Here is a 72089-nt window from a genome sequence, read left to right on the forward strand (position 1 = left end):
GCCACTCTTCAGAGGAGATTCAAACAGGAGAACAACTTGCAAGTGGCCACTTTAAGTAGCTTTTCTCATGATTGCATACACCTGGCTATGAAGTTCAAAGCTCAATGAGGTTACAAAACCAAAAAGAGTGCTTTAGTAAGTCAGTAAAAAGTAGGTAGGAGTATTTAAAACAAGAAAATGATAAGGGTGCCCATACTTATGCACCTGTCAAATTTTGTTTGAATGCAGATTGCACATTTTCTTTTAGTACAATAAACCTCATTTCAAGGCAGAAACATTACTGTGTCCAACAGTTATTACATATATCAAAGTGAAATAGCTGTTGCAAAAACACCAATTTTTATAAAACATTAAGCTTAAGAATAATATGGGTGCCCAAACTTTTTCATATAACTGTATATTGATGAATTGCTATTCTCCTTTTGACTACCAGCAAACACTTGTCCTCAATAATAGAATGAGCTCTGAAGTTTCTTTTTGTTTATTTCCTTTTACTGGCATAGCCTTGACATATTCTATAGCACTCTTTCATTCCTTACATAACTCTCTAATGGAATTAAAGTCTACTCACGATGCTTATATATATATATATATATATATATATATATATATATATATATACAGTGCTGGCCAAAAGTATTTGCACCCCTGCAATTCTGTCAGATAATACTCAGTTTTTTCCTGAAAATGATTGCAATCACAAATTCTTTGGTATTATTATCTTCATTTAATTTGTCTTCAATGAAAAAACACAAAAAGAATTGTCCTAAAGCCAAATTGGATATAATTCCACACCAAACCTAAAAAAGAGGGTGGACAAAAGTATTGGCACCCTTTGAAAAATCATGTGATGCTTCTCTAATTCGTGTAATTATCAGCACCTGTAACTTACCTGTGGCACCTAACAGGTGTTGGCAATAACTAAATCACACTTGCAGCCAGTTAACATGGATTAAAGTTGACTCAACCTCTGTCCTGTGTCCTTGTGTGTACCACATTGAGCATGGAGAAAGGAAAGAAGACCAAAGAACTGTCTGAGGACTTGAGAAACCAAATTGCGAGGAAGCATGAGCAATCTTAAGGCTACAAGTCCATCCCCAAAGACCTGAATGTTCCTGTGTCTTCTGTGCGCAGTTTCATTAAGAAGTTTAAAGCCCATGGCACTGTGGCTAACCTCCCTAGATGTGGACGGAAAAGAAAAATTGACGAGAGATTTCAACGCAAGATTGTGCGGATGGTGGATAAAGAACCTCTACTAACATCCAAAAAAGTTCAGGCTGCACTGCAGTTCGAGGGTACAACAGTGTCAACCCGTACTATCCGTCGACGTCTGATTGAAAAGGGACTGTATGGTAGGATACCCAGGAAGACCCCACTTCTTACCCTGAGACATAAAAAAGCCAGGCTGGAGTTTGCCAAAACTTACCTGAGAAAGCGTAAAACGTTTTGGAAGAATGTTCTCTGGTCAGATGAGACAAAAGTAGAGCTTTTTGGGAAAAAGCATCAACATAGAGTGTACAGGAAAAAAAAAGAGGCATTCAAAGAAAAGAACACGGTCCCTATAGTCAAACATGGCTGAGTTTCCCTGATGTTTTGGGGTTGCTTTGCTGCCTCTGGCACTGGACTGCTCGACCGTGTGCATGGCATTACGAAGTCTGAAGACTATCAGCAAATTTTGCAGCATAATGTATGGCCCAGTGTGAGAAAGCTGGGTCTCCCTCAGAGGTCATGGGTCTTCCAGGAGGACAATGACCCAAAACACACTTCCAAAAGCACTATAAAATGGTTTTAGAGAAAGCACTGGAGACTTCTAAGGTGGCCAGCAATGAGTCCAGACCTAAATCCCATAGAACACCTGTGGCGAGATCTCAAAATGGCAGTTTTGAGAAGGCACCCTTCAAATATCAGGGACCTGGAGAAGTTTGCCAAAGAAGAATGGTCTACAATTCCAGCAGAGCATTGTAAGAAACTCATTGATTGTTACCAGAAGCGGTTGTTTGCAATTATTTTGGCTAAAGGTTGTGCAACCAAGTATTAGGCTGAGGGTGCCAATACTTTTGTCCGGCCCTTTTTTGGAGTTTTATGTGAAATGATCAATGATCTGCTTTTTGCTTCATTCTCTTTTGTGTTTTTTCCTTGCAAGCAAATTAAATGAAGACAATAAGACCAAAGAATTTGTGATTGCAATCATTTTCAGGAAGAAACTAAGTATGCAGGGGTGCCAATACTTTTGGCCAGCACTGTATATATATATATATATATATATATATATATATATATATACGTACATATATATATATACTGTATATACACTGCTCAAAAAAATAAAAGGAACACTCAAATAACACATCCTAGATCTGAATGAATGAAGTATTCTCATTGAATACTTTGTTCTGTACAAAGTTGAATGAGCTGACAACAAAATCACACAAAAATCATCAATGGAAATCAAATGTATTAACCAATGGAGGCCTGGATTTGGAGTCACCCCTAAAATTAATGTAAAAAAACCCACTACAGGCTGATCCAACTTTGATGTAATGTCCTTAAAACAAGTCAAAATGAGGCTCAGTGTTGTGTGTGGCCTCCACGTGCCTGTATGACCTCCCTACAATGCCTGGGCATGCTCTTGATGAGGTTGTGGATGATCTCCTGTGGGATCTCCTCCCAGACCTGGACTAAGTCATCCGCCAACTCCAGGACAGTAAGTGGTGCAACGTGACGTTGCTGGATGGAGCAAGACATGATGCCCCAGATGTGCTCAATCGGATTCAGGTCTTGGGAACGGGCGGGCAGGTCCATATCTTCAATGCCTTCATCTTGCAGGAACTGCTGACACTCTCCAGCCACATGAGGTCTGGCATTGTCCTGCATTAGGAAGAACCCAGGGTCAACCACACCAGCATATGGTCTCACAAGGGGTCTGAGGATCTCATCTCGGTACCTAATGGCAGTCAGGCTACCTCTGGGGAGAACATGGAGGGCTATGCGGCCCTCCAAAGAAATGCCACCCCACAACATTACTGACCCACTGCCAAACCATTCATGCTGAAGGATGTTGCAGGCAGCAGATTGCTCTTCACGGCGTCTCCAGACTCTTTCACGTCTGTCACATGTGCTCAGTGTGAACCTGCTTTCATCTGTGTAGAGCACAGGGCACCAGTGTCGACTTTGCCAATCCTGGTGTTCTGTGGCAAATGCCAGGCATCCTGCACGGTGTTGGGCTGTGAGCACAACCCCCATCTGTGGATGTCAGGCCCTCATACCACCCTCATGGAGTCGGTTTCTAACCATTTGTGCAGACACATGCACATTTGTGGCCTGCTGGAGGTCATTTTGCAGGGCTTTGGCATTGCTCCTCTTGTTCCTCCTTGCACAAAGGCGGAAGTAGCGGTCCTGCTGCTGGGTTGTTGCCCTCCTACGGCCCCCTCCACATCTTCTTGTGTACTTGCCTGTCTCCTGGTAGCGCCTACAGCCTCTGGACACTACGTTGACAGACACAGCAAACGTTCTTTCCACAGCTCGCATTGATGTGCCATCTTGGATGTCACACTGCCACGTGTCTACTCAGGACTTTAAGACGTCGCAATGTGCTGCATGATTTTGCAAGTGCATACGCATAACAGTCCCAGGCATCGTTAGAAACAGGATACCTGGTCTAGGATGAAAAGGCCCGGAGTACAGCGCTTGTGTAGGCGATCAAAAGATACGACAAGGACTGGACAGTTGACAGTGAAGAGCGGAGGGGCCGGAGAGGTTAGCGGTAAGGTGAGCATAAGTATTTTTTTCATTTTAAAACTTTTGAAGGCTCATTACAGATCAGCAAAATGACGGCCAAAAACCATCATTTTGCTGACTCCACTTGGAAGCAAATTCTAGAAAATCTGCATTTTGGCAAAAGCGGATTTTTGTAATATTCATTCATTGGAATTCACTTTCTTTTGTCTTCAATTAATCTATTAATTTAATTAACCAAACATTACAAACAAAACTGAAACACTGTGTTATTCCTGAGTGGGAATTATATGACACAAGGGATTTACTTTTTTTAGCGTTTTGATATCGAGTTGTCATACTCTGCCCCTTCAAACCCTGCTATTGGCATAGCACAGTGTATCAGTTTAGCCTGGAATATTTCTCTTTTTCATAACCATGTTGTTTCGGTACAGACATATTATTCCCTCCATGTATCATGCTGAATGGATCAAGCTTATAATGTCACGTAGTGCTCTTTGAAGAACTAATTATTGGGCTGACAGAAGTACTCTTGAAGGCTTTCATTATATCCTTTAAACTGACAAAAATATACAGTCAGGTTCTTCTCATATTGCAGTTTTGAATGATAATGCACTGATTTTCTCTCACATAAAAGCTTGACATTTACAAAAGCAAAAATTTTCTCTTAAATGTCTATTGGCTGAAAATGGTAATGCATTAGATGTGCTTGTGTTTTGTAATGCAAATAAGTCCAGGCATAGTGTTCAGTGTCTGTTTTGTATACATATTTTGGAGAAAATTCAGGATAAAAAGGCTTTTATACATACTTTTGTCCATGAGCCATGTAGATGATCACAGACTGACAAAAAACTAATGCATTCTTTTATGGTTCCTACTAGTGGATTCAAAAAAGTTGTGGGAAAATTACACATGAAATGAAAGACTAGACTCACTTTTGAACTCACTTCACAGTTTCCTTAAATATGTAATCTACATAAAAACTTCAGTGCCTTTACAAATTTTTCAGGCTTATGAATTTATATTGATCAGTATTCCCAGTGTCTTTACAGAATTCCAGGCTGTCGACATCTGAATACAGCTCTAGAGTATAAGACATGCAGTAGCTCAGCAGGCAGTAGAAGACTGTATAACGTCTCATTGATTATAGTAAAAAAAGAACACACAGAGGCAGATTCATGAATACTGTCTGAAACTTAGACAGTATAAACTCAGACTAGACAGTCTTAAAATGCATCAGTTTGATCATAGTAGTTCATGCTGTTTGATATATCTTTGATACCAGAGACAGGATAGGACCGTCCCAATTAGGTACGCCTTGTTGCGCCTGGGTGGCTTTTCATTTTTTTTTTTTTATCAAAATAGTGTTTACTAAGTACCCTATGTTATTTATATGTACTAGTCCTATTTACTTACAGTAGGGTACATGCTCATTTTGTTTTTTTCTTGGGTTTTTGTTTGTGAAATGGACACAGCGTGAATGTTCTCTTAAGGTGCACGAATACCAACTTATGCTCCGGCTCATTTCTTTGATTTTCCTGTTTGATATATCTTGTGTATTTTAAGACCATCTAGTCTAAGTTTATACCACCTATTAAGCTGAATCTTTTTGTGCTAGAAATTTGCTTTTTTCTGCAGACTATAGCGTTTGAGGTCACTTTTATTTTTGATGAACCATGACCCCTTAAGGCGCATTTAACTTGTTAAACTTGCCCCAATGTGTGATTAGTAGTCATGAGCAAGCGCTAAAATGCTTGGGTGCTCGTTGCTCGGGTCGAGCAAATTGCAATGCTTGGGTGCTCGACCCAAGCATCAAGCCGAATCTAAGTCTATGGGAAACTCGAGCCTACCCATGAGGTCTGCAGGGGGCCTAAAAATTGCCCTAATCAATGGAAACAGTGCTGAAATGACATGGAAACAGCATGGAGAAGACCCCTGGAAGCATCTCTGACTCCAAGGTCACTGCCTAAAACCATGGTCATCAGACATGATTCTATATTACTGTGGTAAGAATGCAGACATTTTTGGCAACGTGACAAATATTAAACTCCACTTAAAATTGGCAAGGCGCGTAGCAAGGGACGGGGAAGTGGACGTAATGGTGATGGTGCAGACAGAGGCTGAGGCCGTGGGCAAGGTGAAACTGTGCCTGCTGAGGAAGCACAGCAAGCACCCACATGATGTCGAATTAGCTTCCTGTCCCAATTTCTAGGGGGCCCCAGAATACCACTCTTAAAGCCAGACCAGTGTGAAAAGCTTGTTGGTTGGATAGCACATAAATAAATAATGCTTCCAGTCAGTTTGCAACCACTACCACCCTGTCTTTCACATGGTCCAGTCTTATTAGCTGTAAGTCTGGACCACATTGTTATTATTATTGTAGCGCTATTTATTTCATGGTGCTATATATAGCAAAAACTATTACAATAATCTTGAATAAAAACATGATGGTGACTGGTACAGGAGGAGAGAGGACCCTGCCCCCGAGTGCTCACAGTCTACAAGGGACGGGTGAGGATACAGTAGGTGGTTAGAGCTGGTCGTGCAGCGGTATTGTGGAGCGAGGGTTACTGCAGGTTGTACACTTGTTGGAAGAGGTGGGTCTTCAGATTCCTTTTGAAAGTTTTAACAGTAGGTGAGAGTCTGACATGTTTAGGTAGAGAGTTCCAGAGTAGGGGAGATGCACGAGAGAAATTTTGTATGCGATTGTGGCAAGAGGACATAAGAGAGGAGTAGAGAAGGAGATCTTGTGAGGATCGGAAGTTGCGTGCACGTAAGTACAGGGAGACTAGGTCACAGAGGTATGGAGGTGACAGGTTGTGGATGGCTTTGCTTGCCAAGTGCAAGTATTGTTGCAAGAGGTGGATGATGATGAAACACAATAGACAGAAAGTCAGGAGGAGGACCAGGGTGCGGAAGTGTAAGTGTAACCTACTGTCTCCTTCCCCATTCCTGTAGACTGTAAGGCCACAAGGGCAAGGTCATCGTCCCACTGTACCAGTCTATCATTGTTAGTTTGATTACTGTAACTGATATCTGTATTTGGTATGTAACCCTTTCTTATGCACAGCATCATGGAATCAATGGTGCTATATAAGTAAATAAATAATAATAATAATAATAATAATAAAAATAATAATGAGGTGGTGGACGATGAAGTCGATGGACCAAACGCTAGGGTCTAGAAACAGTGTCTGCAGGTGACACCACTGCCCCTTCCCCTGTTGCACGTGCACACCAAGCCTCCATCAATGATGCAGGCGAAGATGCCTCACACCCTGCACCTGTCATTCCACACTTCTAACCATCACCGTCACCAACCTTGTTCATGTTCTTGTCCCAGCGAAGCGTTCAGTTGTCCCTACCCCAGTCCGTGAAACGCAGGTGCAAATACGCAGTCACCAACAGGCCACAATACTAAACTGCCCCATTTCTCATCTGCTTGTACTTGGAATTTTGCCTTTTAGGCTCGTGAAGGCGGAAGCTTTGAGCAACCTCTGTCCCTCAGTACTCGGTCCCCAGTCGACACTTTCTCCCGGTGTGCCGTCTCCGCCTTATACAAGCACAGGTCCCAGAACATTACTCGCACCCTCACGAACGCAGTTACTAGGAAGGACCAACTAACCACAGATATGTGGACAAGTGCTTGTGGACAGGGATGGTACATCTCATTGGCGGCACTCTGGGTTAATATTGTGGAAGCCGGGACCAATTCGGACCCTGGGACGGAACACGTCCTTCTGACGCAGAGGATTGCGGGCCCTGGGTCAATCAAGCTTCAACACAATGTTCTTAATGTAGACAGCAGTGATGGTCGGTCTTGTAGGCAACAAGCAAACTCCATCTTGATGATAAAGGCCACCATCTCCATAGCTTGCTGGTTGTCACAAATAATTTGGAGATTCAAGACAGCTCTGGTTATGCTATAATTTAAATGTAGTTATTTCCTTTTGGTCCAGCAAAGGTTAATATTAGTCTCTTGCTGACAGCCTTTTGTTAATGATCAGCTGATGTTAATTGGTGCCACTCCCACCTCCCTTTAAATAGCCACATGAACATTAAATAGCACATGAACATGACCGCCGGATATATCTCATTCTATTCTGACCTATTTGAAGGAGTCAGTCACTAGAGAAACTGTGGTGTTCATTGGTATTGCAGAGGTGAAGTTTTCTTTTGGAGAGATAAATGTATTTTATGTCGTTATCTTCCCATTGTTTGTCTTCCCTTCCTTGTGTTGTCCTATTGTAGTGGTGAGACTAGTGTCTCGCTGGCCTGTGCATTAGCCAGGTTAAGTCCAGGGTCAGCAAGGGCTTAGGCACGTGATTGCGCATGGGGGGGATGGACCCATCTAGGGACGATAGGGGAGCTTGGGGACAGAAAAAGTTTGTTGTCAGGAGGTGTCACTTCCCTTGTTCTCTACCGCTAGGGCCCTCCTTCCCCCTCTATCTCCCGATGCATCTGTGTGTTATGCCATCCACCGGACATTCCCTTGTCGTTCGGTGAAACTGGTACTTTTCTGTGGGAATTACCTTGTCTCCAACCAGCCAGGAAATCGAGTGACTGGTACGCCATGGTTTGGTATCAGCACTCAGTACCAGAAGTGAAGCCGTCCACAATTTCCATATCTCAGGAATTTTATTTGGTAGACTGGCTGCCCAAACATTAGTTTCTTACAATGGAGCTGAAAACTCTGAGTGGCAGTGGGTTCAAGTTTCTCCAGCATGACCTGTTTGTTAGATATCAGAGGGAGAACAGAATTGGGCTTTGCCAAGGTGCCAGATTGAATCTTAAGTCTTATAGATTGCTGGAGCCAGTCCACAGTAAAAAAGCAGCCATAGAGTGTCAGGGAACCTTCACTCAGACTTTTCTTAGCCAGGGCTGCTTCTCAGCAGGATTGGACTGACCCACCAGAGAACCAGAGAATCCTCCAGTGGGTGAGTTCATAGTGCAAACCTTGCAGCTGTTATGGGGCTCTTGAGTGGGGGAGAAAGGTGGGCCCTCAGAATCAAATCCTCTGGTGGGCCCAATGTTCTTTAGTCTGACACTGCTTCTCAATGAGAATTGTATTTAACCACAGCCATAGTCTTTAGGTTGGTGAAAGGACTGGCATAGGGGGAAACCATATCTACTCCGGCTGTCATTTCTCCCATGGAGACCTCTAATGCAGCTTGTTCCATAAGCAATGGCAGCCCTTCCTTCATCAGCTCACACTTCTCAGTACTTCGACACACAAATATCTTTATGCCTTGAATTTCATGACTACAGAGTTGGCCAATGGCCTTATCTGCAATGCGTTTTGAGAAATAACGTGCATAAGCAAAGCCACAGTTTAGGCCACTCAGTGTCATCATTAAGCGAAACCCATACAGCTTTTCCACAGACTTTATCTTCATAAATTTCCTGAAGAATATTGCCAATAAAAAATCCATAACCATTTGGAGTAGCTTCTCCAACCCAACTTGGAGGGGGGGCATCCTATTTCCTTTGTCCATTCTCTTGCACCAGTGATATATTAGAGCTCCTCATCCACACAATGAGTCCAGCTTCATTTTTTCTGTTCACAGAGTTGAGCCATATCTGAGGCTTGCTGGCTGCACTGACTGCTCACATGGGCCAGCCACTGTACGTGTGCGAGGTTACGAAACCTCAGAGCCGCCACCAGCTTCCGGCCATTTTCACACACAACCATGCCTGGCTGTATGTTCAGTGGTGAGAGCCACAAATCTGCCTACTCTGTTACAGCTTTCAACAACTTTACAGCGATGTGCGGTTTGTCACCTAAGAATATTATCTTCAGTACAGACTGTTGCCGCTTTGCTGAGGCAGTGCTTCAAGCTTGAGACTGATGTGGTCATTACGAAGATGGAGGCCGAAAAGGAGGAGGAGGTGAAGGAGCTGTAGAATGTCATTACATTGAGATTACATTGGCGAGTCTGTTTTTTATACTAAAGATCCTGCTGTGTTTTTAAATATATATATATTTTTTTACATCTCTTCAAATGTGTATTGGCAGCCCTTGAAATTGCTGCATACGCAATAACAATATAGTAGACCCACACCTTAATAATGGGAAGGACAATTCGAATAGATTTTATTTTCTAGAATATTACCTGTCTTTTGTGAAATTAGCAGTTGAGCTATCACAGTATGGATAGCGTATTACACCGATCCAGCCACGTATTATTGCCTTATAATGCGTGTTGCTGGTGCTGCAGAAAAAAATACAAATCTATTCTATTCCCTATAGATACCGCTGTTAGATGCACTTACAATAGGGACAGATGCTGCTAGGTGGTATAATCAGCTCGAGATGAGTGTTCATTCTGGTCGCATAAATGTCTTCCATAGTCCATATCTTTTTTTTTATGTATTTGAATTTATATACATGTCATGACCCTGCAAAGAATGTTTCTTAACATTTCTTCCAGGAAAATCCATTTTAGCTTTGTTTTAGTATGTTTTATTGTCAGGTGTAATACTCTGTCAACATTGCTCACAGGTATGCTATTGTTCAGCGACCAAGTGTGAATAAATTTGAACAACACACAACTGGCAGACTTTAAATGGGGTGTAATATCTGGAACACTCCCCAAAAATTATGGATTATTAGTGCAGTAATATCTGATCTAGTCTGATGACCACGGTTTTAGGCAGTGGCGTTAGCAATATGGTATTGTTCAGTGACTAAGTGTGAATAGGTTCAACAACACACAGCTGGCAGATATTAACTGGAGTGTAATATTTTCACGCTCCACAAAATGTCTATATTATTTCAGCAGTAATATCGGATCATGTTTGATGATGGACAAGTTTCTCTCCGTCCACAGTACAGAAATGCAAATAAAATCAACCAAATCTGACTGTATGCTGGAGCAGTTAAAATGGTGTATTATATTGGTTTTTAAGGAAATAATCAGGATGAAGAGCAAAAAGAATATTAGCCCTGACATCTAGGGCTATGGATAGTTGTAACAGCAGCATCAAAAAGAATGTGCAATGGACCCTATTCTGCAGTATATACTGTCCACAAACTCTGCCTGCCCAACTCCTGCTATCGCCAGGATTAATATATGCAGCTGGATTAGTCCTTAGAAGGACTGTTAGTTCAGATGGATATATATCTTGCTGTGGAATACCTATACGTAACTAAGAAACCGCCAATTCTCCCTCTCACTCAGCAGCACCTCTCCCTTCTCTGCCTGTTTCCGGTGTAGACTGTGACGAGCATGGGGTCACCGGGTCTTATATAGATCCGATGACGCTATGCAGCCAGCCAATCACTGCAATGCCACAACCAACATGGCTACAGCATTCCAGTGTGTGGCAGGCAATCCCTGCATGTTTATTCTCTGTCTATAGAGCGCCAAACATGCAGGGAGGGGACCCAAGCTCCCACCTGAGCATCCCAGAAGTACTCGCCAAGCGCCAAGCATCTCGAACAGTGAGATGCTCGGGCGAGTACCGAGCAGTTGCGAGCACGCTTGCTCATCACTAGTAATTAGTGTTACGAAAGTTTCTTTCAGGACATTGAGAGAGAATGCAGGGCATGTCTAGTTTGTAAATTTAGTTCATAATCTAACAGAAATAAAGGCTGAGTATATTATTTGTTAATTTTCTCTATCTTTCTATATTCTGCATGTCTTGTTTGATCATATATTTTGATATGTTTTGCTATCATTTATATATTTGCCTTTGTGTATCTCTTTGTCACTTGGGTAAGCTATATTTTTTCTCTTCTCCATTGTGTGTTAACCTATTTATTCTACAATTGTCACACAAACAATACCATGAATATAATTTTCAAGAATAAACAAATAAAAAAGTCAAGTACATAAAGCTAATGCAATATAAATGTGTAGATTAGAAGCTTTTATAGAAAACACAAGTGCTAATGCTTTGATGCAGAAGAATAAAGGTTTGTAAAGAAAGTTAATTATACAATATAGAATCTCAACAATACAAACAGATAAATACTCAAAAACCTAATAATAAGGCTATATGCAACAAAATATTTAGAAAATATAATCATAGTAATTCTTGGAATGTGTAGTAAAGCCAAACCCTACTACAATCTGTTCCTTCCTCAGGGGAAATTATGTATGAAAATTAAGTCATACCTCCTGAAAATATATAAAAGTAAATGGTTGATTAGGTGTTACCATTCTCTTTGGGGTTTTCCAGAACTATTCAAAAATTGACAGGGCATAAAGATTGTTACAAAGTAAAGAAATAAGCCTTACGTACAACTTGCATTCTGCGGCACTTTAGTTTTGCTGCTTAGGTGGTGCTGAACCCTGAACATCATTCACCTCATCCCTGCAACCTGTGTGTCTGCATAAAATGTAACTACTGAAACCAGTGACGTGCTGCAGCAGTCAGCTGATTGCTGGAAGAGGATGTCAACCAACTCTACAGTGAGGGTGATCAATGAGTGGAACAAGCGACCATGAGAGGTGGTGAGTTCTCCTATAGAAGTCTTCAAACAGAAGCTGGATAGACATCTGTCTGAGATGGTTTAGTGCATTCTGCATTGAGTAGGGGGCTGGACATGATGACCTTGGAGGTCCCTTCCAAATCTAACATTCCTTGATTCTATGATTCTATGAACTAGAAGAAGCCGCATCCATATTGGTCTCAGTGGTCAGGTGAGTAATGAATGAGACGATTGAGCTTCTGGTCAGAGAACTCAAATATTGGACCAGTGAGCATTCATGTGGCATGTAGTGTTGAGCCACCCCCGTAGTGTTCGAGTTCGGTTCGGTTCGTCGAACACCCGTGTGTTCGCCGAACTGTTCGTCGAACTGTTCGTCGAACACCTTCGAACACAGTTAAAACCAATGGCAGGCAAACAAAAACACATAGAAACACATAGAAAACACCTTCAAAGGTGTCCAAAAGCTGACGAACTGCTCAGAAGACACAACTAACACATGGAAAAGTGACAAGTACATATAGTCATGCGAAAAGAAAAGAGGTGGAGGAGAAAAACGAGGGGGAGACACAGATATAGGCATGTCATGCCCTTCTAAAATCCAAAAAGTGAGAAGCCAGCACGTTCAGTCCGCTCCTGCCCGTGCCACCTCCGTGTCGCCGGGTTTGTGCCAGAGCCGCGGTGAACCCTGACGGCCAGCCCCCCTCTCCCAATACTGGTGCCTGTCCGCTGGTGGGTCGAGCGAGCCCCCCTGTGGTGGAGGCAGCTCTAAGCTTTTTAATTTAAATTGTCTCTCTAATTTGAATGAATACACTTTAAATCCATTTACAAGGATCTATTGGAGGGCAAGTCTCATGCCAGCAGCCGCGTAATTCCAGCTCCAGTAGCGTCCACTAAAGCTGCTGCAGTTAAAAAGCTTTTATAAGGATCGAGCTCGGCTGTCCACCGCAAGGCATCCTACTGCCAGTCCCAGCCCCTATGCCTTGGGGTGCCTCCTGATGCTCTTCACTGAGTATCCCGTGGTCCCGAAGCATTTCCTTTGAAAAAATTAAGTGTCAAAACTACAGGTGGTGTAGCTTGCTTAATAGCCGGGATAATCCGCTGACTAGCAGACACTGCTACTAGGCACAAAGTATTTCCTGGGCTAGATGCAGTTAAAAATTTGTAATTAGATACTCTCGTTGGATGCTGAGAAAGCATTCCATAGAGTCTCCTGGCACGCCATATATGATTCTCTTAAAAAGCTTGGGGTAGGGGTCTAGGGGACCCTTTTATAGCCAAAATCACGGCCCTGTATCACAATACGTCACCTAGGCTGAAGATAAATGGAACTGTAGCACCCTGAGGGCTCGCTTGCTACAGAGGTATTGCACCTCACCCAGAGGTGTGATATCTCACTCTCAGGTAAGGATGGAGTGTGGATCAGGACCCGACACCTGCATGCATTACACCACATTGCCGTGGGGTAGGGCGACCAATATGCCTCTGAGATGGGCACGACAGTCCCTGTCCCTGGCTGGAGTGGGGGGAGGAAACACTGAGGAAGGGGAACCCTGTAGTGCAGGAGCAGGGAGGAAGCAGTTCCTGGGTGCATTGAGAAGGGAGTATAAAAGGTGGGCACCATGTTAGTTCAGTGCAGAGAAGTCTGAGCAGAAGTGGCAGGGAGCAGGGGCTCTGCATGAGCTCTGCTCCGGAGGCGGGCCTAGTAACAGAGGCCCAGGCCTGGAAGAGGGAGAAGGAAGGAAGAGGAGCGGAGAAGGCTCCAGGAACGGGGAATGAAGGGATCCCAGGGGTGCGGACAGGCGATTCGCCACCGCACGCCCGAATCCACCTGCGTGGAGGGGTCAGGCCAAAGGGGGAGACCGGTCCCCGAAACTAGTGGAGGCAGGAAACGACCCTCAGCTAGAAACCGGAGGCTGTGACATTTTAAGTGGCGCAGCCCCTCGCTACACCCGCTAGGAAGGCACCACATAAGGTCAGGGAAACTGGCGCCAAGTTTACCAAGAGGAGGCCCGAGGCAGCCGGACAGAAGGGTTGGTAAGAAAGGCCAGACAAAGGACACACAAAGGGGGTCCTGTGAAGCGCTCCAAAGTTATCTGGGAGTTGTCTGAGCCCCTCACCTGGTGAGCACAGTACTACGTGGGCAGCCGTTACCTGCAGACGTGGTCTGGATAATAAGAACTGTGAGTAAAGGCCCTGGACTGCATCACTGACTCCGTGTCGTTACTGCTGCTGCCCTGCACCATCACCCCCATCCTCCGCATACACTGCCCTGAGGCTATACTCCTCCCGTGGGGAGTTATGCTACGCTCTGCTGCACCCACAACACCAGCCTCAGCGGTCTGCCCTGCAGCGGCGGTTCACTCTGACCGCAATCCACGGGTGGTGTAGTCGGACATTTAAACATCAAAACCACATAAATAGTTCCGCCACTGGTTTGACCATCCTCAGCCACGGAACCGGGTCGCCGCCACGAAGACTACAACCACCAGCATCCACCAAAAAGGGTCCGGCTCCGGGTGTCCCAAGGCCCAGGGGGTGCATCAGAACATTTTCATCACCTTTCACAATCACCAATGGGACAAGGCAGGGATGTCCTCTGTCCCCTCTCTTATACATCCTAGTGACGGAGCACCTGCTCTCATCAATTCGCCATAACCCCAATATTAGGTGGATTGAGGTGGGAGCCACCGAGTACAAGTGCTCTCTCTTTGCTGATGATGTCCTAGTATATATCACTCAATCACATATATCCATCCATGCTGTTATGGCTATAATAGATCACTTTGTTACATGGTCAAATTTTAAAATCAATGCAGCGAAGTCTGAGGCCCTCGATGTCTCACTCCCCAAATCCATATAGGATTCCATCCAGTCCAACTTTCCCTTTGCCTGGCCCTCACAGGGTATCAAATACTTAGGAATTCCTATTTATAGAGACCTCTCCCTTCTATGTTATCTTAATTTTGGGCCCTTTATTGAACAACTCCATACAGACCACGGTTGGCAAGTTAGAACTGTAAGATTCACTACGTGAACCACTGGTGTTTTGTGGAAAAGCACATGTACACTGTGTTCCAAATTATTATGCAAAAAGTGTTTAGGAGTGATAAGGAAAGAATTTGTTTGTTTGTCAGTTAAACTCATTGATGGTGATGTGTGTCAGGGCTCTTTATATCACTGTAAGCATTTGCAGACACCTGTGCTAATTAGTTTGGCAGGTGTGTCCAATGAAAGGCAAGACTACTTAAGAAGGCTGTCTAACATTATTAAGCAGCCTACATTTTCTGCCAAAATGGGAAAGAAAAAGGATGTGTCGGCTGCTGAGAAGCAACAAATTGTGGAGTGTTTAGGTCAAGGCATGACTACAATCAACATTGTGCGATGATCAGGATGAAGTGTCTTGGCAATCAAGAAGTATGTAGCTGATTCACAGTACACACGTGTGCATGCTGATAAGGGCAAATTGAGGACTCTTTCCTACAGGCAATTACGTCAGGTTAAAAGAGCAGCGGCAAAAAAGCCTTGTCATAGCAGCAGACAAGTTTTTGAAGCTGCTGGTGCCTCCAACGTCCCCCGAACAACAAGATGCAGGGTCCTTCAGAGGTTTGCAGCTGTGCATACGCCATCCTGTCGACCTCCTCTATCCACTTCACACAAGCAGAAACGGCTCCAGTGGGCCAAACATTACATGAAGACTGATTTCAAAACTGTTTTGTTCACGGATGAGTGCCGTGCAGCGCTCGATGGTCCAGATGGATGGAGTGGAGGATGGCTGGTTGATGGACACCCCACGCAAACACGGCTACAGCGCCAACAAGGAGGAGGTGGAGTAATGTTTTGGGCTGGAATCATGGGGAGAGAGATTGTCGGTCCCTTTAGGATCCCTGAAGGTGCTAAAGATGAACTCCATAATGTATGTGGATTTTCTCAAACAGCACTTCCTGACATGGTTCAAGAAGAAGAACCGTGTATTTCACAGCAAGATCATTTTTTTGCATGATAATGCACCATCTCATGCTGCACATAAAACATCTGCATCTCTGGCTGATATGGGCATAAAAGGGGACAAACTTATGGTGTGACCCCCATGCTCCCCTGACCTCTACCCCATTCAAAACCTCTGGAGCATCATTAAAAGGAGTGTCTATGATGGCGGGAGGCAGTTCACATCTAAGCAACAGCTCTGGGAGGGTATTCTGTCCTCATGCAAAACAATTGAAGCAGAAACCATCCAAAACCTGACAAATTCAATGGACGAGAGAGTTCAGAAGCTCCTTTCGAACAAGGGGTCCTAAGTGAAAATGTAACATCACCTAGAATAAAGTTTTGAGTTGAAAACTGTTTGATTTCAGTTTCTAATAACCTGCTAATGCTTATAATTTCAAAAATGACCATTTTTTTGGTCTTTATTAAAATGAAAAGGTTGATCGAAAAGTTTGGGGGATCTAAGAGTGTTACAACCCAGTAGTCCTGATTACTTCGAATTATGACAATATGAGGGTCATGTTGCAGGTAGTGCAGCAAGAAGGCACTTATGTGTCTTGCGCATCTCGGAGCCCCAAAATTATTTTCCGGGCTAGATGCAGCTAAAAATTATTATTAATTTTAAATCTGGTGGAGCTTAGTATAGATGGCCTAATAGGATCAGTGCTGCACACTGCTACAAAGCCCAAATTATTTTCCAGTCAAGATACAGATAAACATGATTAGTAATTTTAAATCTGGTGGAGCTTATTATAGATGGCCTAATAGAATCAGTGCTGCACACTGCTACAAAGCCCAAATTATTTTCCAGCCAAGATACAGATAAACATGATTAGTAATTTGAAAGCTTAAAACGGTTGGTAGGGTGATTTTAACCAATCATCAAGCTTTTACTCTCCCCAGGATGACACAGGGGTAGAAAAGTCGTTTCGGATCCATGATTTGTTCATCTTTATGAACGTGAGTCTGTCTACATTATCAGTGGAGAGCCGCGTGCGCTTATCTGTCAGCACACCACCAGCAGCGCTGAACACACGTTCAGACAGAACGCTGGCTGCGGGGCATGACAAGATCTCCAAGGCGTAAGTGGCTAGCTCCGGCCATTTATCCAGATTGGAAGCCCAAAAAGAGCAAGGGTCCAGTGACACAGTCATGGCTTCAATGTTTACTTGGAGATACTCCTGTACCATCGTCTCTAGGCGTTGACTATGTGTCAGACTTCTTGTCTCCTGTGGCCTTGCAAAGGATGGGCTAAAAAAGTGGTGAAATGATTCCGCAAAATTGATGTTACCAGCAGATACTGTGGTTCTGTTACGGTTTGAGTGCTGAACACTTGACGGTCCCACAGTTGGCAAGTTGGAACTGTGAGATTCACTACGTGCACCACTGGTGTTTTGTGGAAAAGCACATGTAAGATTCTGCAACAGTCTCTGCTGATACTCCTGCATGCGTGCATCGCTTTCTATGGCAGGAATAATTTCTGCAAATTTACTTTTGTACCGGGGATCTAACAGTGTGGCAACCCAGTAGTCAGGATTATTTCTAATTCTCACAATTCGAGGGTCATGTTGCAGGTAGTGCAGCAAGAAGGCACTCATGTGTGTTGCGCATCCAGGAGCACCAAGTCCCTGTTGTGTTGGTGGCGAGGTAACAATCATGCTTCCTTCCTCTGTCCTCTCCCCCCAACCTCGCACAACAGAAATGTGATCAAGGTCTCCCTCATCTGATGAGTCTTCCATCAGTTCGTCCTCCACTTCTTCCTGGGCTCCTGCACCTTCCTCACTAGTTTGGCTGCTACCATGCGCCCTGGTAAAACCATCTCCCCCACCCTCACATGCCTGCCGCCTTGGTGCTGCCAACCGTCTGGACCTTGCAGATGTTAGCCCTTCCGCATACAACTCCTCCTCCTCTACTTCCTCCACCTCCTCTTGTGCCACCACCTGACTCCGAATTCTGTTTAACATGTGCTCCAGCATGTAAATCACCGGAATAGTCATGCTAATAATGGCATCATCAGCACTAAACATCTTCGTCGCCATTTCAAAACTGTGCAGAAGGGTGCATAGGTCCCTGATCTGAGACCACTTCTCCAGCGTGATTTGCCCCACCTCTGGATCTCGTTGGCCCAGGCTATACGTCAGAACGTATTGCACCAGGGCTTGTTGGTGCTGCCACAGTCGCTGCAACATGTGCAGAGTTGAATTCCACTGGGTAGGCACATCGCATTTTAGCCGGTGAAGTAGCAGGCCCAGCGACTTCTGTAGAGATGTAAGTCGCTGAGCTGCGGGATGCGAACGGCGGAAGTGAGCACACAGCGACCGTGCCCTCTGCAGAAGGCCATCTAGTCTGGGATAGTGGGCTAAAAATTGCTGGACAACCAGGTTCAACACGTGAGCTATACAAGGCACGTGTGTGACATTGCCCCGGCGAAGGGCTGCACCCAGGTTTGCAGCATTGTCGCACACGGCCTTCCCTGGTTTCAGGTCCAGTGGAGACAACCATTCATGAAATTGGTTCTCCAGAGCTGACCACAACTCCTCAGCTGTGTGACTCACATTTCCCAGACATTTCATAGTAAAAACCGCCTGATGACGTTGAGCCCTACTTCCAGCATAGTAAGGAGGTGTGCAGGATCCCTTCTGCATAGTTAGAAAGCTTGTGGCATGACCAGACAGGCTTTGGATGCAGGTGGAAGACTGAGAGGAGGTTGAGGAGGCAGAAGCAGTGGAGGAACTTTGACATAAAGAGGATTGACGCACAACTCGTGGGGATGGCAAGACTTGGACAGCAGCCCCTTGTCCTGCTGTCACCATAGTTACCCAGTGCCCAGTCAGCGACATGTAACGCCCCTGTCCATGCCTATTCGTCCAAGTGTCTGTGGTGAAATGCACCCTGTCACACACAGAGTTTCTCAAAGAAGCGGTATTGTTGTGTGCGACATGCTGGTGGAGCGCAGGCACACCTTTCTTTGAGAAGTAGTGCCGACTGGGCATCTGGTACTGGGGCACTGCGACGGACATAAGGTCTCGAAAATCCTCTGTGTCCACCAGGCAGAAAGGCAGCATTTCTGTAGCCAAGAGCTTGCAGATGGTGAAATTCAACCTCTTAGCTTTCTCATGGCTAGGAGGAAATGGTCTTTTACTTGTCCACATCTGAGGGACCGAGGGCTGGCTATTGTGCTTAGACGGGGTTGATAAGGGTGTCCCCAGCAAACTGCCGGTCTGTGAGGAAGATGCAGGCGGACATGTTAGGTTGCCTTGATCCAAAGGTGGTGCTATCGATGTCGGACAGCGCTCAACACCAGCTGGTGTTGCTACCTTCATAGAAAATGATGACCTGCCAATCACGCTGACTGTTGTGGGTAAAGAGGTGGCAGGTCTGTGCCCCAAAACAGGTGTGACTGCTGTCCCCCCAGTCACAGAGGATGAAGAGGCCGCGGATGCACAAGATATGGCAGATGGTGGTTGGCCCGGCTGGCTAGGCCGCATTGTAGCACACTGAGCTTCCCACTGCAACTTATGCTTCATGTCCATGTGACGGTTCATGCATGAAGTACTCAAACTATGTATTTTTTGGCCTCTACTTAGCTTTTGCTGACAAATGTTACAGATAACACGAGTTGGGTCATCTTTATCGATCTGAAAAAATGCCCAGGCTATGCAAGGCTTAGCACCCATGCGACCTGAAGAGCCACCACGACTTGTGGTGAGAGGCAGAGTTGTGTTTGAGGATGCAGTTGTTGATGTGCTTCCAGTACTACGTCTCTGTCCAGGAAGGCGCAACCTGACCTCGTCGTCACTAGCATCTTCCTCCACCTCCCCTGCTGACCTCATCTCTTGGCTGACTGTGGGTTGACAGTAAGTGGGATCTCCAACCTCATCATCATCACCCTGTGCGTTATCACACCCGTCGTCCTCAGAGCCAACCTGTTCCTGCCCTGACAAAAAACTAAAGTTGTCGCTCCAATCAGGTATTTGAGTCTCATCATCGTCTTCCTCATTGTCTCCACCAACAGGAGTTACAGTTTGGGAATGAGGGTCTACATTATGGTCAGAACCTTCTGCGTCTGGTCCTGGATCCGACTCATAAAGATTCTGGTCATCAGTGCAGATCATTTCCTCGTATGGATTCACAGAAGCGCTGGATTCCCAGGCTATAGTATGAGTAAACAGCTCTGCAGACTCAACCATCTGTTCTACCTCATACTCAGACGGGCAGCTGGAGATTTGGGAGCTGTGAGGAAGCAAGTGCGATTGGGGTGACAACTTTGAGGACTGGAGTATTTGTGATGTTGAAGTTGATGTGGAGGAGAGCCCACTTAAAGGAGCACTTGATATCCGTTGAAGCACCTGCTGTTTTTATGCCTCATCTGGAATTTGTAGCAATTGGCGTGGCCGTAAGAAAGGGATCTTATCACATTGTCCGCTAAAAGAAGTAGACATTTTAGTTTGGCTGGAAGATGGTCTTTCTTCTGCAGATGTTACTGTTGCTTTAACACCTACCCCACGGACACAACCTTTTTTCCCCTTCCCAACACGCCTATTCCCCTTTCCACCAGCAGCAGGCCTTTTTCCATTCATTTTGATGGTTAACTAATTCACAACTCTGGAGTTGTTTGCACAAAAAAACAATTGATGGGAACCGAGCAGAGCTGAGTGGCCAAACTGTGGTATTAGGCCAAAACTATTGGCTGGGTAGATGCAGAAAAAAATTATATTCAATTTGCAACCTGATGGAGGTCAGTATAGATGGACTAATAGAACAAGTCCCACACACAGCTAGAAGCCCAAATATTTTTTCAGAGGTAGATGCAGAAAAAAATTGTATTCAGTTTGCAACCTGATGGAGGTCAGTATAGATGGACTAATAGAACAAGTCCCACACACAGCTAGAAGCCCAAATATTTTTTCAGAGCTAGATGCAGACAAAAAATTATTTTGAATTTGCAACCTGATGGAGGTCAGTATAGGTGTACTAATAGAACAAGTCCCACACACTGCTAGAAGGCCAAATATTTTTTCAGAGTTAGATGCAGAAAAAAATTATATTCAGTTTGCAACCTGATGGAGGTCAGTATAGATGGACTAATAGAACAAGTCCCACACACAGCTAGAAGCCCAAATATTTTTTCAGAGGTAGATGCAAAAATAATTATTTTCAGTTTGCAACCTGATGGAGGTCTGTATAGATGGATTAATAGAAAAAGTCCCACACACAGCTAGAAGCCCAATATTTTTTCAGAGGTAGATGCAGAAAAAAAATATATTCAGTTTGCAACCTGATGGAGGTCAGTATAGATGGACTAATAGAGAAAGTCCCACACACTGCTAGAAGGCCAAATATTTTTTCAGAGCTAGATGCAGATATAAATTGTTTTTAATTTGCAACCTGATGGAGGTCAGTATAGATGGACTAATAGAGAATGTCCCACACACTGCTAGAAGGCCAAATATTTTTTCAGAGCTAGATGCAGAAAAAAATTATATTCAGTTTGCAACCTAATGAAGGTCAGTATAGATGGACTAATTGAACAAGTCCCACACACAGCTAGAAGGCCACATATTTTTTCAGAGGTAGATCCAGATAAAAATTTTTTTTAATTTGCAGCCTGATGGAAGTCAGTATAGATGGACTAATAGAGAAAGTCCCACACACTGCTAGAAGGCCAAATATTTTTTCAGAGCTAGATGCAGACAAAAAATTATTTTGAATTTGCAACCTGATGGAGGTCAGTATAGATGGACTAATAGAGAAAGTCCCACACAATGCTAGAAGGCCAAATATTTTTTCAGAGCTAGATGCAGACAAAAAATTATTTTGAATTTGCAACCTGATGGAGGTCAGTATAGATGGACTAATAGAGAAAGTCCCACACACTGCTAGAAGGCCAAATATTTTTTCAGAGCTAGATGCAGATATAAATTATTTTTAATTTGCAACCTGATGGAGGTCAGTATAGATGGACTAATAGAGAAAGTCCCACACACTGCTAGAAGGCCAAATATTTTTTCAGAGCTAGATGCAGAAAAAAATTATATTCAGTTTGCAACCTGATGGAGGTCAGTATAGATGGACTAATAGAACAAGTCCCACACACAGCTAGAAGGCCAAATATTTTTTCAGAGGTAGATGCAGATAAAAATTATTTTTAATTTGCAGCCTGATGGAGGTCAGTATAGATGGACTAATAAAGTCCCACACACTGCTAGAAGGCCAAATATTTTTTCAGAGCTAGATGCAGACAAAAAATTATTTTGAATTTGCAACCTGATGGAGATCAGTATAGATGGACTAATAGAGAAAGTCCCACACACTGCTATAAGGCCAAATATTTTTTCAGAGCTAGATGCAGACAAAAAATTATTTTTAATTTTCAACCTGATGGAGGTCAGTATAGATGGAGTAATAGAGAAAGTCCCACACACTGCTAGAAGGCCAAATATTTTTTCAGAGCTAGATGCAGATAAAAAATATTTTTAATTTGCAGCCTGATGGAGGTCAGTATAGATGGACTAATAGAGAAAGTCCCACACACTGCTAGAAGGCCAAATATTTTTTCAGAGCTAGATGCAGATAAAAAATTATTTTTAATTTGCAACCTTATGGAGTTCAGTATAGATGGACTAATAGAGAAAGTCCCACACACTGCTAGAAGGCCAAATATTTTTTCAGAGCTAGATGCAGATAAAAATTATTTTTAATTTGCAATCTGATGGAGGTCAGTATAGATGGACTAATAGAGAAAGTCCCACACACTGCTAGAAAGCCAAATATTTTTTCAGAGCTAGATGCAGAAAAAAATTATATTCAGTTTGCAACCTGATGGAGGTCAGTATGGATGGACTAATAGAAAAAGTCCCACACACAGCTAGAAGCCCAAATATTTTTTCAGAGGTAGATACAGATTAAAATTATTTTTAATTTGCAACCTGATGGAGGTCAGTATAGATGGACTAATAGAGAAAGTCCCACACACTGCTAGAAGGCCAAATATTTTTTCAGAGCTAGATGCAGAAAAAAATTTATTTTGAATTTGCAGCGTGATGGAGGTCAGTATAGATGGACTAATAGAACAAGTCCCACACACTGCTAGAAGGCCAAATATTTTTTCAGAGCTAGATGCAGAAAAAAATTATATTCAGTTTGCAACCTGATGGAGGTCAGTATAGATGGACTAATAGAACAAGTCCCACACACTGCTAGAAGCCCAAATATTTTTTCAGAGCTGGATGCAGAAAAAAATTATATTCAATTTGCAACCTGATGGAGGTCAGTATAGATGGACTAATAGATTGATGCTATGCCCAAAAGATTTTACTTCACTAGGTGCAGTAAAAAAATTGGTATTCTATACACAGGTGGTATATCTTGCAACACAGATAGGCTACTCCACTGACTAACACACTCTGCAATAGGCCAAAAAGGATTAGCTTTGCTAGATTCAGCCAAATGCTGCGAAAAAAACTTGCACAGCACTGGCACAGACCTGCCTGGCAAAAACTGATAGGAACTGATGTAACCTAGTCCTGGAAAGGACTGCAATTACAATTAGTCTTTACTCACACAATCTATCTATTTAAGAGCACAGACCTGCCTGATAAAAGTCGTAGTAAATGCTGTAACCTAGTCCTTAAAAGGACTGCAATCACAACTATTCCCTACTCCCAAGCTATCTGTAGATTTGTGCGAAAATTGGCTTGAAATTAACAAGGTATAGCGCACACAGCAACAGCGGTGCCGTCTAACACGCAGCTGCAGCAGTGAGAAAATGGTGCCGACGGGGAAAATGGCTTGGTTTTATAGGGCAAGGACATGTGACATACACTGCCAATGACACATGCCCTTGCTTGTGTGAAAAAAAGCACTTCGCTCCGTGTGTGCGCTGCTGATAGGCTGACAGATTGCACCTCCCCACTGTAAATGCGGGAAAGAGAAAAAAAAATGGAGATCTTCATTATTCCTGCAGAGATCCATCCCCTGCCCCTCCCCCCACCCCGCTGTACACTCAAACTGCGTATTAACATTAATTTTCATCATTACTGAGAAAAAATCCAGTTATGATTTTGGTGCACGAACAGTTATCGAACATAACCTCGAACAGCCGAATTTTTCTCAAATCGTTCGTGTTCGCCGAACGGCTCGAACACCGCCCAAAACAGCTCGAATTTGAGATTGGCGAACAGTTCGAGTCGAACAACGCTCATCTCTAGTGGCATGTAAGGCTTATTTTATTATTTTATGCAATTTTGAAAAGTCCTGAAGAACTTCTTTAATAGGCTAATATTGCAGTCTGACATTACTCAATCAGTGCTGACTGTGATGTACTATGTCGTGACACACCCTATTGAAAAAGGAAACAAACACCCAAATGATTTTTTTTCAGGAAGAATAATAGAGTAATATTACACGAAGTATAATGTTAGGTGTAATTGGGTTTCTAGTACCATCTCTATGGTAATGACACCCAATTATACACCTTTTCTCCTGACATCACCACCACCTTAATACAAAATACCACGGATCGTCTGTCTGCTGTCTACTGTCTATAACATCATGTCCTCCTTTAATCTCAAACTGAATTTCTCCAAAACTGAACTCATAAGTGGCATGCTCGCTGTCTTGGGGTCATATTTGACACAGAACTTTCCTTTTTTCTCTATATCCAATCGCTCACTCACTCTTGTCACCTGCATCTTAAAGATATCTCCTGAATCTGACCTTTTTTCACCTTTGAAACTGCAAAAACTATTACCGTCACTATTATTTGTTCTCATCGGGACTACTGCAACTTTCTATGGATTGATATCCCTCTTATCAAACTTTCTACTCTCCAATCCATCCTGAATGCGGCAGCTAGGGTTGTGTTTCTGTCCAGCTGCATCACTGATGCTTCTCTCTCTCACCCACAAAGCTCTCCATAGTTCTGCACCACCATACATCGCCTCCCTCAACTCTGTCTATCACCATACCCTTGCTCTCTGTTCTGAAATTGATCTAAGACTAAAATCCTGCATTATCCAAACCTTCTATTTCTGTCTCCAAGACACGACTCGTGTTGCACCAGTTTTCTGGAATGCACTCCCCCAAGCTATCCACTTAATACCTAGCCCCCACATTTTTAAGTGTGCTTTAAAAACACATCTCTTTAGACAGGCCTATCAATTCACTTCACTAATCTAATTCTTCTGTTCACTCTTTCTAAATTTTACTCAGAATCTGGTCCCTCCTCTTTGTCTATCTCTACATCCCCAATGTACCCAATAGAACTTCTAACTGCACTTAAACAGATATTGTATGATGACTCTTTCATGCACCTTATTTGAAATGCCCTATTTATTATAATGATGGCTGTACCGTAAATGACAAACACTTTCTACCTAATGTACCCCTCTTATATTTCCCTATAGGTTGTAGCTTGCAAGCAGGGTTCTCACTCCTCCTGTAACTGTTGACCTATGTGTTACTTTGTCTTGTCTTTATTGTCTGTGCATGTCCTGCCTAATTATAAAGTGCTGTGGAATATGTTGGGACTATATAAATAAAATTATTATATTATTATTACTATTATTATTACTACAGAATGGTTATTTTATTAAAAAAGTGGAAGTATTTAACATGTCATGACAATGAAATGAATGTCTTTGGTCAGCATAAATATTTAAGTAGATAATGTGTATTTAATTGTACATTGAGATAAAGGAGCACAATGGTGCAAATAAAAAATAATCTTACAATTACATTTCCTTACTGAATCACTTACAAAATTAGGATGCATCTTCTGTATTCCACAATTATTTGGATAATGTTGTCTTTCTTTAAGCCTAAACCATTTGAGTCATTGTGTGCTATACTAGCATTTCTGTGGCATTGGATCAGTTGGGCTCTACACAGGCTTTAAAGAGCCTTGAGCACCAAGGCCCTATGACTATTTCATCAGTTGTCCACCTTTAGAGGACTTTGGTAGGCGCTAACCACTGCTTACTGGTAAAATTTTACTAGATCTGCTGTAATGGATAAGTTCTGACCCAGTCATTTAGCCCTTTGGCCATTGACACTGTGGCTCAGATCCTTACAATTGTCCATTTTTCCTGCGCTAACACATCAACTTTAAGTACTGACATTCAAAAACTTCAAAATCCTGTTGCCTAATGTATCGTATCGATTGACAGATGCCAATATTAGGAGATAATCAATCCTTTTAACTTTGTCAGTGGTTTTATCGTCATGGCTAATCAGTGTAATAACCACATTAGGGCACATTAAGATGACCATGTCCATTTTGGTGGATGACTTCCGTGTGCCACCTGTTTTTAATGTAGAGGAATGATGAAAGGTGTCAGTAATTCCGCGCTCCTCCGTTAAATTAGATTATACAGGATCCAGTCCTTTTGTGATAAATTTATTCCTTTGACAAGCTAAAAACAGACGCGCTTCGTGGACGAGGTAAGCACATTTGGCAAGGTAAGCACATTCTCATTTAATAATTTTGTTTGCCTGGGTAACAGCACTATTGCGCCCCCGTTCTTATTTCTTTATGGAACCTGTTTTTAATGGAAATTCACATATTGAATAACAAATTCTCATCAAAAATGGATCAGAATAAAATATCTGAATATGTGCTAAATATGCAATTTATGAACAAGACGTTAGAGGCTTACCTAATTTTCTAGAGTATTGAAGTCACATGATTGCCTCTACTGTTACATGCAATTATACAAAAGTACTGCCGGCTTCAAAACATGTATTCATATCTTCAATATTCATTTACCATTCTAAAATTTTTATGACTATATCGTTTTCAGGATTTTTTGTCTGTTTCATTTTGTTACTGTATGTACTTTTTTTAAATCTAGCGTATCGACCTAAAACTTATGAGCCCTTTTCATCAAACCGTCTTCTAAGTTCAACAAGCTAAGCTTCACAAATGAGAGGTGAAACATCTTCAATATTTGATTTTGAGTTGCAACTAGATATTACAAGACCTGAACATGAGAACACCTCCATTGGTAATCACTAGAGATGAGCGGTGTTCGACTAGAACTGTTCGCCAATCTCAAATTCGAGCTGTTTTGGGCGGTGTTCGAGTTGTTCGACGAACCCGAACGATTTGCAAAAAATTCGGCTGTTCGAGGTTATGTTCGATAACTGTTCGTGCACCAAAAGCGTGTCCTGCATGTCTGGCGCTATTTAGAGCACCAATCATGCAGGGATTGTCTGCCACTCACTGTAATGCCACAGCCATGGTGGTTGTGGCATTACAGTGATTGCCCAAATCGATGGGAACAGTGCCAACAGTGAAACATGAAAAGCCGGCAATTCAGCAGCGGCATACACCTGTACCCGACAATTTAGAACCGAAAGAATAGAGCTTCACACATAGATTAGATAGATAGAAACATGTCAGTCACATATATAAGAAGTGCAGTGACAGTGTTGATTACTGTACTTGTCATTTAGTGTAAAGGATTTATTTAAAAAAATAATAGTGTTTTCATGCACTGTCTCTTTAAAAAAGCCGGCCGGCAATTCAGCAGCGGTACCCGACAATTTATAACAGACAGAATAGAGCTTCACACATAGATTAGATAGATAGAAACATGTCAGTCACATATATATGAAGTACAGTGATAGTGTTGGTTACTGTACTTGTCATTTAGTATTAAAATAAAGGATTTATTATTAAAAAAATTGGCGTGGGGTTCCCCTTAATTTTAGGCTCTAGCGGAGGTTAAGCAGACGGCTGGGGCAGATGTTTGAAGCCTGGGAAGGGGGTAATACCCACGGAGCTTCCCAGGCTACTAATATCAGCCCCCAGCTGAATACATAGCCTTTACTAGCTATTAAAATGGGGGACCCCCCAAAAAAAATGACGTGGGGTCCCCCCTAATTTAATAGCTAGCAAAGGCTAGGCAGACAGCTGGGGGCTGATATTAATAGCCCAGGAAGGGAGCCATGAATATTGGCCCCCTCCCAGGCTAGAAACACCAGCCGTCAGCCGCCCCAGAAATGGCGCATTCATAGGATGCGCCAATTCTGGCACTTAGCCTCGCTCTTCCACGCTGCCCTGGTGCGGTGGCAGGGGGTAATAGGGTTGGGGTTGATGTCAGCTTATAGTGCCAGCTGACATCAAGCCCAGGTTAGTAATGGAGAGGCGTCTATAAGACACCCCCATTACTAACCCCATAGTCAAAGTTAAAAAAAACACAAACACCCAGAATAAAGTCCTTTAATTGAAATAAAGACACAATCCTTTATTGTTCTAAATTAAACCATACTTACCGTCACGCCCATTCCAGCTGAAGCCAACGATCTCCTGCAATAAAAGAAAAATAATAAAGCAACCTCATCCTTACCTTTCCATGGTTCCCACGACAGCTTCAGCTCTGCTACATCGAGATGACAGGCTGGACCGCAGCAGAACGCTGCCATCCAGCCTCTCATCCCGCAGACACTGAGAAGCGCAGGCTTGCTTGCGCTGCTCAGCGTCTCTCTGCGACGACATCCAGATGAGCCGAGTTCATGTCCAATGAACTCATCTCACCTCATGCACGTCACTGACAGCGTGGGAAAATTCTCAAGCTGAAGCGGTGAGTGCAGGAGAATTCTCCCACGCTGTCAGTGACGTGCATAAGGTGAGCTCATGTCCAATGAACTCAGCTCACCTCATGCACGTCACTGACAGCGTGGGAAAATTCTCCCGCTGAAGCGCTGAGTGCAGGAGAATTTTCCCACGCTGTCAGTGACGTGCATAAGGTGAGCTCATGTCCAATGAACTCAGCTCACCTCCTGCACGTCACTGACAGCGTGGGAGAATTCTCCTGCACTCAGCGCTTCAGTGTGAGAATTCTCCCACGCTGAAGCGCTGAGTGCAGGAGAATTTTCCCACGCTGTCAGTGACGTGCATGAGGTGAGCCGAGTTCATTGGACATTAACTCGGCTCATCTGGATGCCCTCACAGAGAGACACTGTGGAGCGCAAGCAAGCCTGCGCTTCTCAGTGTCTGCGGGATGACAGGCTGGATGGCAGCGTTCTGCTGCGGTCCAGCCTGTCATCTCGATGTAGCAGAGCTGAAGCTGTCATGGGAACCATGGAAAGGTAAGGATGATGTTGCTTTATTATTTTTCTTTTATTTCAGGAGATCGTTGGCTTCAGCTGGAATGGGCGTGATGGTAAGTATGGTTTAATTTAGAACAATAAAGAATTGTGTGTTTATTTCAATTAAAGGACTTTTTTCTGGGTGTTGTGTTTTTTTTAAATACTTTACTAGAAATTCATGGTGGTCATGTCTAATATTGGCGTGACCCCATGAATTTCGGGCTTAGGGCCAGCTGATAATGCCAAGCTGGCCCTAACCCCTTTATTACCCAGTGAGCCACCGCATCAGGGCCCTGGATGAGTTGGGTACAGCGCCAGAAGATGGCGCTTCTATGAACGCGCCATTTTCCGGGGTGGCTGTGGACTGCAATTTGCAGCGGGGGTGGCCCAGAAAGCTTGGGCCTCCCTGCGCTGCGGATTCCAGCCCCCAGCTGCCTAGTTGTACCTGGCTGGACACAAAAACAGGGCGAAGCCCCACGTCAATTTTCTTTAAATTATTTCATGAAATAATTAAGAAAAAAAGGGCTTCCCTATATTGTTGTGTCCGGCCAGGTACAAATAGGCAGCTGGTGGTTGGGGCAGCCCGTTCCTGCCTGCTGTACCTGGCTGGACACAAATATAGTGCGAAGCCCCACGTCAATTTTTTTTAAATTATTTCATGAATTTCATGAAATAATTAAAAAAAATTGAAGTGGGGCTTCGCACTATATTTGTGTCCAGCCAGGTACAGCAGGCAGGAACGGGCTGCCCCCATCCACCAGCTGCCTATTTGTACCTGGCCGGACACAACAATATAGGGAAGCCCTTTTTTTCTTAATTATTTCATGAATTTCATGAAATAATTAAAAAAAATTGAAGTGGGGCTTCGCACTATATTTGTGTCCAGCCAGGTACAGCAGGCAGGAACGGGCTGCCCCCAACCACCAGCTGCCTATTTGTACCTGGCCGGACACAACAATATAGGGAAGGCCTTTTTTTCTTAATTATTTCATGAATTTCATGAAATAATTAAAAAAAAAGTACGTGGGGCTTCGCCCTATTTTTGTGTCCAGCCAGGTACAACTAGGCAGCTGGGGGCTGGAATCTGCAGCGCAGGGAGGCCCAAGCTTTCTGGGCCCCCCCCCCGCTACAAATTGCAGTCCGCAGCCACCCCGGAAAATGGCGCGTTCATAGAAGCGCCATCTTCTGGCGCTGTACCCAACTCATCCAGGGCCCTTGTGCCGTGGCTCACTGGGTAATAAAGGGGTTAGGGCCAGCTTGGTATTATCAGCTGGCCCCAAGCCCAAAATTCATGGGGTCACGCCAGTATTAGACATGACCGCCATGAATTTCTAGTAAAGTATTTAAAAAAAACACAACACCCAGAATAAAGTCCTTTAATTGAAATAAAGACACAATTCTTTATTGTTCTAAATTAAACCATACTTACCATCACACCCATTCCAGCTGAAGCCAACGATCTCCTGCAATAAAAGAAAAATAATAAACCAACCTCATCCTTACCTTTCCATGGTTCCCACGACAGCTTCAGCTCTGCTACATCGAGATGACTGGCTGGACCGCAGCAGAACGCTGCCATCCAGTCTGTCATCCCGCAGACACTGAGAAGCGCAGGCATGCTTGCGCTCCTCACTGTCTCGCTGTGACGGCATCCAGATGAGCCGAGGTCATGTCCAATGAACTCGGCTCACCTCATGCACGTCACTGACAGCGTGGGAAAATTCTCACGGTGAAGTGCTGAGTGCAGGAGAATTCTCCCACGCTGTCAGTGATGTGCATGAGGTGAGCTCATGTCCAATGAACTCAGCTCACCTCCTGCACGTCACTGACAGCGTGGGAAAATTCTCCTGCAATCAGCGCTTCAGCGTGAGAATTTTCCCACGCTGTCAGTGACGTGCATGAGGTGAGCCGAGTTCATTGGACATGAACTCGGCTCATCTGGATGTCGTCACAGAGAGACGCTGAGCAGCGCAAGCAAGCCTGCGCTTCTCAGTGTCTGCGGGATGACAGGCTGGATGGCAGCGTTCTGCTGCGGTCCAGCCTGTCATCTCGATGTAGCAGAGCTGAAGCTGTCGTGGGAACCATGGAAAGGTAAGGATGAGGTTGCTTTATTATTTTTCTTTTATTGCAGGAGATCGTTGGCTTCAGCTGGAATGGGCGTGATGGTAAGTATGGTTTAATTTAGAACAATAAAGGATTGTGTCTTTATTTCAATTAAAGGACTTTATTCTGGGTGTTTGTGTTTTTTTTAACTTTGACTATGGGGTTAGTAATGGGGGTGTCTTATAGACGCCTCTCCATTACTAACCTGGGCTTGATGTCAGCTGGCATTATAAGCTGACATCAACCCCAACCCTATTACCCCCTGCCACCGCACCAGGGCAGCGTGGAAGAGCGAGGCTAAGTGCCAGAATTGGCGCATCCTATGAATGCGCCATTTCTGGGGCGGCTGACGGCTGGTGTTTCTAGCCTGGGAGGGGGCCAATATTCATGGCTCCCTTCCTGGGCTATTAATATCAGCCCCCAGCTGTCTGCCTAGCCTTTGCTAGCTTTTAAATTAGGGGGGACCCCACGTCATTTTTTTTGGGGGGTCCCCCATTTTAATAGCTAGTAAAGGCTATGTATTCAGCTGGGGGCTGATATTAGTAGCCTGGGAAGCTCCGTGGGTATTACCCCCTTCCCAGGCTTCAAACATCTGCCCCAGCCGTCTGCTTAACCTCCGCTAGAGCCTAAAATTAAGGGGAACCCCACGCCAATTTTTTTAATAATAAATCCTTTATTTTAATACTAAATGACAAGTACAGTAACCAACACTATCACTGTACTTCATATATATGTGACTGACATGTTTCTATCTATCTAATCTATGTGTGATGCTCTATCTTTCTGTTCTAAATTGTTGGGTACCGCTGCTGAATTGCCGGCCGGCTTTTTTAAAGAGACAGTGCATGAAAACACTATTATTTTTTTAAATAAATCCTTTACACTAAATGACAAGTACAGTAAGCAACACTATCACTGTACTTATTATATATGTGACTGACATGTTTCTATCTATCTAATCTATGTGTGAAGCTCTATTCTTTCTGTTCTAAATTGTCGGGTACAGATGCTGAATTGCCGGCCGGCTTTTTTAAAGAGACGGTGCATGAAAACACTATTATTTTTTTTGATAAATCCTTTACACTAAATGACAAGTACAGTAAGCAACACTGTCACTGTGCTTCTTATATGTGTGACTGACATGTTTCTATCTATCTAATCTATGTGTGATGCTCTATTCCTTCTTGTCTAAATTGTCGGGTACCGGTGTATGCCGCTGCTGAATTTGCCGGCCGGCTTTTTTAAAGAGAGTGTCTTCTGAGCAGTTTGTCAGCTTTTGGACACCTTTGCAGGTGTTTTCTATGTGTTTCTATGTGTTTTTGTTTGCCTGCCATTGGTTTTAACGGTGTTCGACGGTGTTCTAAGGTGTTCGACGAACAGTTCGACGAACAGTTCCTCGAACATCCCGGTGTTCGACGAACCGAACCGAACCCGAACACTACGGGGGTGGCTCAACACTAGTAATCACCTCAAAAGTGATCTGTGCATTCAAACAGTTATTCATAGTCAGTGGATTTATCCATCTCCACTTGCGTACCAAGCCCTGAGCTTGATGTTTTCATCTTTGAAACTTGTATTTGATTGATGGTTATTCTAGAAAATCAGGAAAGTCAGAAAGTTAGGAGGTGGACAGCACTGATTGATATGAACTACAACAAAGAGGAGTTATCTCAAATAACAAAATTGCAGAACCTTGAACAGGTTGTGTTCACATCTCAAAATTCCACACATACTAATTATTTTCCACCTATGAAGATGCTGCCCTTTTGGCAGAGACTTGGCTGGTGTCAATCGGTGGCTGATATACGGTATGCTACTCTACGTCAAATCAGTGATATGCATTTAAGGTCTGAGTTCACTTCTCCCAAAGAAAGAAAAAAAAAAGATGTAAACAAAGCTTAAAATTAATGACAAAACGTTCCACCCATCTACCTGTTTTTATGGTCATGTTGCACTCTTAAAGATGTCATCCACATCTTTATTGACATAATCTGCCCCCCCTGATTGAAAAAATTAAAAAACAACAAAATTGTTTAAATGCATATGCGAATAAAGCTTACCTGCTGTGGGAATGTAAAAACTATTTTTAAGCCTCTACATCTCTGGTTATTTTTCCTGGTCAACCCCGCCTTCACCTGCTTAACTGACAGATTACTGGCTTAACTACACAGTTGATGCGCCATCAATCAAGCAGAAATAAGTGGATCTGAGTGGAGAATAGAGACAGGGAGGCAGAGACCTTTGAAGTGCTCTGATCATGCCTAGAGCACTTAAGCCTCATTTACATATACATTAAAACAGCATTTCCTAGTCAGAGAACAAAATGTTGCATTAATATAGATGTGGATAACATCTAGCAGACCATAAAATCATCAGAGTATAATAAGATTATATAATCATCATAGTATATTCAGACCATATAATCATCATAGTTTTGGTAGGGATTCGCAATTTTTTTTATTGGTATGTATTTTGATATTGCAATCATTTTTTATATTTTTTTTACAAAACTCACAAGAATACAATGAATCATCTTCAAAAGAGGTTCCAACTTGATTTTGTTTTGTAACAATTCCCTAATATCCACTATCTTAGGGATATTGGCTTTTTCTTTGATAAAACAACTCTCCTAAAAGACTAAGGATGCTTTCACATTGCGTTCTTGCACATATTCAGTGGTCCAGTCAGGGCTTGCGTCCAAATACCCAGCAAAAATGAATTTGGGTGTATGTGCCAATGGGTCAATAGACTATAATGGTACCGACAGAGTCAACGTGTGCTTTGACATGTTTCATTTTCGGGAATATACACCTACTGGAGACGTACAGTTAGACACCGTATGCTATGTCTGGTTATCCACCTCCAGTAGACGTATACTGTGTGCCTGAAAGCGATGCATGACAAAGCACACATTGACTCTGTCTACACCATTATAGTCTATTGCCCCGTTGGCGTACACCCCAAAATTCCGAAATGTGAGGGATTTGGACGCAAGCCCCGATGAAACCACTGAACGTAGGTGTGAAGACACTGGGTCTTCCGTGGTCGTAACACTACTCATACAACACAGGATGCGGGTAAAACAGTGTGGCAATACATTATTGAACCACAAAGCTGACAATAAACACGTAGAATAGTCCCAGCAAGTTCCCAAGATGGTGCAACATTAGACAGTCCTCACCCTTCCGCTGGCCCACCGAGAATAGAGTAGCTACGATTTCAAGGCTTCCAGGGCCAACTACCCCCACCAGTAGGACCCACCTTCTGGCTGACCCTCAAAGAGAGAAGGCAACAACAAGCTTTGGAAACTAGCCAAGAGCAGTGAAGTCTGAGGCCAGGTGACCTGATTGTCCCCACCTGGATACTTCAAAATGTCTCTGAGGGTTCAGCAAAGGTCAGTGGAGCTGATCTGTATTCCTCCAGTTGGGGCCGAAGTCCCTTAAGTTGACATGCTGTGGAATGACACTTTAGAGGCAGAGACCATTTTTTTATAGATCACAGTTGTCATTGCAGCCACCATTCACAGGTCAAGGGTCAGGGATCAAGGTGGAAGGGGCTCATGACTCATTGTTTGAACATTTAATCAATTTACATGCTTGGTATCACAGGGGCTATTATAAATAAACATCTAGCTTACTTTTAGTACAATTTGTCATTTGCATAGTAAACATGATTGTTTCCAAATGAAAAGAATTCAACATTCAGGATTATACAAATACTGGTCTGTGTTAATCAACTAAAGAAGAAAACAGGTTAAAAAGTCAACATAAAAATAAAGGTATACTGCTCTAGCCATCAGAAAGTATCTCTGGAATAATTAAGATTTTACGCTGTATTGTCACATTGCTCCCCCAATCTTAATTAACCAGACATGATAGGATCCCAATCATCCTTCTACACTTATTGGAGACAGTCCATCAGCTTTAAGCACAGACACGAATGTAAGAAGTTTCACCTTCATGAGATCAAAACTGCTACGCTCGTGCCTGGACTGACTGGCGTGAGCGTGATTAGTGATCCCACTGTACCATGAACCGAGGAGTGCCTGGAGGGGCGTAACTAAGTATCAACCCGATCCGACCAAGGTCGCACGGCAGCTTAGACGACTCCGTGGACCAAGGGGGAACCGAGCAGAGTGACCAGGTGCGACTCCAGGTCAGACCCCGGTCACAGTTGTTGACCCACACCGGGGAATGCAGGAACAGGCAGGTTAGACTGGCAGACAGGCAGGTGGGTTTTGGCAAGTACGGCTGGTATGCAAACAGGTGGGCACTGGCAAGCACAGCTGGTATGCAGACAGGTGGGCACTAGCAGGTTGGAGCGCAGGCTGGATTGGATCCAGTACAGACTGGGAAACGGGTTCAGAGCCGCAGATGCGGTAGTCAAGCAGAGCAAAGGTGCGGTGGACAAGGCTGAGCAGAGTGAAACTGCAGGTGCGGTGGACAAGGCTGATCAGAGCGAAACCGCAGGTACGGTGGACAAGGCAGAGGGGACAAGCAGAACCATATACATACAAGTTACTACACATGATGTAGTGAGTGGACACAAAACTCACAAACAGAAGTACAGAGACAACGAGTTGGAATTAGGTGCTGGTTCAGATACTGCAGAAAAAGGGAAGGTACGGACATAGAGACAAACAGGCTAGGAGAGAGTTCAGATAAGAACTGACACTGCAACATGATACAGGAGCGAGTCTGGGTATACAGACTCCAGAGAGGCGGCCAAACAGGCTAAGAGATAGTTCAGACAGGCCTGAGAATACAGCCCCCAGGTTGACGGACAGGCAGGAAACAGAACGGGACCTGGCACATCAGAGGCAAGGAGCCCTCTGAAGGTAAGAGTTGCTCAGGCATCTCCTACAGGGTGGAGTGGGTTTAAATATCCAGTGACTCACAGCAATAGGCTGGGGACGCATTAGGAGTGCGCCCACAGCAGCTATAAGAAACAGGAAGTAACCGGGCCGCCGCCCTAAGCAGTCAGACCAGAGCATGCACACAGTAGAACAGGAGCACGACTTATAAACTGGACTGAAGGTTAAGATGCGATCTTGCATAGTGGGAGATGCTGCACTATGCAAGCACGCCGCCAGGTATGTTACATTACCCCCCCTTTACGCCCCCTCTTCTTCAAGCCTGCAAGGGACTTCCGCAGAGAATTTGGAGGCCAATCCTTCTCTTCAAGAGGATTACCACTTCTGTCCACTAGAGGAAATGAAACTGATCTCATCATCTTGGTAACTAGGATGCTTCCTCCTATCAAGCCATCCTCAGCAACAGATGAAGTGGGTGAAGTACCAGGAACAGCACACATGAAAGTCTCTCTCCATTTGTTATCAGATAGCACCCCGGAGGATTCAGGAGACAACTCGGAGGTCCTCTTCCTGGTTGGAGGGGTGCAGAGACTCGGGGGTAACCATCGCCTTGATGTACACTTTGCCAAGCTTACTGGAAGAAGTGGGCAGTGTACCAAGTACAGGGTGTAGGAAAGTCTCTCTTCCTTTGTTATCAGGTAGCACCCCGGAGGATTCAGGAGACAACTGGAGGTCTTCCGCCCGGTTGGAGGAGTGCAAAGACTCCGGGGTAACCACTGCTCCGAAGTATACTTTTTCAAGCTCACTGGATGAAGTGGGCGAAGTATCAGGTACAGGGTGTAGGAAAGTCTCACTCCAATTGTTATCAGGTAGCACCCTGGTGAACTCAGGAGACAACTGGAGGTCCTCCGCCTGGTTGGAGGGGTGCAGAGACTCGGGGGTAACCACTGCTTCGGAGTACACATTGTCAAGCTCACTGGTTGAAGTGGGCGAGGTATCAGGTACATGGTGTAGGAAAGTCTCTCTCCATTTGTTATCAGGTAGCACCCCGGAGGATTCAGGAGGCCACTGGAGGTCCTCCGCCTGGTTGGAGGGGGGCAGAGACTTGGAGGTATCCACTGCCTTGATGGATGTAAGGCCAGATTTATTAGAGATGTAGGGTCCATGTTTTGGAACCATCTTAAGTCTGGCTTCAGAGATGACATGTCTGTGAGGCGGGACGGTACCTGAAGCCAGATCATTGGTACAATCGTCGAGACTGTGTGGGGACATTGCCTCCACTTCTTTTCCTTCGGAGACTTCAGCGCACAGCGAGTCAGCGACTAGCAGATCTGGTGAAGAAGAAGAGGAAGAAACTGCTAACTGTCCTGATGATATGGTAACTGGACACCCCTTGTACCTTAGCAGTCCCCCAAGATACACCATGCAGGGTCTCCAGACCTGAGCGGGCACTAGATCTCTCGACTCTGGACGACTTGTGGGTAAACCAGTCAGCACCTGGAATGTAAGCTTCATCATGTGTAATGCTCCAATCTGGAGCTTAATTTGTACAGACATATTTTGACTGTTTCTGAGTAGGGCTCGTCCTTCCGCTGACAATGCCCAAACCAGCTTCTGGAGGCTTCGGACGGGAATCAAACACTGACTCTTCATGGCTTTAAGCCCGAAACTTCCAGTTAATCCGAGGCTTTTACTTGCCACAGAGACAGTCATGGTCATCTGTGGAGAGGAAACACTAAGGCCAAGGGCAGCCTCTCCTACAGGCCTAATGTCTTGGGATTCTCCAACCTTCGCTGGACAAAGACCGTCAGGGGGTCCCAAACAACCAGAGCGGGACTGCAATCCGATTTTGTGACTGAGTTCCGGCCTCTGCTTTGCCTGACGAACATGGTCAACCTTCATGGATTCAGTGCGGGTAGCTGCTTCTACAGGCTGGGGAACAGGAGGTCTTTGGGAAGACAGAACCTGGCGTGATGGTTTGCCTCTACGCCTTGCACGTCTGGACTGCCTCTTGAGGTTGGGAAGAGATGTATTCTGTGGAGCGTAGTCATCCTGTGTGGATTCTGAGTGGGCAGCAGTCTCTTTAGGCTGGATAACTCGTGAGCTACCCACACACATTACCCTTCGGGGCTGCTCCGGGATATTGGGAAGGGAAGCTTTAGCAGAGGCTTTAGGATTAGGGTCATCAAAGACCATTACATAGGCCACCAGGAAGGCTTGCAGGTCAAAGACGACAGGATCCCATGCTTCCCAAAGGGGGGTGATCCATTTCAAGGCGTCACCCGCTAGGTAGGACATCATAAGTGCCACTTTAACCTAATCAGTAGAAAAATAGTGAGCATAGAACTTGAAATGCAGCATGCATTGCTCCACAAATGCACGGCTTCGTTTTGGATCCCCATAGTACCGTGGTGGATCCGCAGGAATGAGTGCTGAAAGATCCATTTGGGCTGATGCATAAATTGCCTGGGCCATAGCTTGAGAAAAACATTTTTCTTGGTGAACGTATTCGCCAGACAAGGATTCAAAATGTCTCTGAGAGCAAAAGGCCGTGGGGCTAAACGGGAACCATGGCTGTTTCGCTCACGCCTGGACTGACTGGCGTGAGCGTGATTAGTGATCCCACTGTACCATGAACCGAGGAGTGCCTGGAGGGGCGTAACTAAGTATCAACCCGGCGGCTTAGTCGACTCCGTGGACCAAGGAGGAACCGAGCAGAGGGACCAGGTGCGACTCCAGGTCAGACCCCGGTCAGAGTTGCTGACCCACACCGGGGAATGCAGGAACAGGCTGGTTAGACTGGCAGAAAGGCAGGTGGGTATTGGCAAGTATGGCTGGTATGCAAACAGGAGGGCACTGGCAAGCACGGCTGGTATGCAGACAGGTGAGCACTAGCAGGTTGGAGCGCAGGCTGCATAGGGTCCAGTACAGACTGGGAAACGGGTTCAGAGCCGCAGATGCAGTAGTCAAGCAGAGCAAAGCGAAAGGTGCAGTGGACAAGGCTGAGCAGAGCGAAACCGCAGGTGCGGTGGACAAGGCTGAGCAGAGCGAAAACGCAGGTGCGGTGGACAAGGCTGAGCAGAGCAAAACCATTGGTGCGGTGGACAAGGCTGAGCAGAGCAAAACCGCAGGTGCGGTGGACAAGACAGAGCAGAGCGAAACCGCATGTGCAGTGGACAAGGCTGAGCAGAGAGAAACCGCAGGTGCGATGGACAAGGCTGAGCAAAGCGAAACTGCAGGTGCGGCGGACAAAGTTGACTAGAGCGAAACCGCAGGTGCGGTGGACAAGGCTGAGCAGAGCGAAACCGCAGGTGCGGTGGACAAGGCTGAGCAGAGCAAAACCGCAGGTGCGGTGGACAAGGCTGAGCAGAGCGAAACCGCAGGTGCGGTGGACAAGGCTGAGCAGAGCGAAACCACAAGTGCGGTGGACAAGGTTGACCAGAGCGAAACCGCAGGTGTGGTAGACAAGGCTGAGCAGAGCGAAACCGCAGGTGCGATGGACAAGGAACTGACAATAGGAGTGCGCCCACAGCAGCTATAAGAAACAGGAAGTAACCGGGCCGCCGCCCTAAGCAGTCAGACCAGAGCATGCACACAGTAGAACAGGAGCACGACTTACAAACTGGACTGAAGGTTAAGATGCGATCTTGCATAGTGGGAGATGGTGCACTATGCAAGCATGCCGCCAGGTATGTTACAAAAGCTTTGCATCATCCAGTTTCCTCAGAGCAGATTCCATGTCTTCCTTGCAAATAAACTCCACAAGTAATTGATGAAAACAGACTGGTATCCATTGCATCCAAACGTGCCGTCCTCAGCATCCTGTGGTTCCTGAATTAAATCCGATGAGTGTTGGTGGCCTGGTATTCAATCCGTTGAAGCTGGCACAGCTCCTCTAGATGCCGTTTCTTGTTGCTGCTGTTTATCCTCTCCAGTACTCCTCCCAAGGCCGGGCTGGTGGGGTTACACATGGTAGCATCAAAAACCTGTTGTGTATGCCTCACCTATGGACTGCTGAGTCTGTCTACATGCCTCCCTGGCTCTTTTGGACACTGTGTGCTAACACCAGTCCCCTGCAGCTCCCACAGATCTGCTGGGCTGGGTAGTATCCCATTGTTGCCACCAAAATGTGAAGACCCAGGGTCTTCCGTGGGTGTAATACTACTCAGACAATACAGGGTGAGGGTAAAACAGAGTGGCACTACTTTATTAAACCACAAAGCGGACAATAAACACATAGAACAGTCCCAGCAAATACCCAAGATGGCACATTACACAGTCTCACCGTTCCTTCTCCACCTGCCAGTGATAGAACAGCTGTGACTTTGGAGACTTCCAGGGTCGACTACTTCAACCAGTTACCCCCTGCTTCTGGCGGGCCCCCACAGAGATAAGGTAGGGGCAAGCTTAGGAAACTAGCAGTCCATCGAGGTTCAAGGCCAGGAGACCCGAGGGTCCCAACCTGACCTCTCCGAGATTTTCCATGGGGCCAGATGACTGGTGGGTCCCGATTTGACTTCTACGAATGTCTCCATGGGTTCCAGGTGACTGGTGGGTCCCTCATGGCGACCCCAAACAACATATCCTTGGGGCCAGGTGACTTCCTCATCACAACCTGCTCTTCCCAAAATGTATCCATGGTCTCTCTGATGGTCAATGGAGCAGATCCGTATCCTTCCAGTCAGGGCCATACCCTTAGACCGGAATAATGAAGAATCCAGATCTGTGTCTCTTTGGATGCCATGCTATCCATCTACTTTCCTGAAGGATGTCTCTCATTCTCCTTGTAAAGTCTTTCTGATGCTCCTTGAATCTGCCTGCAGCACTACAGACATCCCTGTTTATATTTACATATGTGTAAGGTCATCAGTCACAGGTAAGAGGTGAAGCTGCATGGCTCACTAGGTTTCACTGTTTGAGCTAATCAATTTACATATTTGGTATCACAGGGGCTATTGCAAATAAACATCTAGCTGACTTTTAGTACAATTTGTCATTAGTATAGTAAACATGATTGTTTCCAAACAAATAGAATTCAAAATTCAGGGTTATTCAAATACTGGTCTGTATTAATCAACTAAAGAAGAACACAGGTTAAAAAGTCAACATAAAAATAAAGGTATACCGCTCTTGCCATCAGAATGTATGTTTGGCATAATTAAGATTTTACGCTGTATCGTTACAGTAGGAAAGAATGCAATGTGAAAGGAGCCAAATTGTGCTTGACCATCTCAAAAAGGTTTGACTGTGTTTAGAATAGGTATTACCTCAGGGCTGTGAAGAACTGAATTATTAGCCTTAAAAAGAAAACTCAGTCTCAGAACCAAGTTTCCACGTTTCAGTATGCAACTTTGTTTAATCTTATACTACATATTACAAAGAAAAAGTTGCACAATTATCCACTTTTCCAGCTTAGAGGGATGTGCTCATATTCTTTCTTCAACAATGCACCACTCGTCTGCCTCCCACCTTCCCAGACTCCTGCTTGCTGGAAGGCGATGGCTTCTTGAAAATTGACCGATTAGATGAGTCAGTAGACATAGGCAAAGGGTAAAATAAATAAAGGAGTACTTATATGAGCAGGTACTGGTAACAAAGGATATCCACATAAATCAGGAGAGCTCACCTTGAGAGGTTATGCTAGATAAGTAAGTACAACTCCACTAATAGTTAGAACACTATCTAGCCTCTGTCTGGCATTCATGCCGGAGCTTGTCAAAGAACAAAGCCAAGTAGTAACAATGTATCCAATCGTTTGTTGGGTAGTTTCCAACTAAACTCCAAAACAAACCAGGCGCAAGTATACACCGAGTGTACTGAGATTTCAATAAAGACATTTTTAATCAACTTGTGCCTGACCTGTTGTTGAGTTTAGTTGGGAATTACCCAACAAATGCTTGGATATACGATCAGGCGAGTAATATGTGCACCACTGGTCTGAACCTTGTGCTCTTCCGTGAAGCTAGTAGAGGCAGCTTTCACTCTGCAGCAAGGTAGAAAAGTATAGACACTGAGGCTGGCAGGATCCAACCATCGAATCAGCTACAGAGCAGAGTTTTCAATCTTTAAAGCAAACAGTTTGCAAGTGCGCCCTCCTTGTCTTGAGGTGGCAAGAAACCTAAGCAATGAGCAGTTGATTATACAATTAAAAACTCCATCAGTTTTTGCTATGTTTTTGGATTTATATGCATTTTGCAATTTCATTAAAAATGAACATATGGCAAGCTATTGGTTTTCCAAGACTTTTTCAAAACTTGCAAAATGAGTTTTGTCAGTCCGGTGATGACGGTAGAGACTGGAAGGGATGAGGTCTTGTCCATTCAGTCAACTGACCACTGAAGCTACTGCATAGTCACATAACTTAGAGATGACACATCATTACTTCCAAAAGAATGACATAATTTTCCTGTACTATTACAGTTATATGAAAAAGTTTGGGCACCCCTATTAATCTTAAGCTTAATGTTTTATAAAAATTGGTGTTTTTGCAACAGCTATTTCAGTTTGATATATGTAATAACTGTTGGACACAGTAATGTTTCTGCCTTTAAATGAGGTTTATTGTACTAACAGAAAATGTGCAATCTGCATTCAAACAAAATTTGACAGGTGCATAAGTATGGGCACCGTTATCATTTTCTTGTTTTAAATACTCCTACCTACTTTTTACTGACTTACTAAAGCACTTTTTTTGGTTTTGTAACCTCATTGAGCTATGAACTTCATAGCCAGGTGTATGCAATCATGAGAAAAGCTACTTAAAGTGGCCACTTGCAAGTTGTTCTCCTGTTTGAATCTCCTCTGAAGAGTGGCATCATGGGCTCCTCAAAACAACTGTCAAATGATCTGAAAACAAAGATTATTCAACATAGTTGTTCAGGGGAAGGATACAAAAAGCTGTCTCAGAGATTTAACCTGTCAGTTTCCACTGTGAGGAACATAGTAAGGAAATGGAAGAACACAGGGACAGTTCTTGTTAAGGCCAGAAGTGGCAGGCCAAGAAAAACATCAGAAAGGCAGAGAAGAAGAATGGTGAGATCAGTCAAGGACAATCCTCAGACCACCTCCAGAGAGCTGCAGCATCAACTTGCTGCAGATGGTGTCACTGTGCATCGGTCAACTATACAACGCACTTTGCACAAGGAGAAGCTGTATGGGAGAGTGATGCGAAAAAAGCCGTTTCTGCAAGCACGCCACAAACAGAGTCGGCTGTGGTGTGCAAAAGCACATTTGGAGAAGCCAATTTCTTTTTGGAAGAAGGTCCTGTGGACTGATGAACCAAGATTGAGTTGTTTGGTCATACAAAAAGGCGTTATGAATGGCGGCAAAAAAACACAGCATTCCAAGAAAAACACTTGCTACCCACAATAAAATTTGGTGGAGGTTCCATCATACTTTGGGGCTGTGTGGCCAATGCCGGCACCGGGAATCTTGTTAAAGTTGAGGGACGCATGGATTCCACTCAGTATCAGCAGATTCTTGACAATAATGTTCAAGAATCAGTGGCAAAGTTGAAGTTGCGCAGGGGATGGATCTTTCAGAAAGACAATGATCCAAAACACCGCTCCAAATCTACTCAGGCATTCATGCAGAGGAACAATTGCAATGTTCTGGAATGGCCATCCCAGTCCCCAGACCTGAATATCATTGAACATCTGTGGGATCATTTGAAGAGGGCTGTCCATGCTCGGCAACCATCAAACTTAACTGAACTGGAATTGTTTTGTAAAGAGGAATGGTCAAAAATACCTTCATCCAGGATCCAGGAAATCATTAAAAGCTACAGGAAGCGACTAGAGGCTGTTATTTTTGCAAAAGGAGGATCTGCTTAATATTAATGTCACTTTTCTGGTGAGGTGCCCATACTTATGCACCTGTCATATTTTGTTTGAATGCAGATTGCTCATTTTCTGTTAGTACAATAAACCTCATTTCAAGGCAGAAACATTACTGTGTCCAACAGTTATTACATATATCAAACTGAAATAGCTGTTGCAAAAACACCAATTTTTATAAAACATTAAGCTTAAGATTAATAGGGGTGCCCAAACTTTTTCATATAACTGTATATTATTATTAGTATTATACTATTATTATCTTTATAAACCAGGATACCATTCTTATTCAGATCCTTTTGAAAATAATATAAATGGATAGTAAAGTCCGGACAAAATAAATCCTCTACAATTTTTCTTATTTTTTTTAACATTTTTATGATTTGACTGTGGCAAGCTTGAACTTTTTCAGATGCAAATATGTGGAAAGATTGTCATGAAAAGCATTAAATCATGAGCCCATATTGTAAGCTTATTCTACCAAATATAACATATCTGACATAAAAATGAAAATTCTTCAACTGATTAATGGGTATGGCTATTGATATGTGATTTGTATCCTGACACTTATTGACCTCTGTATCAAAAGGACACCACTAATAAAATGAAAACATTACAGACTTTTACTACTTAAGAGGAATAAAAAATATTCCAGAGAGATCTCACAGATAATTTGTCATTGTCAAAAGAAGGCATGATGGATGAAAAGAAAAATGTATTCACTTTGCTAAGTCAATTTGTGTCAGTGACACCAGCCAATGTCAGTTGCCTTGTAAAACTGTAATCATACACATTGCTCGTCTGCCCTTGCTATCTTCTGAAAAAGTTTAATGAGACCAACACAAACCATTCAATTAGCATTTAGGCAATAAACTAATAATCATAGCTCTGTCAACTTTAATGTTACCATTCATAATGATTGGACTGGTTGCTCAGAAAGAAATATTATCAAATTAAAATAATTACTTTTGGAGGAAGGTCTGCACTCCCGACAAGTTCTAGGTTTGTGAAATGTTAAAAACTAAATGTCTATTTGCAGGGACATGCTAGGAAAAAGGACAAATGTCTTTTTTGAAGTGTTTTCCACTTTGGGTACAAATAGCCTATTTATTAGCTTTTATTAATTTTTATTCAATACAAATATAGCAGCTAGAGTTTACAGAAATTATTTAAGTGAAATTGAATATTCCTTGAATTTAGGAAAAATTCATATTCTCCAGAATAAAGATTTTTTTGCAACTCGCTCCGCACAAATTCAGTAAAATACTGGATCTTAATGGTCCAGTTAAAAGTTATGCAAAAATCAATACCTCATCACTCACCTTTCCCACCATCTCAACAGTTCACTATTAGTGTTGAGCGAGCATGCTCGACACTGCTCGGTACTCGCCCGAGCATCTCACTACTCGGGATGTTAGGCGAGCACTGAGCATTTTTGGGTTACTCGGGCGGGAGCTCGCATCTCCGCCCTGCATGTTTGGCGCTCTTTACAGAGCCAATGAACATGCAGGGATTGCCAGCCATTCACTGCAATGCTGCAGCCATGTTGGTTGTGGGCATTACAGTGATTGGCTGGCCACACAGCGTCACCTCGAGTATTTAAAACCGGGCGCGCCATCTTGGACACAGTCACTCCGGATCAGACAGTGTAGGGAGAGTGCTGCTGAGCTAGGGAGAGATTTATACTGCGAAATAGGTAATGTAGAGTCTCTAAATCCTGCAAAATCAAACAAACAGTCCTTCTCAGGACTAATATCCATCCCAGATATCAGGCAGGCAGGTAGGCAGGCTGTATAGGAGATGAAGTGGTTATACCAACAAACACTGCATTACAGTCTTGTGTGCTGCTGCTGCTCAGATTGCTAGACTTAGCCCCAGGTCTCAGGGGCCAGGAAAAATCCTATTTTTTTCATCTAAATGCTCTTTTTTTTCCCTCAGACTGTACAAATACCCGTCTTATTAACCTTTTGGTATTTTTCCCCCAAAAGAAAAAAAATTGAGTGTGTCTGTGAGTGTTCAGACACAAATATAACTGTTTAAAAGAGTCTGGTTTCAGTCAGATAACTAGAACTGTGGTTTTACAGTTCCATGGTTCAAATCTCTGTATTATACATTTTTTGCCTTTTTTCCATAAAAAAAAAATAGTTTGAGTGTCTCGCTGACAGTTCAGACAAAAATATATCTATTTAAAAATGTCTGGTATACGCCAGGAAATTAGAACTGTGGTTTTCCTCTTCCACGGTTCAAAAATCTAGGTGTTATCCTCCTTTTTGCCTATTTTCCATAAAAAAAACAGTTTGAGTGTCTCGCTGACTGTTCAGACACAAATATATCTAATTAAAAGATCTGGTGTAGGCCAGAGAACTAGAACTCTGGTTTTCCTCTTCCACGGTTCAAATCTGGGTGTAATCGACATTTTTGCCTTTTTTACATAAAAAAAAAACTGTTTGAGTGTCTCGCTGATTGTTCATACACAAAAATATCTGTTTAAAAGATTCTGGTGTAGGCCAGAGAAATAGAACTGTGGTTTTCCTCTGCCACGGTTCAAATCTGGGGGTTATCCACCTTTTTGCCTTTTTTCCATAAAAAAAAACAGTTTGAGTATCTCGCTGACTCTTCAGACACAAATATATCTGTTTAAAAGATTCTGGTGTAGGCCAGAGAACTAGAACTGTGGTTTTCCTCTTCCACGGTTCAAATCTGGGTGTAATCCACCTTTTTGCCTTTTTTACATAAAAAAAAAACGTTTGAGTGTCTCTCTGACTGTTCAGACACCAATATATCTGTTTAAAAGATTATGGTGTAGGCCAGAGACATAGAACTGTGGTTTTCCTCTTCCACGATTCAAATCTGGGTGCTATCCACCTTTTTGCCTTATTTACATTAAAAAAAAAACAGTTTGAGTGTCTCGCTGACTGTTCAGACACAAATATATCTGTTTAAAAGATTCTGGTGCAGGCCAGAGAAATAGAATTGTGGTTTTCCTCTGCCACGGTTCAAATCTGGGTGTTATCCACCTTTTTGCCTTTTTTCAATAAAAAAAAACAGTTTGAGTATCTCGCTGACTCTTCAGACACAAATATATCTGTTTAAAAGATTCTGGTGTAGGCCAGAGAACTAGAACTGTGGTTTTCCTCTTCCACGGCTCTAATCTCCTTTTTATTACCCTTTTTCCATTGAATCTATTCTACTTAATTTAAAATGGGCAAGGCGCGTGGCAAGGGACGAGGAACTGGACGTTCTGGTGATGGTCCGTGCAGAGGACGGGGCCGTGGCGAAGGTGAAAATGTGCCACAACCAACAGCCACATCTTCTCGCTCCCAGTTCTTGACCGAATTACTATGGAAGCACACAACAACACCACTATTGCGAACTGATCAGTCTGAACAGGTTAATAAATGGATAGCAGATAATACTTCCAATCACCTGGGCACCACCAACTCCGGTCTGTTTTCCACACGGTAAAGTCTTAGTAGCCGTGAGTCTCGACCGCATACTCCTCCTCACCCTGATGCTCCTTCCTCCCACCATGCCGAGTGTTGTCAGACAGCAACTGATTCCACAGTTGGACACTCTGAGGAGCTGTTCACTGGTCCATTTCCATATTTGGGCCTCTCGCCTGCTTTGCTTGAAGTGGTAGAAGAGGAGATACCATGTAGTGATGGCCAAATATTTGAAGAGCCACGGCCACAGGAAGGCGACGCTGGCAATTTGTCACAAGAGGTGGACGATGACGAGACACAATTGCCACGAAGTGAGGAGGAGGACCGTAGTGCTGAAATTGAAGAGGAGGAGGTGGTGGATGGTCTAGCAACTGACCCAACGTGGAAGGAGGACACGCATAGCGAGGCCAGCAACACACAGGGGGAGGGAGGCAGAGTACCCCAACAGGCAGGAAGAAGCAGTGTGGAGGCCGCAGACAGAACGCGGGCAACTGTTCCCCGTAACACCAACACGAGGGACTTTGCCAGTACAACTGTTAGGTCTTCAGGAGTCTGGAATTTTTTTAAAACCCCAAAAAGGCCATTTGCACCACCTGCCAGGCCAGCATCAGCAGGGGTGACAAAACTACCAGCCTGACCACCACCAGCATTATCAGGCACATGTCAGCAAAGCACGAGACTTTGTGGGGAGAACCCCAGGGTCCACGACTAGTGTCAGCGGGTGTCACCACTGCTTCTTCCGCTGTGGTGCGTGTAAGAGAACCCCCTGTTGAGCGTGCAAGGCAATCCCCTGTCCATACTGCATGCGAAGATGCCTCCTCCTCTTAGTCTTCACTTGTTATAGCAGTTTCTCAAGAAACAGCATCAACGTCCACGTCCACGTCCCACAGCAGCGTTCAATTGTCCATAGCCCAGACCTTTGAATGAAAGCGCAAATTCGCAGCCAATGCCCCACAGGCCACAGTCCTAAATTCACACATGTCATGACTGCTTGCATTGGAAATGCTGCCTTTTAGGCTGGTGGAGACGGAATCCTTCCGCAACCTTATGGCGGTGGCCGTCCTTCGGTACTCGGTCCCCAGCCGACACTATTTTGCCCGGTGTGCCATCCCCGCACTACACAAGCATGTGTCCCAAAACATCTGCCATGCCCTCAACAATGCAGTTACTGGGAGAATCCACCTGACAACGGACACGTGGACAAGTGCTTGTGGCCAGGGAAGGTACATCTCCCTATAGGCACATTGGGTAAACATAGTGGAAACCGGGACTCAGTCGGACCTTGGGACGGAACACATTCTCCCCACACCGAGGATTGCGGGCCCTATGTCAGTCAGACTCTCCCCCACAGTGTACAGCTCCTGCACATCCTCCTCCTCCTCCTCCTCATGTTCAGCCTCCATCTCAGATATCACCACATCAGTTACAAGCTGGAAGCACTGCAGTACTTCCTCAACCAAGCGGCAACAGGCTGTGCTGAAATTCATAAGCTTAAGTGATAAACCTCACACTGCTTGTGAGTTGTGGACAGCTGTGAAAGAGCAGGAAAATCTGTGTCTGAGACCGCTGAACCTACATCCAGGCATGGTTGTGTGTGACAATGGCCGTAACCTGGTGGCGGCTCTGAGGCGAGGCAAGATCACACACGTACCATGCCTGGCTTATGTGCTTAACCTCGTGGTTCAGCGGTTTCTTAAATCGTACCCCGAGTTGCCAGATCTGCTTGTCAAAGTACGCCGCCTGTCAGCTTATTTTCGGAAGTCGGCTACAGCTTCCGCAGCCCTTGCTGTGTTGCAGCAGCGTTTACAGCTTCCGGCACACTGACTGGTGTGTGATGTTCCCACACTTTGGAACTATACCCTCCACATGTTGCAAAGAATTTGTGAGCAGAAGAGAGCAGTTGTGGAGTACCAGCTGCAACAAGGCCGTCGATATTCAGGTAAGACTCCACACATAAGACCTCAGGAGTGGACCTGGATGTCTGACATATGTACCATCCTGACAAATTTTGAGGAGTCCACCAAGATGGTGAGTGGCGATGACGCCATCATTAGCATCAGCATCCCACTTGTCTATCTTTTGCAACGCTCTCTGCAGAGAAATAAAGAGGAGGCATTGCAGCCAAAGTATGATGAGATGGATAAAGAAGCCGTAGCTGGCAATTACACACAGCCTAGTCTCATCTCATCCCAACGTGCATTGGGGGACAATGAGGGAGAGGAGGAGGAGGAGGAAGAACAGGGCCTGGTATCATGCGCTGTAGGCGGTAGTACCTGTAAAAATGTCATACCGTCGGTTCAGCGTGGGTGGCCTGAGGACAGGGGGAGGAGGAGGGGGAGGAGGAGGAGGAGAAGAGCATGGTCTGTCGTCATCTTGGTGAGGACACGGAAGTCTTGCCCGTTACCATTCTGGCACGCATGGCTGACTTTATGTTACGCTGCCTTAACCGTGACCCTCGCGTTGTCAAAATGTTGGGTTGCCGACACTTTTATACCCCCACCTCAAGGAGAATTTTCACTCTCTTATTCTTGAGGTGGAGAGGTCTACAAAAATGGGGCAGTACCAGAAGGTGCTTGCTGCAGAACTGTTAAAAAAATTCCCATCTGAACACGCTAGCGGCAGAGGTCACAGTTTGTTGCCCAACCACTGCGTACAGGCAAGAGAGATGCAACTCCAATCCAGCAGAGGCAAGGGGAACACTGTCAACATTCTGGGACAGTTTTCTGAGTCCCACCCAGCTTACAGGCCCTGAGGCGCGGGGTACTCTCACAAGGAGTGGAAAGTTTCAAAAGATGGTGAGGGAGTACCTTGCCAACCGTACCAGCATCCTCTGTGATTCCTCTATGCCTTTTTATTATTGGGTATCCAAGCTGGACACTTGGAATGAATTCGCTCTGTACGCCTTGGAGGTCCTGGCCTTCCCTGCCGCTAGCGTGTAATCGGAGCGTGTTTTTAGTGTGGCTGGGGGAATTATGATAGATAAGCGCACTCGCCTGTCAACTGACAATGCTGACAAGCTGACACTTATCAAAATGAACAAGGGCTGGATTGGGCCAGACTTCTCATCACCACCAAATGACAGCAGAGTAACAGTTATGTTCTGCTACCAGAGCTAAGGAAAGAGAGGAGATCTGTCCCTACGATAGAACTCAGCTTAATCCCTACGATGTAACAGGGAACCTGATCCTGCGATCAGACCTGCTAAAGTCCTAAGCTAGTCTATACGGAGACCTATAGATGTGGGGAAGGAATCCCTACAAGTACTAAGGACTGGGAGGAAAAATGGGACACCTCCTAACTAGAGATGAGCGTTGTTCTACTCGAATTGTTCGCCAATCTCAAATTCGAGCAGTTTTGGGCGGTGTTCGAGCCGTTCGGTGAACACGAACAATTTGAGAAAAATTCGGCTGTTCGAGATTATGTTCGATAACTGTTCGTGCACCAAAATCATAACTGGATTTTTTCTCAGTAATGATGAAAATTAATGTTAATACGCAGTTTGAGTGTACAGCGGGGTGGGGGGAGGGGCAGGGGATGGATCTCTGCAGGAACAATGAAGATCTCCATTTTTTTTTCTCTTTCCCGCATTTACAGTGGGGAGGTGCAATCTGTCAGCCTATCAGCAGCGCACACACGGAGCGAAGTGCTTTTTTTCACACAAGCAAGGGCATGTGTCATTGGCAGTGTATGTCACATGTCCTTGCCCTATAAGACCAAGCCATTTTCCCCGTCGCCACCATTTTCTCACTGCTGCAGCTGCGTGTTAGACGGCACCGCTGTTGCTGTGTGCGCTATACCTTGTTAATTTCAAGCCAATTTTCGCACAAATATACAGATAGCTTGGGAGTAGGGAATAGTTGTGATTGCAGTCCTTTTAAGGACTAGGTTACAGCAATTCCTACGACTTTTATCAGGCAGGTCTGTGCTCTTAAATAGATAGGTTGTGGGAGTAAAGACTAATTGTAATTGGAGTCCTTTTCAGGACTAGGTTACATCAGTTCCTATCAGTTTTTGCCAGGCAGGTCTGTGCCAGTGCTGTGCAAGTTTTTTTCACAGCATTTGGCTGAATCTAGCAAAGCTAATCCTTTTTGGCCTATTGCAGAGTGTGTTAGTCAGTGGAGTAGCCTATCTGTGTTGCAAGATATACCACCTGTGTATAGAATACCAATTTTTTTACTGCACCTAGTGAAGTAAAATCTTTTGGGCATAGCATCATTCTATTAGTCCATCTATACTGACCTCCATCAGGTTGCAAACTGAATCTAATTTTTTTCTGCATCTAGCTCTGCAAAAATATTTGGCCTTCTAGCAGTGTGTCGGACTTTCTCTATTAGTCCATCTATACTGACCTCCATCAGGTTGCAAATTCAAAATAATTTTTATCTGCATCTACAGTACCTCTGAAAAAATATTTGAGCTTCTAGCTGTGTGTGGGACTTGTTGTATTAGTCCATCTATACTGACCTCCATCAGGTTGCAAACTGAATATATTTTTTTCTGCATCTACCTCTGAAAAAATATTGGGCTTCTAGCTGTGTGTGGGACTTGTTGTATTAGTCCATCTATACTGACCTCCATCAGGTTGCAAACTGAATATATTTTTTTCTGCATCTACCTCTGAAAAAATATTGGGCTTCTAGCTGTGTGTGGGACTTGTTGTATTAGTCCATCTATACTGACCTCCATCAGGTTGCAAACTGAATATAATTTTTTTCTGCATCTAGCTCTGAAAAAATATTTGGCCTTCTAGTAGTGTGTCGGACTTTCTCTATTAGTCCATCTATACTGACCTCCATCAGGTTGCAAATTAAAAATAATTTTTATCTGCATCTACAGTACCTCTGAAAAAATATTTGGCCTTCTAGCAGTGTGTCGGACTTTCTCTATTAGTCCATCTATACTGACCTCCATCAGGTTGCAAATTCAAAATAATTTTTATCTGCATCTACAGTACCTCTGAAAAAATATTTGGGCTTCTAGCTGTGTGTGGGACTTGTTGTATTAGTCCATCTATACTGACCTCCATCAGGTTGCAAACTGAATATATTTTTTTCTGCATCTACCTCTGAAAAAATATTGGGCTTCTAGCTGTGTGTGGGTCTTGTTCTATTAATCCATCTATACAGACCTCCATCAGGTTGCAAACTGAATCTAATTTTTTTCTGCATCTAGCTCTGAAAAAATATTTGGCCTTCTAGCAGTGTGTCGGACTTTCTCTGTTAGTCCATCTATACTGACCTCCATCAGGTTGCAAATTAAAAATAATTTTTATCTGCATCTACAGTACCTCTGAAAAAATATTGGGCTTCTAGCTGTGTGTGGGACTTGTTGTATTAGTCCATCTATACTGACCTCCATCAGGTTGCAAACTGAATATATTTTTTTCTGCATCTACCTCTGAAAAAATATTGGGCTTCTAGCTGTGTGTGGGACTTGTTGTATTAGTCCATCTATACTGACCTCCATCAGGTTGCAAACTGAATATATTTTTTTCTGTATCTACCTCTGAAAAAATATTGGGCTTCTAGCTGTGTGTGGGACTTGTTGTATTAGTCCATCTATACTGACCTCCATCAGGTTGCAAACTGAATATATTTTTTTCTGCATCTACCTCTGAAAAAATATTTGGGCTTCTAGCTGTGTGTGGGACTTGTTGTATTAGTCCATCTATACTGACCTCCATCAGGTTGCAAACTGAATATATTTTTTTCTGCATCTACCTCTGAAAAAATATTGGGCTTCTAGCTGTGTGTGGGACTTGTTGTATTAGTCCATCTATACTGACCTCCATCAGGTTGCAAACTGAATATAATTTTTTTCTGCATCTAGCTCTGAAAAAATATTTGGCCTTCTAGTAGTGTGTCGGACTTTCTCTATTAGTCCATCTATACTGACCTCCATCAGGTTGCAAATTCAAAATAATTTTTATCTGCATCTACAGTACCTCTGAAAAAATATTTGGGCTTCTAGCTGTGTGTGGGACTTGTTGTATTAGTCCATCTATACTGACCTCCATCAGGTTGCAAACTGAATATATTTTTTTCTGCATCTACCTCTGAAAAAATATTGGGCTTCTAGCTGTGTGTGGGACTTGTTGTATTAGTCCATCTATACTGACCTCCATCAGGTTGCAAATTGAATATAATTTTTTTCTGCATCTAACCCAGCCAATAGTTTTGGCCTAATACCACAGTTTGGCCACTCAGCTCTGCTCGGTTTCCATCCATTGTTTTTTTGTGCAAACAACTCCAGAGTTGTGAATTAGTTAACCACCAAAATGAGTGGAAAAGGCCTGCTGCTGGTGGAAAGGGGAATAGGCGTGTTGGGAAGGGGAAAAAAGGTTGTGTCCGTGGGATAGGTGTTAAAGCAACAGTAACATCTGCAGAAGAAAGACCATCTTCCAGCCAAACTAAAATGTCTACTTCTTTTAGCGGACAATGTGATAAGATCCCTTTCTTACGGCCACGCCAATCGCTACAAATTCCAGATGAGGCACAAAAACAGCAGGTGCTTCAACAGATATCAAGTGCTCCTTTAAGTGGGCTCTCCTCCACATCAACTTCAACATCACAAATACTCCAGTCCTCAAAGGTGTCACCCAAATCGCACTTGCTTCCTCACAGCTCCCAAATCTCCAGCTGCCCGTCTGAGTATGAGGTAGAACAGATGGTTGAGTCTGCAGAGCTGTTTACTCATACTATAGCCTGGGAATCAGAGGTCGACTCCAGCGCTTCTGTGAATCCAGACGAGGAAATGATCTGCACTGATGCCCAGAATCTTTATGAGTTGGATCCAGGACCAGACGCAGAAGGTTCTGACCATAATGTAGACCCTCATTCCCAAACTGTAATTCCTGTTGGTGGAGACAATGAGGAAGACGATGATAAGACTCAAATACCTGATTGGAGCGACAACTTTAGTTTTTTGTCAGGGCAGGAACAGGTTGGCTCTGAGGACGACGGGTGTGAAAACACACAGGGTGATGATGATGAGGTTGGAGATCCCACTTACTGTCAACCCACAGTCAGCCAAGAGATGAGGTCAGCAGAGGAGGTGGAGGAAGATGCTAGTGACGACGAGGTCAGGTTGCGCCTTCCTGGACAGAGACGTAGTACTGGAAGCACGTCAACAACTGCATCCTCAAACACAACTCTGCCTCTCACCACAAGTCGTGGTGGCTCTTCAGGTCGCATGGGTGCTAAGCCTTGCATAGCCTGGGCATTTTTTCAGATCGATAAAGATGACCCAACTCGTGTTATCTGTAACATTTGTCAGCAAAAGCTAAGTAGAGGCCAAAAAATACATAGTTTGAGTACTTCATGCATGAACCGGCACATGGACATGAAGCATAAGCTGCAGTGGGAAGCTCAGTGTGCTACAATGCGGCCTAGCCGGCCGGGCCAACCACCGTCTGCCATATCTTGTGCATCCGCGGCCTCTTCATCCTCTGTGACTGGGGGGACAGCAGTCACACCTGTTTTGGGGCGCAGACCTGCCACCTCTTTACCCGCAACAGCCAGCGTGATTGGCAGGTCATCATTTTCTTTGGAGGTGGTAACACCAGCTGGTGTTGAGCGCTGTCCGACATCGATAGCACCACCTTTGGATCAAGGCAACCTAATATGTCCGCCTGCATCTTCCTCACAGACCGGCAGTTTGCCGGGGACACCCTTATCAACCCCGTCTAAGCACAATAGCCAGCCCTCGGTCCCTCAGATGTGGACAAGTAAAAGACCATTTCCTCCTAGCCATGAGAAAGCTAAGAGGTTGAATTTCACCATCTGCAAGCTCTTGGCTACAGAAATGCTGCCTTTCTGCCTGGTGGACACAGAGGATTTTCGAGACCTTATGTCCGTCGCAGTGCCCCAGTACCAGATGCCCAGTCGGCACTACTTCTCAAAGAAAGGTGTGCCTGCGCTCCACCAGCATGTCGCACACAACATCACCTCTTCTTTGAGAAACTCTGTGTGTGACAGGGTGCATTTCACCACAGACACTTGGACGAGTAGGCATGGACAGGGGCGTTACATGTCGCTGACTGGGCACTGGGTAACTATGGTGACAGCAGGACAAGGGGCTGCTGTCCAAGTCTTGCCGTCCCCACGAGTTGTGCGTCAATCCTCTTTATGTCAAAGTTCCTCCACTGCTTCTGCCTCCTCAACCTCCTCTCGGTCTTCCACCTGCACCCAAAGCCTGTCTGGTCATGCCACAAGCTTTCTAACTGCGCAGAAGGGATCCTGCACACCTCCTTACTATGTTGGCAGTAGGGCTCAACGTCATCAGGCGGTTTTTACATTGAAATGTCTGGGAAATGTGAGTCACACAGCTGAGGAGTTGTGGTCAGCTCTGGAGAACCAATTTCATGAATCGTTGTCTCCACTGGACCTGAAACCAGGGAAGGCCGTGTACGACAATGCTGCAAACCTGGGTGCGGCCCTTCGCCGGGGCAATGTCACACACGTGCCTTGTATGGCTCACGTGTTGAACCTGGTTGTCCAGCAATTTTTAGCCCACTATCCCAGACTAGATGGCCTTCTGCAGAGGGCACGGTCGCTGTGTGCTCATTTTCGCCGTTTGCATCCCGCAGCTCAGCGACTTACATCTCTACAGAATTCTTTGGGCCTGCCACTTCACCGTCTAAAATGCGATGTGCCTACCCGGTGGAATTCAACTCTGCACATGTTGCAGCGACTGTGGCAGCACCGACAAGCTCTGGTGCAATACGTTCTGACATATAGCCTGGGCCAACGAGATCCAGAGGTGGGGCAAATCACGCTGGAGGAGTGGTCTCAGATCAGGGACCTATGCACCTTTCTGCACAGTTTTGAAATGGCGACGAAGATGTTTAGTGCTGACGATGCCATTATCAGCATGACTATTCCGGTGATTTACATGCTGGAGCACATGTTAAACAGAATTCGGAGTCAGGTGGTGGCACAAGAGAAGGTGGAGGAAGTAGAGGAGGAGGAGTTGTATGCGGAAGGGCTAACATCTGCAAGGTCCAGACGGTCGGCAGCACCAAGGCGGCAGGCATGTGAGGGTGGGGGAGATGGTTTTACCAGGGCGCATGGTAGCAGCCAAACTAGTGAGGAAGGTGCAGGAGCCCAGGAAGAAGTGGAGGACGAACTGATGGAAGACTCATCAGATGAGGGAGACCATGATCACATTTCTGTTGTGCGAGGTTGGGGGGAGAGGACAGAGGAAGGAAGCATGATTGTTACCTCGCCACCAACACAACAGGGACTTGGTGCTCCTGGATGCGCAACACACATGAGTTCCTTCTTGCTGCACTACCTGCAAAATGACCCTCGAATTGTGAGAATTAGAAATAATCCTGACTACTGGGTTGCCACACTGTTAGATCCCCGGTACAAAAGTAAATTTGCAGAAATTATTCCTGCCATAGAAAGGGATGCACGCATGCAGGAGTATCAGCAGAGACTGTTGCAGAATCTTACATGTGCTTTTCCACAAAATACCAGTGGTGCACGTAGTGAATCTCACAGTTCCAACTTGCCAACCGTGGGACCGTCAAGTGTTCAGCACTCAAACCGTAACAGAACCACAGTATCTGCTGGTAACATCAATTTTGCGGAATCATTTCACCACTTTTTTAGCCCATCCTTTGCAAGGCCACAGGAGACAAGAAGTCTGACACATAGTCAACGCCTAGAGACGATGGTACAGGAGTATCTCCAAGTAAACATTGAAGCCATGAGTGTGTCACTGGACCCTTGCTCTTTTTGGGCTTCCAATCTGGATAAATGGCCGGAGCTAGCCACTTACGCCTTGGAGATCTTGTCATGCCCCGCAGCCAGCGTTCTGTCTGAACGTGTGTTCAGCGCTGCTGGTGGTGTGCTGACAGATAAGCGCACGCGGCTCTCCACTGATAATGTAGACAGACTCACGTTCATAAAGATGAACAAATCATGGACCCGAAACGACTTTTCTACCCCTGTGTCATCCTGGGGAGAGTAAAAGCTTGATGATTGGTTAAAATCACCCTACCAACCGTTTTAAGCTTTCAAATTACTAATCATGTTTATCTGTATCTTGGCTGGAAAATAATTTGGGCTTTGTAGCAGTGTGCAGCACTGATTCTATTAGGCCATCTATAATAAGCTCCACCAGATTTAAAATTACTAATCATGTTTATCTGTATCTTGACTGGAAAATAATTTGGGCTTTGTAGCAGTGTGCAGCACTGATCCTATTAGGCCATCTATACTAAAGCTTCACCAGATTTAAAATTAATAATAATTTTTAGCTGCATCTAGCCCGGAAAATAATTTTGGGGCTCCGAGATGCGCAAGACACATAAGTGCCTTCTTGCTGCACTACCTGCAACATGACCCTCATATTGTCAGAATTCGAAGTAATCATGACTACTGGGTTGCCACACTCTTAGATCCCCCAAACTTTTCGATCAACCTTTTCATTTTAATAAAGACCAAAAAAATGGTCATTTTTGAAATTATAAGCATTAGCAGGTTGTTAGAAACTGAAATCAAACAGTTTTCAACTCAAAACTTTATTGTAGGTGATGTTACATTTTCACATAGGACCCCTTGTTTGAAAGGAGCTTCTGAACTCTCTCGTCCATTGAATTTGTCAGGTTTTGGATGGTTTCTGCTTCAATTGTTTTGCATGAGGACAGAATACCCTCCCAGAGCTGTTGCTTAGATGTGAACTGCCTCCCGCCATCATAGACACTCCTTTTAATGATGCTCCAAAGGTTCTGAATGGGGTAGAGGTCAGGGGAGCATGGGGGTCACACCATAAGTTTGTCCCCTTTTATGCCCATATCAGCCAGAGATGCAGATGTTTTATGTGCAGCATGAGATGGTGCATTATCATGCAGAAAAATGATCTTGCTGTGAAATACACGGTTCTTCTTCTTGAACCATGTCAGGAAGTGCTGTTTGAGAAAATCCACATACATTATGGAGTTCATCTTTAGCGCCTTCAGGGATCCTAAAGGGGCCGACAATCTCTCTCCCCATGATTCCAGCCCAAAACATTACTCCACCTCCTCCTTGTTGGCGCTGTAGCCGTGTTTGCGTGGGGTGTCCATCAACCAGCCATCCTCCACTCCCTCCATCTGGACCATCGAGCGCTGCACGGCACTCATCCGTGAACAAAACAGTTTTGAAATCAGTCTTCATGTAATGTTTGGCCCACTGGAGCCGTTTCTGCTTGTGTGAAGTGGATAGAGGAGGTCGACAGGATGGCGTATGCACAGCTGCAAACCTCTGAAGGACCCTGCATCTTGTTGTTCGGGGGACGTTGGAGGCACCAGCAGCTTCAAAAACTTGTCTGCTGCTATGACAAGGCTTTCTTGCCGCTGCTCTTTTAACCTGACGTAATTGCCTGTAGGAAGGAGTCCTCAATTTGCCCTTATCAGCACGCACACGTGTGTACTGTGAATCACCTACATACTTCTTGATTGCCAAGACACTTCATCCTGATCATCGCACAATGTTGATTGTAGTCATGCCTTGACCTAAACACTCCACAATTTGTTGCTTCTCAGCAGCCGACACATCCTTTTTCTTTCCCATTTTGGCAGAAAATGTAGGCTGCTTAATAATGTGAGAGAGCCTTCTTAAGTAGTCTTGCCTTTCATTGGACACACCTGCCAAACTAATTAGCACAGGTGTCTGCAATTGCTTACAGTGATATAAAGAGCCCTGACACACATCACCATCAATGAGTTTAACTGACAAACAAACAAATTCTTCCCTTATCAATCCTAAACACTTTTTGCATAATAATTTGGAACGCAGTGTACATGTGCTTTTCCACAAAACACCAGTGGTTCACGTAGTGAATCTTACAGTTCTAACTTGCCAACCGTGGTCTGTATGGAGTTGTTCAATAAAGGGCCCAAAATTAAGATAACATAGATGGGAGAGGTCTCTATGAATAGGAATTCCTAAGTATTTGATACACTGTGAGGGCCAGGCAAAGGGAAAGTTGGACTGGATGGAATCCTATATGGATTTGGGGAGGGAGACATCGAGGGCCTCAGACTTCGCTGCATTGATTTTAAAATTTTACCATGTAACAAAGTGATCTATTTCAGCCATAACAGCAGGGATGGATATATGTGATTGAGTGATATATACTAGGACATCATCAGCAAATAGAGAGCACTTGTACTCGGTGCCTCCCACCTCAATCCACCTAATATTGGGGTTATGGCGAATTGATGAGAGCAGGTGCTCCGTCACTAGGATGTATAAGAGAGGGGACAGAGGACATCCCTGCCTTGTCCCATTGGTGATTGTGAAAGGTGATGAAAATGTTCTGATGCACCCCCTGGGCCTTGGGACACCCGGAGCCGGACCCTTTTTGGTGGATGCTGGTGGTTGTAGTCTTCGTGGCGGCGACCCGGTTCCGTGGCTCAGGGCGGTCAAACCAGTGGCGGAACTATTTATGTGGTTTTGATGTTTAAATGTCCGACTACGCCACCCGTGGATTGCGGTCAGAGTGAACCGCCGCTACAGGGCAGACCGCTGAGGCTGGTGTTGTGGGTGCAGCAGAGAGTAGCATAACTCCCCACGGGAGGAGTATAGCATCAGGGCAGTGTATGCGGAGGATGGGGTGATGGTGCAGGGCAGCAGCAGTAACGACACGGAGTCAGTGATGCAGTCCAGGGCCTTTACTCACAGTTCTTATTATCCAGACCACGTCTGCAGGTAACGGCTGCCCACGTCGTACTGTGCTCACCAGGTGAGGGGCTCAGACAACTCCCAGATAACTTTGGAGCACTTCACAGGACCCCCTTTGTGTGTCCTTTGTCTGGCCTTTCTTACCAACACTTCTGTCCGGCTGCCTCGGGCCTCCTCTTGGTAAACTTGGCGCCAGTTTCCCTGACCCTCTGTGGTGCCTTCCTAGCGGGTGTAGCGAGGGGCTGCGCCATATAAAATGTCAGAGCCTCCGGTTTCTAGCTGAGGGTCGTTTCCTGCCTCCACTAGTTCGGGGACCGGTCTCCCCCTTTGGCCTGACCCCTCCACGCAGGTGGATTCGGGCGTGCGGTGGCGACTCGCCCGTCCGCACCCCTGGGATCCCTTCATTCCTCGTTCCTGGAGCCTTCTCCGCTCCTCTTCCTTCCTTCTCCCTCTTCCAGGCCTGGGCCTCTGTTACTAGGCCCGCCTCCGGAGCAGAGCTCATGCAGAGCCCCTGCTCCCTGCCACTTCTGCTCAGACTTCTCTGCACTGAACTAAGATGGTGCCCTCCTTTTATACTCCCTTCTCAATGCACCCAGGAACTGCTTCCTCCCTGCTCCTGCACTACAGGGTTCCCCTTCCTCAGTGTTCCCTCCCCCCACTCCAGCCAGGGACAGGGACTGTCGTGCCCATCTCAGGGGCACATTGGTCGCCCTGCCCCACGGCAATGTGGTGTAATGCATGCAGGTGTCGGGTCCTGATCCACACTCCATCCTTACCTGAGAGTGAGATATCACACCTCTGGGTGAGGTGCAATACGTCTGTAGCAACCGAGCCCGCAGGGTGCTACAGTTCCATTTATCTTCAGCCTAGGTGACGTATTGCGATACAGGGCCGTGATTTTGGCTATGAAAGGGTCCCCTAGACCCCTACCCCAAGCTTTTTAAGAGAATCATATATGGCGTGCCAGGAGACTCTATGGAATGCTTTCTCAGCATCCAACGAGAGTATCTAATTACAAATTTTTAACTGCATCTAGCCCAGGAAATACTTTGTGCCTAGTAGCAGTGTCTGCTAGTCAGCGGATTATCCCGGCTGTTAAGCAAGCTACACCACCTGTAGTTTAGACACTTAATTTTTTCAACGGAAATGCTTCGGGACCATGGGATACTTAGTGAAGAGCATCAGGAGGCACCCCAAGGCATAGGGGCTGGGACTGGCAGTAGGATGCCTTGCGGTGGACAGCCGAGCTCGATCCTTATAAAAGTTTTTTAACTGCAGCAGCTTTAGTGGACGCTACTGGAGCTGGAATTACCGCGGCTGCTGGCATGAGACTTACCCTCCAATAGATCCTTGTAAATGGATTTAAAGTGTATTCATTCAAATTAGAGAGACAATTTAAATTAAAAAGCTTAGAGCTGCCTCCACCACAGGGGGGCTCGCTCGACCCACCAGCGGACAGGCACCAGTATTGGGAGAGGGGGGCTGGCCGTCAGGGTTCACCGCGGCTCTGGCACAAACCCGGAGACACGGAGGTGGCACGGGCAGGAGCGGACTGGCCGTGTCGGCTTCTCAGTTTTTGGATTTTAGAAGGGCATGACATGCCTATATCTGTGTCTCCCCCTCCTTTTACTCCTCCACCTCTTTTATTTTCGCATGACTATATGTACTTGTCACTTTTCCATGTGTTAGTTATGTCTTCTGAGCAGTTTGTCAGCTTTTGGACACCTTTGAAGGTGTTTTCTATGTGTTTCTATGTGTTTTTGTTTGCCTGCCATTGGTTTTAACGGTGTTCGAATGTGTTCGACGAACAGTTCGACGAACAGTTCGGCGAACACACGGGTGTTCGACGAACCGAACCGAACTCGAACACTACGGGGGTTGCTCAACACTAGTCCTAACAGAAATAGTAGCAGACAGACGAACAAACAAAATATAAAGAACACAGAGGTCCGTAGACCAAGCAAACTAACAAAGTTAGATACAGAGCACAGGCTAGCTAGAAAGTAGTTATACAATGAAGTCCAGCAAAGCCAGAAGGGCGGAGCAGGATTAAATAGGCCCACAAGGTCATGTGACCAGCAAAGGAAAAAACCTAAGAGCAAGTTCTAACAGTATCCCCCCTTCTAAGAGGATCCTCCGGATCCCCTAGGACCAGGCTTATCAGGAAATCTCCTGTGAAAGGCTCTGATAAGTCTGGACGCGGAAACATCATCCGACCTCACCCAAGAGTTATCCTCGGGTCCGAAACCTTTCCAGGCCACAAGATACTGCAAACTACCTCTATACCGTCTAGAGTTAAGGATGCGAGAAATTTCATATTCCCCGTCCTCCACCACCGGAGGAACAGAGGCAGAGGCGTCACAATCCGATACAACAGCTTTTTTCAACAGAGAGACATGAAATACCGGATTAATTCTCCAGGAGGTAGGAGCCTCCAACCTAACAGCAGATTGGTTGACAACCTGAAGCACCTTAAAGGGCCCTACAAACTTGGGACCCAATTTCTTAGAAGGAATCCTAAACCGCAGATTCCTAGAGGACAACCAAACCATGTCACCAACAGCGAACAAAACCTCCTGTCGTTTCCTATCAAAGTAGTCTTTAGATTTTCTGTTGGCCTCCTGAAGATTACTACGCACATCCGTCCAAACTCTCTCCAAATCACCGGAAAAATTCTCCTCCTCAGGCACGGCAGATCCCAACTTGGAGAACGACCCAAACGACGGATGTCTCCCAGAATAACAAAAAAAAGGCGAACAACCAGCAGAAGAAGATGTATGATTGTTCAGAGCAAATTCAGCAAGTGGCAGAAACTCAGACCACCCCTCTTGATTGTCTGCCACAAAACAACGCAAGAACTGCTCAACATCCTGGTTTTTCCTTTCTGTCTGGCCATTAGATTCAGGATGATATCCGGACGAGAACGACAAATGAACTCCCAACCTGTCACAAAAGGCACGCCAAAAACGAGCCACGAACTGAGGACCCCTATCAGAAACAATGTCAGTAGGAACGCCATGAAGTCTGACAATTTCCTTGACAAAGGCCTTAGCGAGAGTTTTAGCGCAGGGCAGTTTGATGAAGGGAACCAAGTGACACATCTTGCTAAAACGGTCCACGACCACCCAGATGACAGTAAAACCCTCAGAGGGGGGAAGGTCAGTTATAAAGTCCATAGCCAAATGTGTCCAAGGAGCACTGGGAACCTCCAAAGGACAAAGCAACCCCGCAGCAGGAGTATGTGAGGACTTAGATCTAGCACATATAGTACATTGACGCACCCATTTAATGACTTCCTTCTGCCATCCAGGCCACCAAAAACTGCGACCCACCAGTCTCTTGGTCTCAGAGATTCCGGGATGACCTGCCAACCGAGATTCGTGACACTCAACAAACAAATCTCTCCTAAAGGTTCCAGGCACAAACAACCTCCCATGAGGAGTGTTAGATGGGGCATTCTCCTGTGCTTTAAGAATCTCATCTTCCAAAACGGAGTCCAAAGCAGCTATCACAACACCTTCTTGTAAAATGTTCTCCTCTTTCTCAGCACCGACTATGGGAGAAAAACTGTGAGACAAGGCATCTGCCTTAACATTCTTAGTACCAGGGATGTAAGTAACGGAGAAATTAAACCGCGAGAAAAACAGTGCCCACCTAGCCTGACGGGCATTCAGGCGCTTGGCAGCATCAAGATATATCAGATTTTTATGATTCGTAAGAACCTGAACGGGAAATTCAACACCTTCCAAGAAGTGGCGCCAGTGTTCAAATGCGAGTTTAATAGCCAATAATTCCCGATTACCAATATCGTAATTCAGTTCAGTCTCCGAAAAATTTTTTGAAAAAAAAAGGCACAGGGATGTAATTGTTAGAACCTTGTTCTTAGTTTTTTTCCTTTGCTGGTCACATGACCTTGTTGGCCTATTTAATCCTGCTCCGCCCTTCTGGCTTTGCTGGATTTCATTGTTTAACTACTTTCTAGCTAGCCTGTGCCCTGTATCTAACTCTGTTAGTTTGCTTGGTCTACGGACCTCTATGTTCTATATATTTTGTTTGTTCGTCTGTCTGCTACTATTTCTGTTAGGAGGTGTCCCATTTTCCTCCCAGTCCTTAGTACTTGTAGGGATTCCTTCCCCACATCTATAGGTCTCCGTACAGACTAGCTTTGGACTTTAGCAGGTCTGATCGCAGGATCAGGTCCCCTGTTACATCGTAGGGATTAAGCTGAGTTCTATCGTAGGGACAGATCTCCTCTCTTTCCTTAGCTCTGGTAGCAGAACATAACAGTAAGTCCAGCCCAGCAAATGCTCTAAGGAAAGATTTTTTTTTCTGTTCCATCATGGTGTCGGTTCTGGATTTGGCTAAACACCTGCAGGGACTCTCTTTGGAGGTGACTGAGCTCCGTCAGCACGTGAGTAACTGTCCTGGAGCACATTTCTTGGAGCCTAAGGTACGTTTGCCGGATTTATTTTTTGGTGAACACCGAGAATTTTTTTCATTTAAAAATGCTTGCTTATAACAAACAAAATATAAAGAACACAGAGGTCCGTAGACCAAGCAAACTAACAGAGTTAGATACAGAGCACAGGCTAGCTAGAAAGTAGTTATACAATGAAGTCCAGCAAAGCCAGAAGGGCGGAGCAGGATTAAATAGGCCAACAAGGTCATGTGACCAGCAAAGGAAAAAACCTAAGAGCAAGGTTCTAACAGTAACATAAAGTAAAATCCACTGTATTATTTCGGGAGGTGTATTCCTATGCACCGCTTCACACCCACACATGGGTATACGCTTCCTCATTTCGGCTGTTTTTTGCTCTTCTCCTTATCCTCAGCCACCACCTCCACTATACCACCAGGGTGACCGTGGATTGCCAGCATTGCAAGTTACTCTGTCCTAATTTTTGGCAGCTTTTGCTTGTAAGGCATAGGCAAAGACTATGGGAGACCCACTCCCCAATAATTGGAATAATGTTTTTAATATGCTGTACTGCATGGCTCTTGTAAGGGGCACTGCAAGTTCCTCCGTCCAAATTTTTGGCAGCTTTTGCTTGGAAGGCATAGGCAAAGACTATGGGAGACCCATTCCCCAATAATGGGAATAATGTTTTTAATATGCTGTACTGCATGGCTCTTGTAAGGGGCATTGCAAGTTCCTCCATCCTAATTTTTGTCAGCTTTTGCTTGGAAGGCATAGGCAATGACTATGGGAGACCCAATCCCCAATAATGGGAATAATGTTTTTAATATGCTGTACTGCATGGCTCTTGTAAGGGACATTGCAAGCTCCTTCATCCTAATTTTTGGCTGCTTTTGCTTGGAAGGCATAGGCAAAGACTATGGGAGACTCACTCCCCAATAATGGGAATAATGTTTTTTATATGCTGTACTGCATGGCTCTTGTAAGAGGCATTGCAAGTTCCTCCATCCTAATTTTTGGCAGATTTTGCTTGGAAGGCATAAGCAAAGACTATTGGAGACCCACTCCCCAATAATGGGAATAATGTTTTTAATATTCTGTACTGCATGGCTCTTGTAAGGGGCATTGCAAGTTACTCCGTCCTAATTTTTGGCAGCTTTTGCTTGGAAGGCATAGGCAAAGACTATTGGAGACCCACTCCCCAATAATGGGAATAATGAATTTAATATGCTGTACTGCATGACCCTAGTAAGGGGCATTGCAAGTTCCTTCATCCTAATTTTTGGCAGCTTTTGCTTGGATGGCATAGGCAAAGACTATGGGAGACCCACTCCATATTAATGGGAATAATGTTTTTAATATGCTGTACTGAATGGCTCTTGTAAGGGGCATTGCAAGTTATTCCTTCCTAATTTTTGGCAACTTTTGCTTGGAAGGCATAGGCAAAGAATATGGGAGACCCACTCTCCAATAATAAGAATAATGTTTTCAATATGCTGTACTGCATGTTTCTTGTATGGGGCATTGCAAGTTCCTCCGTCCTAATTTTTGGCAGTTTTGCTTGGAAGACATAGGCAAAAACTATGGGAGACCCACTCCTCAATAATGGGAATAATGTTTTTTATATGCTGTACTGCATGGCTCTTTTAAAGGGCATTGCAAGTTCCTCCGTCCTAATTTTTGGCAGATTTTGCTTGGAAGGCATAGGTAAATACTATGGAAGACCCACTCTTCAATAATGGGAATAATGTTTTTAATATGCTGTACTGCATGGCTCTTGTAAGGGGCGTTGCAAGTTAGTCCGTCCTAATTTTTGGCAGCTTTTGCTTGGAAGGCATAGGCAAAGACTATGGGAGACCCAATCCCCAATATTGAGAATAATGTTTTTAATATGCTGTACTGCATGATTCTTGTAAGGGGCATTGCAAGTTTCTCCGTCCTAATTTTTTGCAGCTTTTGCTTGGAAGGCATAGGCAAAGACTATGGGAGACTCACTCCCCAATAATGGAAATAAAGATTTTAATATGCTGTACTGCATGGCTCTTGTAATGGGCATTGCAAGTTCCTCCGTCCTAATTTTTGGCAGCTTTTGCTTGGAAGGCATAGGCAAAGACTATGGGAGACCAACTCCCCAATAATGGGAATAATGTTTTTAATATGCTGTACTGCATGGCTCATGTAAGGGGCATTGCAAGTTCCTCCATACTAATTTTTGGCAGCTTTTGCTTGGAAGGCATAGGCAAAGACTATGGGAGACCCACTCCCCAATAATGGGAATAATGTTTTTAATATGCTGTACTGCATGGCTCTTGTAAGGGGCATTGCAAGTTCCTCCATCCTAATTTTTTGCATTTTTTGCTAGGAAGGCATAGGCAAAGACTATGGGAGACCCATTCCCCAATAATAAGAATAATGTTTTTAATATGCTGAACTGCATGATTCTTGTATGGGGCATTGCAAGTTCCTCCGTCCTAATTTTTGGCAGCTTTTGCTTGGAAGACATAGGCAAAAACTATGGGAGACCCACTCCCCAGTAACGGGAATAATGTTTTTTATATGCTGTACTGCATGGCTCTTTTAAGGGGCATTGCAAGTTCCTCCGTCCTAATTTTTGGCAGATTTTGCTTGGAAGGCATAGGCAAAGACTATGGGAGACCCACTCCTCAATAATGGGAGTAATGTTTTTAATATGCTGTACTGCATGGCTCTTGTAAGGGGCATTGCAAGTTAGTCCGTCCTAATTTTTTGCAGCTTTTGCTTGGAAGGCATAGGCAAAGACTATGGGAGACCCACTCCCCAATAATGAGAATAATGTTTTTAATATGCTGTACTGCATGACTCTTGTAAGGGGCATTGCAAGTTACTCCGTCCTAATTTTTTGCAGCTTTTGCTTGGAAGGCATAGGCAAAGACTATGGGAGACTCACTCCACAATAATGGGAATAAAGTTTTTAATATGCTGTACTGCATGGCTCTTGTAAGGGGCATTGACAGTTCCACCGTCCTAATTTTTGGCAGCTTTTGCTTGGAAGGCATAGGCAAAGACTAAGGGAGACCTACTCCCCAAAAATGGGAATAATGTTTTTAATATGCTGTACTGCATGGCTCTTTTAAGGGCCATTGCAAGTTCCTCCGTCCTAATTTTTGGCAGCTTTTGCTTGGAAGGCATAGGCAAAGACTATGGGAGACCCACTCCCCAATAATGGGAATAATGTTTTTAATATGCTGTACTGCATGGCTCTTGAAAGGGGCATTGCAAGTTCCGCCTTCCTAATTTTTTGCATTTTTTTGCTTGGAAGACATAGGCAAAAACTATGGGAGACCCACACCCCAATAATGGGAGTAATGTTTTTTATATGCTGTACTGCATGGCTCTTTTAAGGGGCATTGCATGTTCCTCCGTCCTAATTTTTGGCAGCTTTTCCTTGGAAGGCATAGGCAAAGACTATGGGAGACCCACACCCCAATAATGGGAATAATGTTTTTAATATGCTGTACTGCATGGCTCTTGTAATGGGCATTGCAAGTTAGTCTGTCCTAATTTTGGCAGCTTTTGCTTGGAAGGCATAGGCAAAGACTATGGGAGACCCACTCCCCAATAATGGGAATAATGTTTTAATATGTTGTACTGCATGGCTCTTGTAATGGGTATTGCAAGTTCCTCCATCCTAATTTTTGGCAGCTTTTGCTTGGAAGGCATAGGCAAAGACTATGGGAGACCCACTCCCTAATAATGGGAATAATGTTTTTAATATGCTGTACTTCATGGCTCTTGTAAGGGGCATTGCAAGTTATTCCTTCCTAATTTTTGGCAACTTTTGCTTGGAAAGCATAGGCAAAGACTATGGGAGACACACTCCCCAATTATGGGAGTAATGTTTTTAATATGTTGTACTGCATGGCTCTTGTAAGGGGCATTAAAATTGTCTTGTTAGGCTACTGTGACCTCCACGTCTCTTCCACGGGGCATTAATATTGTCTTTTTATTCCACTGTAACCTCCACCACTATTCCAAGGGGCATTAAAACGGTCTTGTTAAGCTACTGTGACCTCCACTTCTCTTCCAAGGGGCATTAAAACCATCTAGTTAAACCACTCTGAACTCCACAGCTCTTCCAAGGGGCATTGAAATGTTGTTTTTATTACCTCTAACCTCCACGAGTCTTCCAACGGGCATTGCCTTTCCTCCTTAATTTAGTCACCTTTTGCTTTTCAATGTATACCCGAACACTAAGGGAGATCCACTCCCCAATAATGGGTAGAGGGTTTTTAGTATGCTGTAATCCACGTCTGGTTCAATGGGCATTGCAGTTCCTCATAATTTTTGGAAAGCCTTCCATTCACTGATTAGGCCAACAGTGTACAGGAGACACAGTTGCTATAAATGGAAAAAACGGTTTAGTTAAGGCCCTCTGACCTCCATATCACTACCAAGGGGCATTGGAGTACCTCAAAAGTTTTGGTGGGCATTGCACTCACTGTATGCCCTATAACTGTGTAGCCGAACCGCTCATTTTGGTACAGAAACATATCCTACAAGATATGTGAGGTTGACTGGCCTGATATTGATGTGAATGGTCCCTGTTCCTCCTCCTCTTTCTTCTTTGCCACCACCTCTTCCATCATTCATCACCTGAAGCTTTGTTTTAATGGGAGTCATAAAACGGGACTGTAGCAGTAAAACATCCAGCAATACTCGAAGGAGGTAGGATATGCACCAAAACGCTGACCACCTAAGGCCTAGCCGCTTCTACATACATGCGCTTGCATTCCAAGGAACAGAAAGCTAAGGAGATGTATGGCCTCATGATCATGAATAATTTACTCGCTGTGTAGGAGGCCGACCACTGCTGCTGTCTACCTTCTGAACTTTGTGTTGAAGCCTGATTGACCCAGGACCCGCAATCCTCGATGTCTGGAGGACATGTTGCATCTCAGTGTCCAACTGAGTCCCGGCTTCCACAATATTAACCCAGTGTGAAGGCTTCCGTGAGATGGACCATCCCTGGCCACATTCACTTGTCCACGTGTTTGTGGTAAAGCTGTCCTTCCCACTAAATGCACTGGAGAGGGCACAGGTAATGTTTTGGTATGCGCGCTTGTGTATAAGGTGCACCGGGACAAATAGAGGATCCTGGAGACCGTTTATGGACCCCCGGCTGCCCCCAGGCAGCTGGGGACCGTGTTTGTGCACCTGGCCGCGGGGCGGCTGGAGATCGATTATGGACACCCGGCCGCGAGGTGGCTGGGGACCGAGTAGGGACACCTGGTCGCCCCCTGGTGGCTGGGGACCAAGCGTGGACACCCTGCCGCCGGGCGACAGGGGACTGAGTATGGATACCAGGCCGCTGACGCAGCCATGACATGGTAGCCGGCATCTGCCTCCACAAGCCTAAAAGGCCTCATTTCAAGTGCAAGCAAGCTAGCAGTATGGTATTGCAGCCTGGGGGTGGGTGGGAGGCAGGTAGCACATTTACGCTTGCATTCCAAGAAAACAAAGCAGTTGCTAACTTCTATCATCATCGTCATGCTCCTCACCTTGGCACTCTCAACTCCCCTGATGGAGAAGCCAGCGCCCACCGGAGGAGTCTGGTTGTCTGGTGGGCTCGTCCAATGCTGACCTAAAGCAGGCCAGGCTAAGAAAAGTATTGGGAAGGTTACCGAGACAAATAGTTGCGGCTGGGGACTGAGTATGGAAACCTCGCTGCCGAAGCAGCCATGAGGTAGTGGCCAGCTTCGGCCTCCTCCAAACTAAAAGGCCCAATTTCAAGTGCAAGCTAGCAGTATAGTATTGCAGCCTGTGGGTGGGTGGGTGGCAGGCTGCATATTTGCGCTTGCATTGCAAGGAATGGGGGAGGTACAATTGAACACTGCACTGGGACAAGGTCTTGTACGGGGATAGTTGCAAATCTGCGTCTTCTGATGCGGCAAGGATCACTTCTCATGGGCACACTTTTAGGCAGTGACCTGGGTGTCAGAGATGCTTCCAGGGGTCTTCCACATGCTGTTCCTATGTCTTTTCAGCACTGTATGCATGTGTCACACAGCACATGGCAGATAAGGTTGTAAAATTTTAAAATGACATTTCCCGGTGAATGCATTTGTCACGGTTGAAAGCAATACAAAAGTGCAAAAAAGCATACAAAATGCTACTTGTGAACATAGCCCAAGGTGTGGAGGAGTATTTTTGTTTTTGTTTTTTCATTTTACCTTATACACAAGTCTTTACCCTGGAAAGGATGTTCCTTAACATATTTCATAGGAAAACAGTTTCAGTTTCGTTTTTGAACGTTTTATTGTGAGCCCGTAAAAGTGGCTTAATACCTCTGACCTCGTTGTTGACAGCAGTGACCTGGGGGTCAGAAATGCTTCCTGGGGTGATCCCCATGCTGTCCCCATGTCATTTGAGCACTGTCACTATCGTTTTGGGCACTTTTTAGGCATTCTACAGCCTGCCACAAAAATGCTCGGGTCTCCCATAGACTAAACTTGGGCTCGTTGCTCGGGTGGAGTATCACGGTGAGCTCGGCCCGAGCTTCGAGCACCTGAGCATTTTAGTGCTCACTCAACACTATTCACTATCCTATCCTTTGCACCTCCTCTATTTACCTCCAGCCATTGCACGTACTTTTTTTGTCCTTCATAACTCTGGGCCAAGGCTTCCAGCATAAATAGGCCACTGTGACCTCCCTGCATGTCGTCCCATCGTGGCACACATCATGATATCACAATGTGCAGCCATCAAGGCATAACGTGTGCCTCAATTGCACAGCATGCAGAAGCCTACTCCTTACCAGAAACGCGGACTTTGAGTGAAGTATCCAAAGAACTTGCGCTTGATGGGGGAAAGCGAAAAGCTGAGGCACGGAAGACCAAAGAGTAGACTTTAAAGGTGGCAGGACAGGTGAGTGGTAGGGTAAATAACAATTTTTTTTTATATCCTATATTTTTTATTGGTGGTCTGGAGCATGGCTTTGGGGGCTGGAGAAATCCCAGAGCATAATAAGGAACATTCAATTCGCATTGAATAAATTTGATGCAAGTCAAAATTCATTGGCAAATTCTAGAGTTTTGAAGAATTCGTACCTCTGCAGATTTGATTAGCTCTTAAAGCAGATTTCCACAATAGTTTTTTTTATTAATTTTTATGTGAGAAGGATAATATGTTAACTTTTTTCTATGGGTTGGCACAAGAGATAAGAAAATTGATCCACTGAAGATAAAATTAGAGTCAAATTTCCTGAAATCCTTTGTTTCAAATTTTCAAACAAACAATCTGTGATTCGATTTGTGAGGATGAACTAAATAAAAAAAAGGCCTGGAATAATTTTATACATGCTAAAAACTAAATGAGTGTGCTAATGGCATCAGGTGCAGCAACTTGAGCTTCCCCATAATGTTCTGCAGCAATCTGATTACAAGATGAAGCACAACCAATCAGGATGGCTTGCAGTATAAAAGATGGGGGCTGGCCAAGGAAAGCCATTTTATGCTTGTACTGCGTAGCGATTGGAGAACTCTGAGCACACAGTATAGGGATAGAAAAAGATCTAA

This window comes from Phyllobates terribilis, unplaced genomic scaffold (genome assembly GCF_046119375.1).
Source record: "Phyllobates terribilis strain yellow unplaced genomic scaffold, ASM4611937v1 Scaffold_2__4_contigs__length_985480577, whole genome shotgun sequence".
NCBI lineage: Eukaryota > Metazoa > Chordata > Amphibia > Anura > Dendrobatidae > Phyllobates > Phyllobates terribilis.